General features: G+C 32.7%; 4 protein-coding genes across 12 annotated transcripts; 3 read left to right on the plus strand and 1 right to left on the minus strand.

The window, feature by feature from the left end:
* Positions 1-3,433: 3,433 nt before the first annotated feature.
* Positions 3,434-5,224, plus strand: LOC121216027 (aquaporin TIP1-1). Its single transcript, XM_041091161.1, has 2 exons — positions 3,434-4,452; positions 4,567-5,224. The coding sequence occupies exons 1-2, from the start codon at positions 4,069-4,071 to the stop codon at positions 4,936-4,938; spliced, it is 756 nt and encodes a 251-aa protein (XP_040947095.1). The 5' UTR covers positions 3,434-4,068; the 3' UTR covers positions 4,939-5,224.
* A 2,247-nt stretch (positions 5,225-7,471) lies between these two features.
* LOC107898233 (protein MAINTENANCE OF MERISTEMS-like) lies at positions 7,472-8,847 on the plus strand. Its single transcript, XM_016823763.1, has 4 exons — positions 7,472-7,525; positions 7,638-8,315; positions 8,435-8,516; positions 8,750-8,847. Exons 1-4 carry the CDS (start codon positions 7,472-7,474, stop codon positions 8,845-8,847), a joined length of 912 nt encoding a protein of 303 aa, XP_016679252.1.
* Positions 8,848-17,872: 9,025 nt separating this feature from the next.
* On the plus strand, positions 17,873-22,576 carry LOC107899489 (uncharacterized). Of its 9 annotated transcripts, none has more exons than XM_041091170.1 (8): positions 17,873-18,263; positions 18,610-18,759; positions 19,548-19,577; positions 19,715-19,765; positions 20,918-21,064; positions 21,654-21,792; positions 21,912-22,000; positions 22,167-22,576. In XM_041091170.1, exons 3-7 carry the CDS (start codon positions 19,575-19,577, stop codon positions 21,914-21,916), a joined length of 345 nt encoding a protein of 114 aa, XP_040947104.1. In that variant the 5' UTR covers positions 17,873-18,263; positions 18,610-18,759; positions 19,548-19,574; the 3' UTR covers positions 21,917-22,000; positions 22,167-22,576. The 9 variants fall into 9 exon arrangements, with proteins under 9 accessions (XP_040947104.1, XP_040947100.1, XP_040947099.1 ...); XM_041091165.1 differs by having other exon boundaries at positions 17,898-18,263; positions 18,610-19,577; positions 22,167-22,181; positions 22,259-22,576; XM_041091169.1 differs by having other exon boundaries at positions 17,902-18,263; positions 22,259-22,576.
* Positions 22,577-25,878: 3,302 nt separating this feature from the next.
* Positions 25,879-27,305, minus strand: LOC107899488 (cytosolic sulfotransferase 15). Its single transcript, XM_016825213.2, has one exon. The coding sequence runs from the start codon at positions 27,009-27,011 to the stop codon at positions 25,998-26,000; it is 1,014 nt and encodes a 337-aa protein (XP_016680702.2). The 5' UTR covers positions 27,012-27,305; the 3' UTR covers positions 25,879-25,997.
* Between the last annotated feature and the right edge of the window lie 23,843 nt (positions 27,306-51,148).

A 51,148-nucleotide genomic window follows, 5' to 3' on the forward strand; every position in this document is an offset into this window, starting at 1 on the left:
CTACCTTTTTTTTATTTTCAATCTCAGCCCTGAATTATGGTTTGGTAGGGTAAGGGCAAAATGATTTTTTAACATGCTTTGGAAGTGACTTAAAAGAAGGATGATTATTGCAATATTGTCAAGTTTCTTTATTGATAATAAGCGATGGACATAATTTCTGATACAGTATATAGACAGATCTTGGACTGGTGTTCATTAAAGCATATTTGACTGGACACTCTATACAAAGCATATTTGATGATTTGGTTAAGCCATTTTGGAGATTGCCTTAAGTAACAAAAAAGAAGTTATGCTATAAAGTTTGGGTTACCTCGACTTTATTCAATTAAGTTTTGAGGGGTATTTCGGTGGTAGAAGTAGAAGTAAGAGTAAGGGTTGTTTAAAAATAAAACCTGAAATTAAGTTGTAACTGATAATTTAGTAATCAAATCAAGGTCTCTTTCATTGTGGATGAAAGGAGACAGCATAAGCAAATTAAAAGATTGATGGAGGCATATGGTGATCTTTAGAATGAAAAGCTAGCCAATTAATTGTGCCTGAATACAATACAAACTTGACTCTGTTTATACGACCGAAAGGTCCCCTGATGAAGACGTCCATTTCAGGCCAATTGTCATGCCCCGTAATTAATTCACAGCCCTGGGTCCCCCATTCCAATTCTGAAACTATCAATACAATAAAGGTTGTTTGTATGGTGAGAAATCTTTTGTTTATATCCTCTTCTTTCCTTATGATTCAGATTTTTAAATTGCTATTCATCTATGCCACCCTTGTTTAGCATCTCCTTGAGTTGAACTACTTTGATTAAAACAGATATCGCCAAAAAAAAAAAACTATTCTTTGCTTTACATGATTATCGATGGATCTTGCCTAGTCAAGCTAAGCCTCATACTTCAAATGAACTCTTCATAGAAACTCCCATACACTCAAAAATCTCTTACTTATTGGAATACCAGAGACATTGTTCATTTTGAACAGACTAAACAAGTTTTCATCTTTTTTTCTAAATCATCTTCAACCATTCAAACCTCTTGTTTTTATTAGCATAACTTTTCTGGATTGTGTTTCATATATATATTTTTTGTCCACGTAATATCATATTTAATATTTTTTTTAAATATAAAAAAATTGTTGTTGACTAGTATTCCTTTTGTTCATTATCATGTGTTATTCCTTTGGTTTAAACGAGTCGTATATGTTAGAAATTAAATAAGTGAAGAGGGGCTTGAAACGGTGATGGGCGAATATCCCGGTGGAAAGGTGGGTGGGGGCCATGCCATGCCATGAGGGTGAGTGGGTACAGCTGGCGGTGGAGTCAAAGGGGGGGGGGCGGTTTTGTTACTTATTGTGGGCGTGATGCCCAACCAATCACCGTTGCCAGCCTGGTTTCTAACATGCTCTAATCTCCTCTTTCCTTTCTATTTTTCATATTTGTGAACAATATCATTTTTAAAAAGAATTACTAGAAAATAAACTAGTATAGTATGTCTCAGTTGGATCAATTTTTTCATATTGAGAACAGGTCCTTTTTTAAAAAAAAAAAAAACTAAATTTCAATATTTATCTACTTTTGGTTTTTCAATCTCAGCTTTTATAATAAATAACAGAAATTGAATGAGAAGTAATGATGCCCCAAATAAATGCCCATTCCATAAGAGAGTCGTAGAGGTTTCTAGCTTTCTACAATTGTAAAATATAATATTTCAAATTTACCGACAAAAAGCTGTAAAATCTTGTTTCTATTTAAATAAAAATGGGTGGTGGATAAGAAGAACACATGAGGAAAGAGAGTTCGTTGAACTTCCATAATTGACAATCATAATAAGTACCAAAAAGAAGCTTAATTTAATCCTAATAATATGATGAGGAGTTATTCAAACATTTCATGTGCTTTCTGTTTAGGGTAAGGAAGCTCACTACCCCTACCTTATCAACTATCCTTTTTTATTATTTATACATTCTGAATTTGGATTTTTACCATTTATCTTATCCATCCATCTTTTCTTGCACTAAATTAGAAAATCATATACTCCACCAAATAAATTTCATCTACCCAACAACTAAATTTGCTTTATTTTATATAAATAAAGTGTGGGTTTTTAATTTGGATATGTTTTTACTTAGGTTTTATTATATAAGTTTAGATATATTCTAGTTATTAATTTGATCGTGTTCTACGTCATGTATTGGGTATTGCAAAATTTCTACTCTAATCCCACTCATCATAAACAATTCCATTCTGCTCTTGTTGCCCATCTACGAAAGAGACAATTAGGGTATAGACTTCTTTTTTATGAAATTAATGAAAAATTCAATTCAAGAATCTCTCAAGAAAAGGAAAATTTAATCCGTGGGTTAGCTGTCTCATTGGTTGGCTTACTTGAGGGGACCTCTCCATTACTTAAATCACTAAAATTGCCATTCAAGTTTTTAAGTTTTACCAACCATATGATTTCACAATTAGCATTATATAAAATATTATCATTAGCTAATGTCATGTGGAATATGCTGAGCATAACCAAATTCAAGATCCTTTTTCTGAGAAAACTTGATTTGAATTAGGGTTTTTTTTATTATTTAAAAAAAGGATAAATTATGGTATTAGTCTCTACACTTTACGAAAGTTGTAGATTTAGTTTCTATACATTTATTTGATCAATTTTAGTCCATATACTTTTCAAATTTTGAAATTTTAGTCCTGACTCAAACAATAAAAATTAAATTTATTTGGTTGAATTCAATTACTAGCTATGTACACTATGCATACAGTTATAGATTTAGTCAACTTTCTCCAATTGGATCATTCTAAGTGAGTAATATATGGAAATAATACACTGACATGGCATTATACATATTATAATATAATTGGCGCACCAAAATTTAGAAATAGTAGAATTGTACTTAATGAAATTAACAAAAATTACTGCTTGGTGAGACTGAAATTTGGGAAGTAGAAAGACTAAAAATAAGCAAATAAAAGTCATAATATCTGCAAAAAGTATAAGGAGTAAAGGAAGAATGTAATAAAGTGATTTTGCATTAATTATGAATAAAGGGGGTGTCTTTTTGGATGGGACCATGTCTAGCTATCATTTGCAATTGAAAGGATTGAAGATAATTTATTTCAAATAAATAATGGACTATGTTAAAGGTTCACAACTGCTAGAATCATACTTACTGATGATGAGGCGAGAGTAAATGTACGTGTTATTAGAGGTTGACAATACTGAAGTTTGTTGTTGTTAATTTGGTTATCATAAAAGTAGTATGGGAGTAAATGATTGAAGTTAGTTTTGATGAATACCACTTGGTTTAAATCAGCTAAGTTTGCCTCTACTTAATTATTGCCATTAAATGTTGATTAAATTTCGAGGAAAACTTCTCTTGAGAGCAATATTCATTTGTAATTAGCTCTATAGTTTTGATGTAAAACCATAATTTGACTCAATCTTGTTAAATCTTCATCATAACTTTAAAATATACATCCAAAATGATTCCCATCCAGACTACAAAACGTGACTTCTTCCCATTCTTTTCCTCCTATATATTTTTATTCTTCAGCACACCCAACATCTCTCAGCCGTCGGATCGGACACTCAGTGGTCCCTTAGTCTACGTGTCCAAATCATATTGTTTCATGGCAGTCTCTCCGATGAGTTCATGAATTATCCTTCTATTTTTAAAAATGTTTCCATCTTTCGAGAGGGAGCCGAGAAAGCAAACAAAATATCGGCTAAACGCCGCACATTACATGGATCTTATCCTACATGAACACGTGGCAATCATTCATCCACCTCACATCACTCCCTCTTCGCTGTCTTAACGGGGATGACCGGTTCATCCCGTTTCCCAAAATTACATAAATAATGATATCACAGCCTGTCCACCAATATCCAGCCAAGATAGTACACCCGTCCCCAGATTCTTCCACCGGTAACGGATGAATCCCGGTCACCATGGACCAAAGCTTTCAAATATAAGTAAGAGGTAGAGCCGAGATGTGGAGACCAGACTAGACCAGTACTCACTCAACATTCCCATTTCCAATCTCCAGCTCCCAAGGTAAATATGCCGATCAGAAACATAGCGGTTGGCCGGCCCGAAGAGGCTACTCACCCCGATGCTCTCAAGGCTGCTTTGGCTGAGTTCATCTCAACCTTGATCTTCGTTTTCGCTGGATCGGGCTCAGGAATGGCCTTTAACAAGTTGACTGACAACGGAGCAACCACCCCGGCTGGTCTCGTAGCCGCCGCTCTAGCTCATGGCTTCGGTCTTTTCGTCGCTGTCTCCGTTGGCGCCAACATCTCAGGTGGCCACGTCAACCCTGCCGTCACCTTCGGTGCTTTTGTTGGCGGGAACATCACTCTCTTGCGCGGCATTCTTTACTGGATCGCCCAACTCCTAGGCTCAACCGTCGCTTGCCTGTTGCTTAAGTTCGCTACCGGCGACCTGGTAACATCACCATTTCCCTCCAAACTACTCCGTTACAAAATCAGTTATTTCCGTTATTGCACAGTGTCTTATTTTATTTATTAATTTGGCGGGTTTTGTTACGGTGCTTCGCAGGCTGTACCCGCTTTTGGGTTGTCATCAGGTGTGGGCGTGTCTAACGCATTGGTTTTCGAAATCGTGATGACCTTCGGATTGGTGTACACAGTGTACGCCACAGCCGTTGATCCCAAAAAGGGAAGCTTGGGAACAATCGCACCATTGGCAATTGGTTTCATCGTGGGGGCCAACATTTTGGCAGGAGGTGCCTTCGATGGAGCCTCAATGAACCCAGCTGTTTCATTTGGACCAGCCTTGGTTAGCTGGACATGGGATAACCACTGGATCTACTGGGTCGGACCCCTTATCGGTGGTGGGCTCGCTGGTCTCATCTACGAGTTCATCTTCATCAGCAACACCCACGAGCAGCTCCCAACCACCGATTATTAAGCCTAATCAGGGTTTAATTGATTTGTCTGTCACTTTGAAACCGGATTTTCTCCGATCTCATTTGAGTTTCCTATCTCTTTCCTTGTTTTTTGTGTTTAATTTGTGGCCCGTCGATCTTGTTTACTTTTTTTTCATTCCCCATCCTCTATCATGATCATCATGCATGGCAGATGTTGTTTACAATTGCATGCCCTGAAAAAATAGTATATGAGTGACTCACTGTAAGTCTTTTTTCTTATATTATTCAAAACCAGCATCAGGGCTGTAAATGTGACTTTTCTCTTTACCTCTTCCTTGTTTCTATCATGTGCATTTCCTATTCACTTTTAACTTTTCTTAAGTAAGATTGTACAGGTGGCATGTTTCATTTAGACAGAATATTTAAAATAATGAAAAAAAAGGGTTTTTTTTACAGAAATAATACAAAAAATAAAATAATATCAAAATAGTATCACATTTGTATCAAAATGGTACAAACAGTAAAAAAAACACAATAGTTAAAAAAAAGGGGACGACGGGACAGGACCCTGGTAGAGGGTCTGCCACAGGCGGCACCAAAGGTGCCTATGGCAGAGGCGGCACCAAATGGTCCCTAATTCACACTTCAGCTGAAGGAGAAGAAAGAAAAGGAAAGCAGAAAAAAGAAAAAGAAAGAAAAAGAAAAAAGAAAAAGAAGGAGAAGGTGGCGTAGGAAAAGAGAAAGAGAAGGAGAAGAAGAAGAGGGAGGGAAGGAAAAAGAAAGAAAAATAAAGAAAGAAAGATAATTTTTTTGGTATTATTTTAATTTTTTTGTATTATTTGTGTAAAAAATCCATGTTATGTACATTATATGTTTTATTATTTTATTTTATTTGTTTGTTAAGTATGTTTTATGTTGATTAGATATATTTTTTATGAAATTTATTTAGCATGTTGTAATGAGTTTTTTTTATAAAAATAGCATTAAAAATAAAAATACTGAAAAAATATGTTTATGAAAAAAATAAAATAAGAAAAAAATAAAAAACAAAAATAGTATATTTATTGAAAGTAATAAAATCCGGAAAAAAAATACGAACAAAGGGCCAAAATAAGGGTTTTTTACTAAATTTATATAAAAAAACACACTAAATTAATTCATTTCAAATATAATGTACTAAAATAATATAAAATAATAAAATACGAAAATAGTATATTTTTTGAAAGTAATAAAATCCGAAAAAAAGAAAGATACGAACAAATGGCCAAAATAAGAGTTTTTTACTAAATTTATATAAAAAAACACTAAATTAATACATTTCAAACATAATGTACTAAAATAATATAAAATAATAAAATACAAAAATAGTATATTTTTTGAAAGTAATAAAATCTGAAAAAAAAAAGATACGAACAAATGGCCAAAATAAGAGTTTTTTACTAAATTTATATAAAAAAACACACTAAATTAATACATTTCAAACATAATGTACTAAAATAATATAAAATAATAAAATACGAAAATAGTATATTTTTTGAAAGTAGTAAAATCCAAAAAAAATATGAACAAATGACCAAAATAAGGGTTTTTTACTAAATTTATATAAAAAAACACACTAAATTAATACATTTCAAACATTATGTACTAAAATAATATAAAATAATAAAATACGAAAATAGTATATTTTTTGAAAGTAATAAAATCCAAAAAAAAAGAAAAATAGGAACAAATGGCCAAAATAAGGGTTTTTACTAAATTTATATAAAAAACACACTAAATTAATAAATTTTAAACATTATGTACTAAAATAATATAAAATAATAAAATACGAAAATAGTATTTTTTGAAAGTAATAAAATCTGAAAAAAAAAAAGAAAAATACGGACAAAGGGCCAAAATAAGGGTTTTTTACTAAATTTATATAAAAAAACACACTAAATTACTACATTTGAAACATAATGTACTAAAATAATATAAAATAATAAAATACGAAAAATAGTATATTATTTGAAAGTAATAAAATTCGGGAAAAAGAAAAATACGAACAAAGGGACAAAATAAGGGTTTTTTACTAAATTTATATAAAAAATACACTAAATTAATATATTTGAAACGTAATGTACTAAAATAATATAAAATAATAAAATACGAAAATAATATATTTTTTGAAAGTAATAAAATTCGACAAAAAGAGAAAAATACGAACAAAGGGCCAAAATAAGGGTTTCTTACTAAATTTATATAAAAAAAACACACTAAATTAATACATTTCAAACATTATGTACCAAAATAATATAAAATAATAAAATACGAAAATAATATATTTTTTGTAAGTAATAAAATCTGAAAATAAGAAAAATCCGAACAAATGGCCAAAATAAGGGTTTTTTACTAAATTTATATAAAAAATACACTAAATTAATACATTTCAAACATTATGTACTAAAATAATATAAAATAATAAAATACGAAAATAGTATTTTTTTGAAAGTAATGAAATTCAGAAAAAAATACGAACAAAAGGCTAAAATAAAGGTTTTTTACTAAATTTGTTTTGAAGTTACAGGCATCGCAATGACTCGATTGATTAACGACGATCCTCACATATCTAATGCGGCTAATAATATGGTAATATATTATTATTTGTTAATCACGGGTTATATTAAAAAATGATATACGTAATATATAGAAATAAATCATGTTATCCTAATATTTATTTTTTGTAATTTAACACTATCAGGGCTCGTACCGCGTATTAAGGGGCCGGGTGAATGGTATAGGATATCCTCCGGATGAACAATTGATGCCCTACTTGGAGCAAGCTGGATTCGGGTCAGTAGCATTGATTCGGACGTTCGACTTGCGATACGATTTAATATCTGCACTAGTGGAGCGGTGGCGCCCTGAGACCCACACTTTTCATTTTCCTTGTGGGGAGTGCATAGTGACCTTAGAGGATGTTTCACTGCAGCTTGGGCTCCCAATTGACAGGAGTCTCGTAACGGGAGTAAGTGCATTTGTTGAGCCAGTTGCACTATGTTATAGCCTACTAAGAGACTCGCCGGACGATGATGAGTCAAATTTTTCAGGCTCGAAATTTACATGGCTAAAAAACAAATTTGGACACTTATCAGCTAATGCCACTGAAGGAGAGTTGATGTACGTTGCTCGAGCGTACATCATGCATATTATAGGGGGAGTACTGATGCCCGATTCAAACAACAACAAGGTTCATATCATGTACTTACCTCTATTTGCTGATTTGAGTAATGTTCGCTCGTATAGCTGGGGCTCCACAGTTCTGGCAGTGTTGTATCGGGAGCTTTGTCGAACGACAAAGCCTGTTGTCATAGACATAGGCGGATGCCTTACATTGTTGCAATCCTGGGCACTTTATCGGATGCCATTCTTGGCATCAGTTAGTCACCAACCATATGTATATCCACTAGTTAACAGGTGATAAAATATAACTTGTCATTAATTGTCACGATACTATATTGACTGATATCACCAACCATACTATATTTTTTTTTATAGATGGAGTATTTATCTGGGTATCAGGAGGTCGTACACTATCCTGATATACCGTCTGATGATCGAATAGCATGCCGGGGAAGGGGTAAGCTATTCTAATATTCATGACATGTTACTTTCTATATCTTACTCACACCGTGTTAAATTATAACCATGTTATTAATCATGTAGTTTATATGGATGTCACATCGTAGACCGAAAATTGCAACTATTATACCCTCGTCTGCCTACATTCATTCTCATATGTGGTGCACTAACGCACCAATTATAAATTTCAATGTAGTCAAGTGGTACCATGGGGATCGAGTGCTATGACAGTTTGGTTGCGTCCAATATATCCCGGATCCGCCATGCGAGGTGGGGGTGGTTCACGGCATCAACAAGAGAGGGAAACCGCAGTTGAATTGGGGGGTTAAGCACCGGAGATTTATTGCGCTATGGAATAATCGGATAGCTCGAATACCTCAAATGGTTATGGCTTCCGATTTGCAACCATCAGTAGAGTACATACAATGGTACTCTAGTTTGGGAAAGCCATATCTACTTGGAGGGCAGTCAACCATAGTCCCCCTACACATGCATCGACCTGGGGCATAAGAGCCAGTGACTGATATGGAGGCGGAGCCAATGGCAGATCCTAATCCGGAGCTTGATCTCGTACCGGAGGCCGAGCCGGAGCCCGAGCTAAATCTCGAGCAATCACATTCACATGGGGATTCACATTTTTATCATCCAGATTTGGCGGGCAATGACGATTTCCCAAGCTTGTCAGGGGGCGAATACCATTACGAGTTTGATATCTTTGGATCGTACCCACCACAGTATAGCATTCCCGGCCCGTATCCACAGCATCATGGCACTCCTTCCGGTTCAAGTTCATTGATACCATTCGAGCCACATGATTTTTCTTTCATGTTTAGCACACCCTCACCTGCGCCTAATGAGGATGTTGGTCGTCGCGATCACCCACAACATGAACATCGACCTCCGCAGAGGTATACCCCTAGGACCACACCATCAAACCATTAATTTTAGAGGTTTCATGCACTTTTTTGTATATTACAAAGTTTGTACTTTTTGCATAAATTTTTAATTATTCTAATTTTAGGTATGCTTAGTACGAAACTTTTCTTCCCTTTTTGCATTATATTAAAGCTGAATTTAAGGTTAAATGGCTCCATTTTGAATATAATTTTAATTATTTCAAATCAATTATACTTTTTATAACTTAATTTGGAAACCATATAAATAATTATAATTTTTTGCATTACAACATTACACATAACAACTATAAGTTAAGGGGTGTTACAACAACATTACAACATTACAATATTACACATAACAACTTTACAGCATAAGCTCAATTCCGACCCGATCGTGACGATTGTCCAACATGATAGTTTCGCTGCGGGCATTTATTCCGATTATGACCAACTAACCTGCATAATCCACAACGCTTACCGTCGAATTTCTCCCTAATGTCCATTTCATTATGGATTCTGGATAATTGTGGATGATTGCGGACGGTCTCTTGGATTCCTGCGTAGCCCTTTGTCTGGGACAAGCTCGAAAGTTGTCGAAGGCACCTCCCACGTAGACAAGTCAGGTAGGACAGAGAACTCATTTTCCCAAACACGCAATGTGCGCTTGAGCGTGTACACATCATTGACAAATTGTTCAACATTAAGGTTCACTTTAGCACACGCTGTCACGACATGCGCACATGGATAATGACTGTTTGGGACAAACTCGAAAGTCATCGGAGGTACCTCCCACGTAGACAGGTCAGCTAGGACAGGGAACTCATTTTCCCAGACACGCAATGTGCGCTCGAGCGTGTACACATCACTGAAAAATTGTTACGACATGCGCACATGGATAATGAAGTGTTTCGAATCTTCTACATTAGCACTGTCTATTTCGGAGATCAACTCCATAGGACCTAAGTGGTATACCGGGTCGACGACCGATGGTCTAAGTAACTTGAAACGTTTTTAGATGTCGTGAATATATTTCTACATTCATTGATTTCGCCATCCGACGGTTTGCAACCATTGCATCCCTGACATCTTCGACAAACACGTGTCCCGCCTCCATCTAGTCGACTTGTTGCTGACCTATTCTTGGCATCAAGGTAGCCAACCTGTAGAATGTAGCCGAGAAGATAGATGCAATAGGAAGATGTCATGTTTTCAAGAACACAGCGTTGACCCCCTCCACTAAGTTTGTGGTGATTTGACCATAACGAAAGCCCTCGTCAAAACTTTGAGCCCCTTGCCACGGCTCCATTGTACTCAACCATTGTCAGAAAGATGTGTTCGTTTGACCATCCATGTCACTCTCAAGTCGAATCATTCTTTGGCAGAAAATATGTGGCTCTAACTCGTACGCTGTATACGTATTAGGAAAAGATAAGTTTCAGTAACTCGATAACATAAAACATTACAACTTATATTGAAAAGATAAGGTTATCATTTACCCATTGCCACTACTTGTCTCTTCCAGTCTGCATTCTTATAATCTAGATGGAAGTTAGCTGCAATGTGATGGATGCAGTAAACGGATCTCCATGGCACACCGGAACGCCTAATTGCTACAATTAAACCTTTCACTCTATCGGAGATTATGCAAATATTATCGTTGCTAATAACATACCTCCACAGGTTGGTAAGCAAGAATTCCCAAGATTCCAAGTTCTCATTATCTACGATGGCAAATGCTATCGGGAGCACGTTTCTATTGCCGTCTTGAACAATCGTAAGAAGTAGGATCTGTGTATATTTTCTATATAGCCAAGTCCCATCCACCTGCACAAACAGCTTGCAGTAGGCCCATCCACCTGCACAAACAGCTTGCAGTAGGGAAATACTCGCACACATAGATCAAACGTCCAGAACATTTGATGGAAAATTCTTTTCCCCGGCTGTAATTGGTCGTCTGGGCCGTGATAAAGTCTTGTTTGTAACTCAATCATAGTCTCCGGTACGTACTCCCACATAGTAGCTATCCATCCTTGTAGCTCGTTATACGACGAATCATAATCCCCATACAATTGCTCCATTGCCATCTATTTAGCTATCCACGCCTTTCGATATGATGCTTGATACTGGAATTGTGCTTGCATTTCGGCAATCAGTACCGAAACTTTAATGGTTGGCATGTCCTTCACCATTGGCATGATACACGTACAGATAGTTTTGGAATCAAGTTTTCGATGATCTTCTGTCATACGTGTTGATGTGCATGTATAAGGCCCAACAAATTCTCGTATCTCCCACATCTGCGAATTTTGAATGAATGCAGCTCGTACCCGCTAATTGCAGCCTTCCGCTGCCTTCCAACACTCTCCAATATATACTGTCGGTTTAGACACTCCCCAATATATACTGTCGGTTTAGACACTGCGACTTTATAACCCACTGATATGTTCATGCTACCATTTAATATCAAATACGCACTCTTCTTTACTTTCGAATCTCTGGCCTACGAATAACTCCTCATGATCGAAATTTACGGCCAGCCGGTGAGCAGAAACTATTTCAGAGTACTCCGGAAACTCAGCTACACGCGCTGCGTCAGGGTCTATGAGTGACATGTGTGGCCTATGATTATTGTGTATCACAATACGTCGCATCTAGTTCCTGACCGAAGACGCGTTAATGTTTCCATTGTTATTCACATATTCATCGTCAATATCATCAGGTACATCGTCCACATTGGGATCACTGTCACTATCGACCTCTTGATCACAATGATCGCTACTGTAATGCCCAATTTTGACCCGGGCCCACTAAAAAATAAATAAAACCAACATAAAAGCAAAAAAATATTAAAAGTCCATTTACAAATAACATCAGTCCATAGTTACAAGCCCAAAATCATACAGACCAAATCAACACAGCCCAAACCTAAACCCAAATTACTAGCCCAAAATCAAACCCAAATACAACCCTAGCCCGAATACCCCTAGCCCAAAACCGAAACAAACAGAAACCCTAGGGTTTCTGAGATATCAGCCGCCGCTCCAGCAAGCCATCAAGCCGCAATCAGCCTCTGCCCTCGCATGCGCGCCACTGTCACACACCACACCACGCGCCTCCGTACGACTGTACCTGCAAATGAAACAAGGACAACGCAGCACACAAAGAAACAAAATAAGGAAGAAAAGAAAATAGCAAAGGACAGATTTTTTTTATTTAATATTTTTCTTTCGGTATATAAACCAATTGCAAATAGGTTCAAAAGGGGGAGACCCACTCATACTGTATCAAAAAACGAAATCAATACAAAAGAAAAGGTTTTCTTTTTTCCTTTTTTCGATTCAGTTCTATTTTCTTTTCCGATTACTTTTCTTTCTTTTTATGTTTTGCTATTAACCATATACATAGAAACATATATATAGAATAAAAAAAAAAGAAAGAGAGGGAGTCAGAACTCCTACCTGGTTAAGTCTGCCGTCGAATCCCTCGTTGGTTCCGATCGGAACCAGGCGGTTGGGGGCTCCGATGCTAAAGCGGCGCTGGGGGGTAGATATTATTAGTTTTTTTAGGTTTCTTTTTAAAAAAAATCAAATTGGCTGCTAATTTTAGGGTTTAGTTTTATTTATATATAACGAAAGAAACGGCGCCGTTTAAAGGCCTGTGACCTGCGCGGTGACCCGACCCGAGGGCAGGATCCGCGCACTTTCGTTCGTTGGTCTTTTTGCACAATCGGTCCCTTTGTGTTTGGCATAATTGAAATTTGATTTTCTTCAATTTTCTTAATTTGTGCTGTACATTTGATTTAGTTTTCATTTTAATCCTCTGATAAACAACACAATTTTCTACAGGTGGTTTTGAATGTTCAGATTTTGCGGTTAATTACAATTTTAGTCCCTCAATTTTCAAGTCGATTACCAATTTAGTTTATCTTTATTTTTCCTTTTTATTTCTATTTGTAATGTTTTATTTTTATTTTTTTGAATTCCAAAATCATTTTTTAATCCTATTATTATTATTATTATTATTATTATTATTATTATTCCTTCTTTATATTTTAAATCATGTCTTAACTTTAACTTGATTTTTAATAGTATAGTTTTAAATCGAATTTAGTACTTATTTTAATATCTTTATTCATAACATATTTTAATATTTAGTTTGACATGCTCTTTAAACTTATCATTAGTATAATTTTAAAATGTGATATATTATTATTTCAAATTATTATTAACATGTTTCGAATTTATCATACATTGTTTTAAAATTTTTACTTTTATTTTTAAATTCTATATTATTATATGTTTCATCATCTTTTAATATATATAGATATTTTATAAGAATTTGACATACTTTGTACATATTTTAATGATTTATTTTGTGTTATAACTTAAATTCTTTAATATAATATTTTTAAATGCCATTATATGTGTTATTAAATTGTTCTTCTTTAGAAAATATATATTATTGTTTTAATGTTTGATATTATTATGTTTATAAATTTCAAGTATTTTTATATCTATATTTTTGATGTTTGATATTATTATGTTTATAAATTTCAAGTATTTTTATATCTATATATGTATTTTAAGTCAATTTTATTTATATATAATTTACTTCTTTCAAAACCTATCTAGGTGATTATTTTTTATTATATATGTATTAAGACTTTTACATGGTTATTTTTTATGTGTTATTTAAGGTAAATTAATAAATGTATTACTTGTTTCAAATTTATTTTACATATTATTATTCCATATTGTTATTCTTTAGTTTCAAGTTTATTTTGAGTTCATGTGTAAATATTTCAACTTAAAAAGGTTGTTATTAATAAATGTTGCTGTATTTAATTCATTTAATATTTGACAATTAGGATTGATATTTGCATAATATGATAAAAATTGTGGTAGCCATTTTTGTTTGAATTCATCATTTGTTTATTATTCCTCAATATGTATTTTGATTACGAATTGTATCTTTTACATTATGTATTGCTACTCAATCATGTTTCATTTGTAAAAAAAATTGTATTTTATTAAAGCACTACAATCATTTTATTTCACAATTTTCAAAAGAAAGGTTTGGTGTTCATCGTTCTCGATTGGATTATGCCCTAACTTACTGGGTTTCAATTCTTTTCGATGAATTTAGATGGCCAAGTACTTATTTTGTTAAAACCATATAATTTCAAAATAAAACTTTTGAGATTTCAAGATGTTGGATCCTAACTTACTGGATATGACATTTTGTTATCTCGATTTTAAAATAAAAGCCATATTTGGTGTTTAGAAATCTCAAGAAATTGAACCCTAACTTATTGGATTCTAATTTCGTGATTGGCCTAAATAACCAAATATCCTTCTCAAAACATATGAATTTTTAAAATTAAAAAATCTAACTTCGAAAATTGAACGGTTGCACTCTAACTCACTGAGTGTGGAGGTTATTTTCTTTGAAATGGTTTGTTTTATCATCCGATTCAATTGTTTAGGTTTTATTTCGTGGGATCGTATTTAAAAAATCTTTTCAAATTTCGACACTAAGACATTAAACAATCAATTCGGTACCAATTTTGGGCATTACGAGGGTGCTAACCCTTCCTCGTACGTAATCGACTCCCGAACTTATTTTCTTAAAATTTCGCAGATCAAAATCATTTTCAAGGTGAGCCGATCACACCTCCAATAAAGATCGGTGGCGACTCCATTTTAAAAAAAAAGTCGATCCCTATTTTCAAATAAAAAAATGGTTTCGACAGCTACCATCGTATCCATCATCACCAACCACATCAATATTGGGTGTAATATTGAGATCGATACCGATCCCACCTATAGTCGATTCACTATCAACGTACGCTATTGGAGCCACTATGCACGGTTCTTGAGCTCCATGTTCTTCACTATATACATTGACATCTTCATTTTGCTCCATACCAGCTAACTCAGCAAATAAGTGAATCGGTGCATTTTTGTCACTCCCATTCCCACAGTAAAGAGCGATCATTGTCTTCATGTCTTCGTCGTCTACAAGTTCCATTTCGGTGAATTTGATCGGATCTGTCGAAACTGGAAACTTGTATAAAATTTTTTATATCCTTCTCTCACAATGTCTAATAATTTTTGCATTAATCCTTCCCTTCATATCTTCCAACAAGACATTTCTATTAAATCTCATTGCTATTTGTTGTCAATATTCAAATATACATCCAACAGTTGTTGTCAAGATGATTCCTTCGAAATAAATGCATACGAAAAACTTATCATCCATCTTTAATATTCAATCTGTTAAAAAATAAAAAAATTCAAAAAAAAAAATTGAACAGTAAATAAATTACTTAAATAAAAAAATTTAATGTTTCAATATGCAATTTTTTTTCATTCATAAGCTCATACTATTTCAGTTATCATTTTGTACATGAACAACATTTAACCACTAATCCTAATAACTAACACAATAATAACAACAACAATAATAATAATAATAATAATAATAGTTTTTTTACTAAAAATAATACTAACTAACAATAATAATTAGGGTTTTACTAAAAATAATAACTAACAATGATATAGTGTAAAAACTAACAATCATACTAACTAAAATAATAATTAGGGTTTTTACTAATCCTGATAACTAACCATAATAATAATATTACTTTTTTACTAACAATAATACTAAGTAACAATAATTATTAATAACTAAACCCTAAAAACTAACAATAATAATACTAACTAAAATAATAATTAGGGTTTTTATTAATCCTAATAACTAACAATAATAACTAAACTAACAACAAAAACAAAAAAAATACAAAAAAACATAATAACAAGATAATCCATTATTTTTTTTAAAATACCTTATTTTTTCTATTTTTTTCCTTCTCTTTCTTTCTCATTTCTCTATTCTCTTTCTCTCATTTTCTTTTCTTTTTCCAGCACCGCCCTCTCCTTCTCCTCCTCCTCCTCCTCCTCCTCCTCCTCCTCCTTCTTCTTCTTCTCACTACACCAAAACAGGCTTTTAGCGGTACTTTTAGCCACGTTTGGACAAAAAACGCCGGTAAAAATAGAGCATTAGCGGCTTTTTTTGAAAATCGCCGCTAAAAATGAGCATTACCGGTGTTTTTCCAAAAAACGCCGCAAAAAACCTAAGCCCAACGGCGTTGTTTTCTGACTTTTTGGGACTTTAGCGACGTTTTTAAAAAAGCGCCGCTAATGCTCGGGGCTTTAGCGGCGTTTTTGAAAAAGCGCCTCTAAAAACATATTATCTTAATTGGTTTATTTATATTAATTAAATAAAATTAAATTTATTTCTAATTGAATATTTAAAATCTTCAGAAAAAAATGACACGTAGAAATAATTTGAAATAAAACACATGAAAAAATTAAAATACTATTATTTAAAACAATTTTAAAGTTTTTTGGGTACATGATTACTGATTGTTTTTTAATTTATATATTAAAAAATTTCTTATATAATCGTAAAAGAGATAGTATTAATTTTAAAATATTGAATTAATTATCACTATAGTTTAGGGTTTTTGGTTTAGGGTATATGATTTATTTAAGATTTAAGGCTGGTTTAGGAGTTACTATTTTAAGGTTTAGGGAGTATGGATTTAGGAATTATGGATTAGGGATTATGGTTTAAGGGTTGGGATTTAAGGTTTAGGGGTTAGGAGTTTAGAGGTTAGACGTTAGGGATTAAGAGTTAGGGATTTAGGATTTAGGGATTCAGGGGTTGGGTTAGGGTTTTGGGTTTAGATTAATTATTTTTTTAATTTATATTTTAAATATGTTCTTATGTAAAAGAGATAATAATAAATTTATTTAGGGTTTTTAGTTTAGGGTATATGATTAATTTAAGATTTAAGGCCAGTTTAAGAGTTCATATTTTAAGGTTTAGAGAGTATGGAGTTAGGGATTATGGATTATAGATTATGGTTTAAGGGTTGGGATTTAAGGTTTAGAGGTTAGGGGTTAGGGGTTAGACGTTAGGGGTTAAGAGTTAGGGATTTAAGGTTTAGGGATTTAGGGGTCGAGTTAGGGTTTTGGGTTTAGATTAATTATTTTTTTAGTTTATATTTTAAATATGTTCTTATATATATTGAAATTATGAGTATAGTTTAAATTATTTAAGAGATATATAATAGATAGACTTTATATGTTTGAGATTTACTTGAGATTTGTTAAATGATAAAATTTTATACAATTAATTAATGCTTTTATATTTAAAAAAAATTTAATCTAAACCATTTGATATATTTAAATAGAATTAATAAATAAGTTTAATTAAAATATATTTAAATATTAGTTTAAATAGAATTAATAAATATATTTAAATATTAGTTTAAATAAAATAATTTTTGTTCAAAATGAAATGATTTTTTATGGCGTTTTTATGTAAAACGCCGCAAAAGACAAGCAATAACGGCGTTTTTATAAAAACGCCACGAAAATCATTTAACTTTAAAAAATGGCACCATTTTACCCCAAAAGTTCCCCCTTGAAATCCTTAATTTCCCATGGCCGACAATATTTTCTCAGTTGCCACTCTCCAACAAACACTCTGCACTCCCATGGCTGATGAAACCCCAAAGGCCACTGCACAGCCTCTCACTCCCTTCTCCGCCGTGAATTAACTAATATTTAATTTGGTACAAAAATTAAGTATCATTTAGTACCCTTATGATTATTTGTAATAATACACTCTGTTCTTGCACCTTTTTTACAACTGAGCTTCTTATGATTGAAATGCGGGAGACGAAAAGAAAAATATCTTCGTTGCCTTTTGGCCTTGATCTGATTTTTTGATTCCCTTGCAAATCAAATTTCTAGGCTTTTGATCTCTGCTTCAAACAGGTATACATGAAATTTTTTTTTTTTCTTCAGTTTTCTCATTGTTTTATTGTGTTTACTGGGTTTTAACTTTTTGCTTGCTTTTGAGTCTTAGATCTGCTATATTTTTTCAGTGTTTGATCATTTTGTTCATTGTTTTCACTTTAAAATCCCTTTATTCATGATTTATGCTAACCTATTTCTTTGATTCTCTGTTTCCAAAGTTAATGGAATCTCTTAACTTCAACTATTAGTTCAAAAGTTAATCTTTTTCTATGCAAAAAACAAGCATGGGAATTTCTTTAAATTCCTTGATTTTTTTTTCATTTGAATCATTTTTATCAATACCCATTAGTTTGGATTATTGCAGTTCTTAGCAAAAAATGGGTTATATAGGATCACATGGTGTACAAGCTTTGAAAAGATACAAATACAGTGGTGTGGATCACTCTTACCTTGCTAAATATGTATTGCAACCCTTTTGGAGTCGTTTTGTTAACTTCTTCCCTCTTTGGATGCCGTAAGTTCTTTGGATTTTTATTATTATTTTAGTGCTTTAAATAATCATAGTTTTCATTTTGTTAGTGTTGTTTATCTGTTTTGAAGCTCTGGTTCCTATATACACTTGTTTTGACAGTTGCTAGTTGATTATGATATTGATAGAGAGCTGAACCTTGAGGAATGGGGGTTGAAAGTAATATTATATTTAAATAGGGTTTAAATTGAATATTTTATAGTTGGAGGGGACTAAATTTGGTATTAGTCCATTTAATCAAGGGGAGCCAAGGCCCCCTTTGTGTGAAAGTAATTTTGTCATCTCTATTTATGCTTTGAATAACCATAGTTTTTATTTGCTGCTTCATTTTGTTAGTGTTGTTTACTTGTTTTGAAACACTGGTTCCTATCTATACATGTTTGAGTGTTGCTAGTGGATTGTGATATTTGACATAGAGCTGAACTTAGAAGAAGGGAATGGAATTATCAATGTGGAAGCAGAGGCGAAGCTAGAAATTTGGTTTTGGGGGGTCAAAATAAAATTTTAAAAGTTTGGGGGGTTGAAAGTAAACATTATATTTGATTAGGGTTTAAATTGAATATTTTATAATTGGATGGGACTAAAGTTGCTATTAGTCCATTTAATCAAGGGGGGCTAAGGCCCCTGCCTTTCCCCTTAGTTACGCCCTTGTGTGAAAGTATAAGTTTTAAACGCTATATCATGCTTCATTTGAGCTTTAAGTATCTGCCTGTTTTTCAATGATATTTGCCGGCACTAACATATTTATGTTTCTATATGTGTTTGCTACTCAGCTGGTTGTTCTTTTTTCCAGACCAAACATGGTATGTAATGCTTACTACTTCTAAATTGTGATTTTCTATTAACATACAAACTCAGACATGCTTATACATGTATATGCATGTTTACTACTACACCTGATTTATTTGATTACTAAATTGGTATGCTTTTGTTTCTTAAGATAACACTTACAGGATTTATGTTCTTGGTTACCTCAACAGTGCTTGGTTATGTGAGTAACGAGCTCTCTTTCTATCCTTCTCTCCGCAGTTTCTTCATTGTTGTATTTATTTTGACTTTTGGTCCCTAAGTCAAATCCTTTTTGGCTTAAGATGTCGTGTACAAAAATTAAGTATCATTTAGTACCCTTATGATTATTTGTAATAATACACTCTGTTCTTGCACCTTTTTTACAACTAAAGCTTCTTATGTTTGAAACGCGGGAGACGAAAAGAAAAATATCTTCATTGCCTTTTGGCCTTACTTGATTTGATTTTTTGATTCCTTTGCAAATCAAATTTCTAAGCTTTTGATCTCCGCTTCAAACAGGTATACATAAAAAAAAAACTTTTTTTCTTCAATTTTCTCATTGTTTTATTGTGTTTACTTGGTTTTAACTTTTTGCTTGCTTTTGAGTCTTAGATCTACTATATTTTTTCAGTATTTGATCATTTTGTTCCTTGTTTTCACTTTAAAATCTCTTTATTCATGATTTATGCTAACCTATTTCTTTGATTCTCTGTTTCCAAAGTTAATGGAATCTCTTAACTTTAACTATTAGTTCAAAAGTTAATCTTTTTCTATGCAAAGAACAAGTATGGGGTTTTCTTTAAATTGATTTCCTTGAATTTTTTTTACACTTAAATTATTTTCTTTGCTTGCAGATATTTTCTTTATTAAAATTTCCATCTAATTTTTTATTTCATATTCTCTGAATACCACAGCACAGTGGCTAGGATGGCTTGCTAAATTTTCTTAAACCTCTAAACTTCCTGTACATTGATGAATTTCTTGCCACATTTTTGTGTGGAACAATTCTTCTTTTTAAATTTGAAAATAAAATAAAATAAAATACAAACTAAGTGTTGAAAGAAGTAGTCCAGCAAATTAACAATTTAGAATCTAGTTGTATCTTTTTCAGTTAGTATACTTGTATTACTTGACATCTTTCGAAGGATTGTTGTGAGAGAATACTTTATTGGGTTGTGTTCTGGATCAGGATCTTCACTTCTGCTTTAACATTTAGTTCTATTGTATTCTTTTATTGGAAGAACTAGAAAGAAATGCAGCATTGTTTTATTGTTTCAGTCATTAAAATTGGCATATATACAATTGTCTTTTTGTGTTTGATTGTTGTAATTTGTTTCATGCTTTTGTGTTCTAGGAAAAAGACTTGAAAGTCATAAGAGAAGCTGAGATTCGAGAAGAGATGTTAGACCGGGAAGCTTCACTTAGACGAGCAAGAGCAGAAGCATCTCTTTCTGATGGTATCTCATGGGGCATGGGAGAGGATGCTATTGAAGAAGTAGAGGTTTGTATTACTTAGAAACTAATATAATACTATTGAAATTTTTTAAAATATTTTATGTGATCAAAAATTTTTTTAAGAAAAAGACCCGAATTCTTTCTCCCACAATTTGGATGAGTGCAATGGCTCCTTGTTGTTTTCTTTTGGATCCACTTTATTTCGTCAGCTAGCAATCAGATAAATGTAATTAAATTTTCAAAAGGTCCTAAGATTCGCCTTTGTGCTGGCACAGAGGGCCTTTATCACATATAGAGTAATGATTTTCTTTTGAAGGATGATGGACCAAATGTTGAAGGAAATACTAGCCATAAATTTGTCTCCAATGGGTGGAGGTATAACAGGATTTATAGCAATTAGCTTGTGAATTTTGAATTCTACTGTCTAATATATCATAAAATATGAAGGTATAATGTGTCTCTGCCCTTTTCAGACCTTATTTTGTTGCAAGAGGATTATTATGACCATAGCATATTACATATATACAATAATTCGTATTATTTTTAATGCACCTCTGATGCCTATGAACTTAGACAAGCTTGTGAAGTTGTGATGCAGCAGTGTATGTGAATAAATTTTCATCACTTGCTTTCAGGTGGTTGAAAATTATAAAGATTTTGCATTCTTAGACTATGCAATAGTTGGTAGGGCATTGGACTTAGGCGAGGTTGGAGACAAAGAAGAACCTTTTGCAGAGATGGAAGACGTTTCAATATCTTTAAAGGGATATCCAGGTGCTATATTAGAATTCAAATTTATTGAACATTGAAGATTAAGTAGCTTTTATTGGGATTTGTTTTAAATCAATTTGGAGTCAATATTTGAACTGTTGAATGTTGTGCTTCCATTTCAGGTTAGCTTGAGTGCCTTTGCGTTTTTGTTCTCTGAGCTTGTTCAATACAATCAAACTCGGGTTGACAACATTGCTGAATTAGAAAGAAGGTACTTTTTCTTAATGTTTTATAGTTGAATCTCATCATTGTTGACTGATCTTGAGATCTGATTATTTCACATTAAAGCTAATATTGGGATTTGGGATGATGTTTAGTTTAGTAAATGGCTTTTCTATTGTCAATGAATCTAATATTTTTCATGGAAAATGGATCAGGCTGTAGGACGCAGGGTATGCTGTTCGGGCTCGAGTTCTTGAACTTTTATGCTGTTGGGGTTTATCTGATCATTTGGTTTTGCATCCTTTAGATATTGAAGGTGTAGTGGAGGATTCAATCTCTTCAAGCTGGAAAAGCCAAGGCTTAGCACTTCTTCAAGTGGAGTGTTATTTAATGTTGCATTCCATGGTCGTTTATCTCAGTCAGAACTTGAATTTGGTGTTATTGAAACAGGGTTTTGTAGCTACCTTGTGTACTAGCTTCTTTAACCATGATTGTTAATTATTACGTGTTTTTTATCTTCTTTTATATTTGGCCGAGTTAATATAGACCAGATGAGCTGCGAGGTAGATTGCTCATTTATTTAAACATAGTATTTTAATTCTAAATTTAAATTCATTAATTTTTATATTTAGCTTTAAAGTTAAAATTTTAATAGAAAATTTAATTTAATTAATATTTTTATCCTTAAAAGTATATAGTTTAAAGTTTAAATTTCAAAAATAAAACATAATATAATATTTACCATAGAAATAAATATTAATTAATTATTTTTAAAAGTCATGTTTTTAGCGGCGTTTGTAAATAAGTGCCGCTAAAAGTAACTTTTATAGCGGCGTTTGTATTAGAAGCGCCGCTAAAGGTCACGATCTTTAGCGGCGTTTGTGGTAAAAGCGCCGCTAAATACCATAATGGTCAAGGTGGTGCCGCCTATGGCAGACCCTCCACCAGGGTCCTGTCACTTCGTCCCCTTTTTTTTAAAACTATTTTTTTAATTTTTTTATTGTTTGTACCATTTTGGTACATAATAAAAATGTGATACTATCTTGGTATTATTTTAATTTTTTGTATTATTTTTGTAAAAAACCCGAAAAAAAACATAATAATATATCTAATTCTAACCCTAACTCTTTATTGATTTTAAATAAATTTAGTAACTCTATACACATAATCATAAATTTGACCATTAATCTTTTAATAAAAATCAAATATTTATTCAAATGTTAATTTTTAACAATGTTGGTATGACAATTCCATGTGTACTTTATGTTAACATGATATTATTTGATTTATATGTCACGTTAACAAATATTTTAAATTTTATAAAAATATTCAAAAAGTTTAAATAAATTATTAAAAAGTTCATAAAAAAAAAGATTGTCACGTGGGTTACTATGTTTAAAAATTTACTGTTTTAATCAATATTTTTTTTAAAAAATCGTTTTAGTTCTTCTTAAAAGGTTGATGGCCAAATTCAACCCCTTTTTAAAGGTAGAAGGTCAAACTTTTAATGTGAAAAATGCAATCATATAAATACATATATAAAAAAACAAATCCAATCATTTTTATGTTGTATAAGTATAGTTGTTTATGCATATAATAAGCAAACTTAAAATGATTTTACATGAGTAACAATATTACTACTTTTTGAAATTTGAGTTGAAATTAAATTTTTATATGGATATAATTATATAAAATAAAAATAATGTATTAAATTAAAAAGTTGGTATAAACATTAATAATAATTATTCTAGCAAAAATAAAAGTTAAATTCTTAATTCTTGCACAAGGACAGAGTTAGGCGGCACGGACTCAACTCTCCTTAAAGTAGAAACTTTCTTTTTTAATATTTTTATAATTTATAAAATTTTAAATTAACAGTGATAAAATTATACTTTCATCCTTAAAAATAATAAAAAATGGTTAAATATTTTATAAATTATAAAAATAAAAATAAAAAGTACATTTTATTATTCTAAAAATATACAAATGATACCTGAAAAAATATTTTAGAATTCACCCTGCCCTACACGATGAGATTGATCAAGTCCCTTAAACCTATACCAAAATGATTGAGGTAAGAGAGTAAAAGAATGGTGGTGGAGTGGCTGAGTACAAGTGAAGTCCATAGAGATTCTTTGCCTCTCAATGATGAGGATAATAACGCCTGCAAGGGGCACGTGAAGATTCAGGACCAGCTGGCGTGCACCGACCGTGCCCAAATTATTTGTCACATATGACCTACCCTGTTTGTTGTCTTCTTATCGCCACTTTTTCAGGTCTGTGGGGTTTCAACTTTCATATGGGACAGAAGTGCCTCACATATCCATCTTCATTACTTTGGCCTTTTGGCCTCATGGAGCTCAAGTTTTGTGCTTGCATCATCCTACCATTACCAACACTTGAACCAATTTCAGTACCTAGTTTTAACCCAAGACTTTTACATGTCTTTTAGCACTGGTCTTTTGGCCTTAACCCCTAACATATCCCCTTGTTTTGCCACTGTATTTATATTTTAACAAGTATTCGGGTGACACAACTCTCAAAATTTCATATAAGCAAGCCTATTAATTATAATTTATTAAATGAATATGATCTTAATTAAAATATTATTTCAATAAAATGTTTAATTTTCACATGAAAAAATTAATTAATCATATTTTATTAAATGAAAATAATCTTCAATGAGTGAAATTAAATATATCAATTTAATAAACTATTAAGTTTCCTAATTAAATATTTTACTATAAATTTAGAGCATCATAAACAAATAAATTAGTTACTTAAATTTAATAACTCATGATAAATTAATTAATTAAAGATATGGATAGTGGTGTAGGTAGAAATGAAATGTTTAAAAAATATTACATAAAATAAGTTAAATTATATAATAATTTTAAAAACTTAAAAACTCAATTTTGAAGGAAAAATGATTTGACTAACACCACTCCCGATCTAGTTGTCGAATGTAATATTCCGTAAGTCAGGGGTGTCGGGAAATATACTTTCGGGACCCCGCCTGTGCGAATTGGGTTCAAAAATATTATTATTATATTTTTGGAGATCAGTTACTTTAAAAGTGAATTGAGTGTTAATTAAATAATTTTTTTTAATTAAAGGGACTAAATCAATAGGCGATAAAAATGGGAAAGAAAACTAAAATTATAAAGAGCATAAATATCAAAGGACTTAGCAATCAAATAAACCATTACTTAAATGGGTAATGATTGAACACGGATCCCTCCCTGTATTCTCTTTCCCGTCTTTCTCTCTTTTTATTATCTTTCTTCTTCACTCGGAAGTCCCATTGTCACCATCGCTGTTGACATCAACCCCCACTCTTGCCATTCTCAAACTTTCATCCATACTAGAAGCGCAGATAAATTGGAGAAAATTTGAAAAGGATTAACTTGTTAAGGCAAGTTAGAGAGAGGACAGAACTGTACAAGGAGAGGGCTTTTCCCTTCTTCCTTTCTTGGACTGCCGATGAATCAGATTCCATGTTGTTTAAGAAGAAGAAGAAGAAGAAGAAGAAGAGAATGATATTAGAGAAAACAAGAGAAAGAAAACGGGTATAATTTAAAGGCAAATTTTTATATTAAACCTTTATATTTGCAAAGATAACGGTGGAGAGTTTTTTCGTTTGAAAATCTCGTGCAAAGTTTAAACACTCTTATTTTATCATTCTTTGGGATAGTCATATTTGACAAAGAGTTTAAATTTTATAATCATCTTCTAAGATTTATGAGTGTTTCACTTAATAATATTGCCCCTAGAGTTTAATTATACATTCTCTTTACATGTATACCCAACACTTACATATCAAATATAATGAATCTTTCAAAATTCTTTTTATGAACCCAACAAAATATAAAGATAAATTTATGTTTAATGCAACTTCATTTATTTTCACATAAAATCCACAAAACATACCTCAAAGCAATTTATTCTGATCATGATTACAAGAGAACTCTAGTACAGATTATTTATAAAGAAAATGGGAATAAAAGAGATTTCATTCCCAAAAAAGCTAGAAGACATCCCCGCGATCATGGAGAAGCAATATTGTTTGCAGTTTCGGAGAGCAGTTTAAATGTTAAACCCGAGCCATTCAATTTCTCTTGAATAAGCTTCTCCAAACATTCAATCATGAAGGGTGTGAGATAATTGCTCCAATCTCCCACTTCTCCTTTCCTAAAAAAATGTGTGTGTGGAACTCCAGAAGTATGTACGTCCTTCATGTTCACTTCCAATTCTTTCAAGTTCTCAAAGCTACAAATTTTCGCTATTTTTTCAACAACTCCTTGTTTCTCTTCATCATCTGTGAAAGGAACTCCTAAGAACATGGCCAAAATTTTCAAATGGGAATCCATATCTTCCTTAAGATCTTCAAAGTTCAAAAACAATATTTTGTTGGGGTTTTCTTGGCTTGCCTTCCAATATCCCAATACATGATCAAAAAATGGTCCATGCGCAGAGATTCCATGGTAGAACTTGTCAAAAGCTTCATCTAGTGATAGTGACTCTTGGTTTTTGTCTCGGAGCTTGGCAGAGAAAAGCCAAAGAGAAATGAACATATCCATGGGGTTTCTACATATGTAAACAATCTTACAGCCAGAATCCTTAATGGAAGTTGGCAAAGTAGCATAAGGGGCGTGGGTGGAAAAAAGCCTTGGCTGATAAGCACAAACATTTCGAAGATCAGGAAAAGGGTTGTTCAAGTAAAGATCATACTCGAAGAAACGAACAAGTTGGTGAGGGCCAAAGGTGAGCAATGGATTTTCATCCCATGGGAACTGATTGCGGTACAAAGTGGAGAAAGTCAAGGCCTTGAGCCAAGTAGTACCACATTTTGGAAAAGTAGCAACGATGATATCAGAATTAAATGCTTGAAAATGTTTCTGGAAAGAAATAAAAGCTTTTAGAACAAGAGAGGGGCACCAAAAACCTTGATAGAAATAAAGATTGGATCCTGCCCAGCCTTTCTCTTTGGGGAAGCTTTGCACCAGTTTTTTGAATTCATCATCCCAAGAGGAGTACACATCATGTGATTTTGAAACCATTCTAGCTTTGGAGATTTCTTGTGAAACTAGCACCACCCAAAACTAGTTTTCTAGATAATTTATACTAGATTTATTCATTTAAAATTATAATGGTAATAATATTTTAAAAAATAAATTCATCTCGAATTTTTAAACAGAAATTTATTAATTTATTTCATGAATAAGATAATATAATTTAGGGAAAAAATAATAAATTTTTAAATTTATTAATTTAAAAAGTTAGCCACTTTTGCATTTTACGCGATTAAGTCCTTTTATTAAATCGAGCACACAAACAATAAAATTTTCACACGAAATTTTCACACATATAAATTAACATGCTGTAGACAACAAAAATAATATTAAAATATTATTCTGACTCGAATTTGTGGTCCTAAAACCACTGTTTCGACTAGGGTCTAAACCGGACTGTTACACTTATAAGCAATCTTATACAATACGTTACAAAGACTTATGGGACGGAAATTCATCATGCTGCGAGGACTCTTAACTTTTGGAATTAAGACTATGTGTATGATTAATAAGGTTTATAGGGAACTCAACATTTAAAAAACCAATGCAATAACCAGTCACTTCATCTTCCAAGATATGCCAAAAACGCTAATAGAAAACCGCTCTTAGACCATCCAAACCCGAAACTTTTAGAGGCAACATCAACAACAAAGCACTGAAAATCTCCTATTTGGTGAATGGTCTATCTAAATCGGCATTCATCGAGTTTATGATACACCTATCAACGCCCAAGAGAATATCTTCATCATCAATAACACCCTGTGTGGCAAACAAATTAACAAAATAATCATGTGTAATCCTTCCCACTCTCACATCCCCTTCCACAATCCGACCATCACTGTCTTCAATACAACTAATTCTATTCAGCCGCTTCCATTGAGATGCAAACTTGTGAAAAAAGGCCGTGTTCCTATCCCTATTTTTTAACTAGTTTTCTCGTGCTCGTTGTTCCCAATAGATCTCCTCTCTATCAACCTCCATATTCATCTGCAATTTAGCATTCACCATCTCCTCCAACACAACATCTGTCAGGGTTAGTGAACCTAAATGAGCAATACGAGAACGCAAAGAGGACACCTTAATACTTTTTTTTTTTATGAACTCGCTTAAACCACTTACCAAGACCACAACAAACATAGCTCAATCTTTCAAGTATAGTACCATCTGAATCATTCCAAAGGTGTGCCACCTCTGTTTTGTATATTTCCTCAAGAAGCCAAGCTGCCTCAAATTTAAAATGCCACAGCTGATTTCTATGGCCATCATCCTCCATATCTACAACAATTGGACAATGATTTGAAAAGGAATGTGTGAAGTGAGATACCTTGTAAAGCCGAAAAGTTGTACTCCACACAGCATTAGCAACAGCCCTGTCCAACCTCTCTCTGATGTTACTGCTAGCAAACCGCCCACGTTTCCAAGTGTACCATACACCCTTATACCCCAAATCCTCAAGCTCACAATACTCAAGGGCAGCACTAAAAGCTTACATCTGTCTATCACTGCGAAGCAAGCCACTTTTCTTTTCAAAAAAAAAATATTTCATTGAAATCCTCGAATACAAGCCATGGAATACTAGGACAATCATTTAATTGCTGTAACAGTTGCCATGAATCTTCCCTGTGAGTTTCTTGCGGCCCTCCACAAAAACCAGTGTATCACCGACCCTTTTCATTAGTATCTTCATTAATCAAAACATCAATATGACTATTAAAAAATGACCTCAAAGTAATAGAAATACCCGATTTCCATCCTAGGGAGAGCCCCCCACTACTCCCTATCGAAGACACATCAATACCATTCAAATAACCACATGATCTCCGAACACCCTTCATTTACCTACTCTGTAATTTCATTTCCACCAGAAAAATTACAGAGGGGTTAATGTCATTTAGCGTGTGTCAAAGACGAGAACCGTCTTAGGGTTACCTAAGCCCTAGACGTTCCAGCTAACAAGCCTCATTGCTCTCGGTTGGCCCGCTGAGCGAGGTCTGCCGATATTTCATTTTGGTATTCATCACCATTTCTATTATCATTTCTTTCACTATTAGCCAAATGAAGGAGAGGCTGCTTCAAGCCTTCTCCATTAACCATTGGATTATCCTCCCCCATAACATCACCGAAACCACCACTCGAAAGCCCATTTGATGGCTTATCTTGCGTTATAACCAAATCCATGTTATTTCTCCGAATTAACCCCTGACTCTGACCATATCCCACAAGCAAAACATTTGGATTCAAATTTTCCTCATTCACTCGCCCAAGATTCGCCCTTAATTGCCTATTACTAGATCGCACCAATCTCACCCCTATATTTCCCATGATAGGGGTGTTCCCCCTAAAATTCCTCCCTTCCATTCCCGGTGCACCAGCACCTTTCTCCCTCAACCACCTGTTGGACAGGGCCACCGCACGCCTAAACGGAGCCTTCAAAGAATTTTCTCGGCTAAAAGAAAGCTCCTGATCATCCTGTAAAACATGTAACAAATAAAAGCTCTCTTTGTGGCCTAACTTTCCACAAAGGAAACAAAATAGAGTTAACTTTTCGTAAGCAAATTTCACATATCTTATCGTTCCATTTGGCAGAACTATTTTTTTTCGTTTTAGCGATTTCTCCATATCCACCCTTACCCTTACCCTCAAAGCCCCGGTATAGTCGAGAGTGATAACTTTACAATCATATTCGATAAACTGCCCAATGAAATTCCCTATTTGTCTAGCCACCACTTCTGAAGTAAATCTATGAGGAGGTTATTGCACTAAAACCCAGAAATTAACGGTCTTTAATGGGATAGTCTTTGGATCATCTCCATCATGTAACCTTCACAGAATCAGAAGATGTGAATTGAAATTCCATGGTCCTCCCGCTTCTATATGATTAGCATCTACCTTATGAAACAGTCTATACAGAAATCTCCCATCAGATAGATCAGAAATCGTATAGGATGCCAAACATTCGCCAAAGTGGCTTTCATAGACAAAATTAACCACGCTTGATGTTAGAAATGATCCGACCAGGCAATTATCTAGCGATTCTCCAGTACCAGAGACAGGTTCTTTTAATCTGACAACTTCCTCTTCTTCAGCATCTTCCAGCGACAGCCCTTTAAAATCCCCTTCCACATCAGCCATATCAGAACCCGAAACCTTCACAACACCCAAACCACCAATAAAAAAACAAGAATAAAAAAAACCTAAAAAGCGTGCTATATAAGCAGAGGAAAATGAGCTATAGTAGCAGAGGAAAAACTCTCAAAGAAGAGAAAAAACCCTAAAAGCTAATCCAGATGTACAGGTTAATTATATTTAAATTAAAAGAAGCATTTAATTACGTCATATTATATATATAATATTTAGTGCATATATAAAGAAGATTAAAGTAACCCATTTTTTATATATAAAATATTTACATATAGCTGTTTGTTGACTTTAAGTGCAGATTTGAATCACCACCATATATTTGCAAAATCAAAGTACTACTACAAAAATCTTGGTATTAGTATTGTATTGTAATCACCACCATTCATATTTATAAATAGTGAAGAAGTGAGCTATGAGAGTATTGTTAAATCAATGTGAGATTAAAATGAATTTTTTAATAAAAATAATAAAGAAATTATCACTTATTTATAAAGTAAATGTGATATATGAGAGTGTTCTCTAGTCAACGTGTGATTAAAAATTAACTATTTAATAAAAATAATGAAGAAATTTACACTGATTTATAAGGTAAGTGTATGCATGAGAGTGTTCTCTCACCAAGGTGGGATGAAAATTAACTTTTTTTTAAGGATTAAAATTAATTTTTTAATAAAAATAGTGAAGAAGTAAGTTATAAGAGAATTTTCTATTCAATGTGGGATAAAAATTAACTTTTTAATGAAAATAGTGAAGAAATTATCACTTAATTATAAGATAAATGTCAGATATAAGAGTATTTCTTAGTCAATGTGGGATTAAAGTTAACTTTTTAATGAAAATAGTAAACAAGTTGTCACTTATTTATAAAGTAAATGTGAGACGAGACTTTTAAATTTCTTAAATTATATCTAAAAGTATGTAAAAATTCTAATGTTTACTAAAACTTTATAAATTGAAATAAAATAAAATAAAAATAAATGGTAATTTTAAGTTATTTCCGAAACAATAGAAATGTGATTATTTCTCTCTTTCATATATATATATGATTATAAATAATATATAAATATTTTTAAACTATAAGTTCATTCTCATAGATTTTTTTGAAGGAAGAAACTTCATAGAGCTTATAAAAATAGAGATGAAATTTACACTTGTTTATAGGGTAAGTGTAAATTATGAGAGTATTTTATAATCGATATGAAATTATAAATTGATTTATAAAAAATTGCCACATGTATACTACGTGTTAAAAAATAGGGGTCCGTATCAACTAGGGTCTTAGACCTTATAATATAATATAATATATATATATATGATAAATATTTTAAAAGTCATGTAATATGAAAAGAAAATGTTTTACAGGTCTAATTATTAATTTGTTTATAAATTATTAATAATTATTAATTTTTGAATTTTGAATTTTTTTACATATTAAATGGATTTTAAAATAATATTAATAATTTTGGAACACAGTTAGGCTTCCAACGTCCATAAGCTCCGCACTACTATCACCACCATTAACCATTTTTGACCTTTCCCTCACGACTGAAGAAACCCCAGCAATCTTTCATTGCTTTCGCACTACTCCCTTGGAAATGCATAAGACTGCTCCAATTGCTTTGCTTTTTATTTTTTATTTTATAAATTATTAATATATTTATGAATCTTTATAATATTTTTAATGATGTTTATTAATTTTTATATTTATTAATTTTTTTTATAGTTTTACACTCATCTAAAATAAACATGTACGAATGGTTTTTATAATATTTTTATAGTTTTTAATTTATTTTTATTAATTTTATTTTTAAAAAATTTAAAATTTTAATTTTTTGCTGACAGGTGAGATGCCATATCAACATGGCACGTTAACTCCACTTATCATATCAATATTGTTAATGATCAAATCAGTCAATTAAATCGTTAATGGAATGGTCTAATTAAACTTTTTTCATTGAGGGCTTAATAGAGTGATTTTTTAAGGGCTTAATTGGTTTTTTAAATTTTTTTATTAAGGGTTTTTTTTTTACCTTTAAGCCTATTATTATTAAATATTATGTTTTTTTAACATAAAATTGTAAAAATTTAAATATGACCTAAATCTTAAATATTGTTGTATGTGTCTCAAATACTGTTATAGGTGTATAATAATAACCTCTTTATAACATCCAAAATTTTTGTAAACAAATAGAATTATTACAGACAAAGTTGACTATAATTGTTTTTAATCGAATTGTATTATTTCCTTCATTAAATTGTCATTAATTAGTGCAAGTTATTCGGCCATCGAAATTTAAGGGATTTAATAATGCCAAACTAAATTAGATAACATATTAGAGGGATCAAAATGAAAAATAATTAAGGACGTAACTACATGTGTGCATAAATTAATAGAGGTTACAAACAATTACACCATAACAATTAGTACTAAAATTAAACTTTAAATAAATCAATTTATTAATCACTTGGACCCATACAAATTGTCGGGGAACTTAAAATTTTCATGTTGAAAGGATTCAATTATATTACAAAAAGAAAAAAATGAGAGTTTAAAATTGCAATAAACCCACTTGCCTCCTTTGGATTGGCCCATGTGTTACATGAACTCAACATAGTAATTTAGGGAAATTAGATCAACATATATTACGAAAAATTTGTAATTTAACTTTTTAATTAATTTAACTCGATTTATATAAACATTGTTACCAACGCAGAAGGACGTGGATTCGACTGCACTGAAGCGTATTATCCTCCTATTTATGGATTGGGGAAGGACTATGAATAATTCTAGACATTCTGTCCAAAAAAATAGATATAATCAAAATTTATAATGAAATTCATAAAAAAATTTTACCTGTTCAATCAAAATATCCCACGTAACGTACATATGAATAGTTTTTATTCTTTGCCACCTAATTTTGAATATTAAAACGCAACACAATTTAAACTTAATTAACATGACTAAATTTAAGGTGACAAAATTTACGGGGATTCCATAGTTCGGAGATCCTCCAGAGTCAGTTCGAGATTTAGTCGAGATGGACTATGTTAATGCTTTGAGAAATTAATATAATCTTTGATTTTGATTTTGATTTATCTACCCAAAAAAACACAACACAAATTAAACTTAATTAACATAAAGTAATAGTATACAGTGTTGACATGTTGAAACTAAAACCTTGCATTGGTCCCAAATTTAATGGGCTTGGTTAGAAGGATTCAAAAAGACCAGGCCCGTCATGTTGGCAGTTTCGAAATTCCGACAACTTTATTTTGTTTTCAATGTTTTTCATTCTTCAAATTTTCCTTTCGCTCAAACACTTTGACAGCAACATAGACAGTCTAAATTATGGTAACTATCTTCATTTTTTCTTCTTCCTCCTTTTTGGAAGTTGAATATGTTAGTACCAGTTGTAGGGTTTATATGTAGTTGTAATTCAATGTGCATTTGGCAAGTTACTGCAATTTACCATATTTAGTTGACATATTTTGATTAAAACTATTGAAGTTATTTATTGCATATCTTTGGAGATTCTTAGCAACCTGTTGTTGAAGTCAAAACGTGAAAAAATCAAGTCAAGTAACGATTTTTTGAAGACTTCTAATGTGATCGAGTTTTCTTTTCTTTTCATTTAAAGAGATTTATTTTTCAAAAAAAGACAACAATGTAAAGATTTTTAAAATTTCATTCTATATTGAAGACTTTGTCGAACTGGAGTCAAGGAGTTAGAGATTCACATTAATTGTATTTTTGCAAGCTATTATAGGTTGTCAAAGAGAAGGTTTGCTATGTTTTATATATGAGTTTCAGAGAGCACTTATCTTGATTAGTGAGGAACTTATTTTAGTGTAAAATTATTGTAAGCAAGTTGTTCAGTTTGCAACTAAACTGATACGAGCCAAGGAGGTGACACTCAAGGGGTTGTTTTTCCTAGTGGTCTAATCACTCGAAGCAAGGCACTGCAATTAAAATCAAAGATGAATGCTTTTGTCCAAGACTTTGTTGCTACAAATTTAATTCATCATGTTCGTGACGTTGACAAATACGGGAATGCAATTCACTGGACCAATCTTGGAATAGTGAAAGCCCATAAATTGGTGGATTAATCTTTTATGTATCTTATTATTATTATTTACTTAATTCTCATTGGTTGGGACACATCACTTATGAGTTTTAAGTAATTCTATTGGTTAGGCTATTATTTATTTATTTTCTTAAATAATTTTAAAGAGTTTTATTAGGGTTCAATTACTCTTGTATTTTGCCTATAAATAGGCTTGCTTTCTACACATTGGGGGGCATCGAATAAAAAGAGAGTATTTGTTTTCTTCCAAATTTGTGTGAGGCAAATTTTTGAGAGTAGAGTGATTCTTCTCTTGCTATTTAGTTTGGAGTTTGTTACTTTTGAGGGTATCTCGGAGTTACAAATATTCAAATTTCTTTCCCGTTCATCGGTGTTTCTAGAGGTTCTTCTTCTAGGGGTTTCGTAGGGAGTCGCTCAATTATTGGCGTTTTTGGTTGCAAGTTAACCAAGGGTTCCATAGGGCAAACCTATCTTTTTTTTTCTTTTCATTATTATTATTTAACTAATTTTATTTATTCTCGTTTTATTTCTAATTTGTGTTTCTCTTGTGTCTAGATCCGGGTTTTCGCATCATAAACTTTTAGAAAGAAAGCTTTATTGGGTTAATGATCTAAATTGAAGCATAGAAGTGTTGAGATGAACTTAAACCGCATTCTATATTTATTGATTTATAGTAGATTAGTTTGTAGGTAAGGTCCCATGAACGTAGAAAAATTTCGTAACTAAAATTTGTGTTCATCTCTTATTTTATAAATATTAATTGATTCGTCAAATTGCAAGTGAACGAAAATCTAAAAGATAAATTCAACGAATTAACACATTATATCGTTCAATACTTTTCATATGTTGGTTGATAAAATGAAGAAATTAAATGCTGAAAACTAAGTATTATATTTTTTGTACTAAATTTCATAAGTATTGAAATTATATTATATAATTATATTATACAATTATTTAATATATTATTAAAAAATTAAAAATAATTATGTTGTTTGATAATACTAAAATTTCATTTTAAATATTATTTATTTAATAATTTTAATTTTATATGTATAATACTTTAAATTATTTTAGATAGTTTTTTTTTGGTAACAAGAGAACAATACCAATTACAAACTATAAGTAGAATCCCGATTGGAAAACCAAGCACATCTATCAAACCGAATTTGGTCATCAATCGAAGGAGGAGCCACATGAAAGAGTCGCTCACCGAAGGGGTAATCCTTCATCAAATTATCTACGATATCAATAGCAAAATTTACCTCTCTATGTACTTGTTTTATGAGCACTCTCCACTCACGCCTACACAATTCTTGGATCCGCAAAATCAAATCCCTATTTGAATGTCTTTTATGATCTCCATGGGTACCTTTGATAGCCAAGACACAATCTGTTTCAATAATAATATTCAACCATTTAGCCTCCCAAGCTAATTGGAGACCGTCATAAATGGCTCAAAGTTCAGCTTAAAGAACACTACAACTTCCAATTATTTCTTCTTAATCTCCACATCCATCTGCCTTACTCATTCCTTGCTACTATTGCCGAGCAAGAAAACTCCAAATTCGGATTACAGACACCATCTGTATTCAGTCTAAAGGAGTCCATAGGCAGAGGAGTCCATATCTACTCTCTACTTTGATTAACATTATTCCCCCTATAGAATCTTGTATTTTAGATGGTTTTTGATAAAAGCTAAATATGATAATATGATAATTTTATTTTTAAATGATGTAATTTATTTATTTTAAATTCTATTTATGCTTAAATATTGTTGTAGTGGTAGAAGATAGTCTTCCACACGTAGAGATTCTATGGGAGAATACGTGAAAAAAAAGGTAAGGGTAGAGTAACGCTATGTTTATAAAGGAGATAGTGAAGGGTGTAAATATATACTCACAAATATCAAGTCAAATAATTAACTGAAAATAGCAACAAATAAAATAATTTTATTTATAAAATTTGAGTTACAATCTTTAGATACCTCTAATTTTTCTCTTTAATGGAGTTTCAATCCAAATGACATTTAGATTTGATTTTGGATCGATGGGGTTTGCTTCAAGGATCTTTGAGACTTGATTTTGAAAATAAGTTTGAAGAGCTGGTCCCTTGAAAATTTGATTTGGACTCAAGAGCCTTCAAGACCTGATCTTAAATTAGTGTAGTTAGCTTTAAGGGCCTTCAAGATTTGATCTTAAAAACTAATAATGAAGATTTGATTCAAGAGTATTCTACACTTGGCCTTAGATCAATGTGGTTCACTGTAAAGGTCGTTAATACTTGATTTTGAAAGACGAGTTTAATCTTTTTTATTTTAATGCAACCGAATTGGGAAGAACTTTGATTTAAGGATCTTTGAGACTTGATATTGTATGGCTGATTCCACTTCAAGTGGTTTCTAAGCTTGATCTTGCAAACAAGTTTAACCTTTTTTATGTCGGTTGAACAAATAGCAAAGAGCAACTTTCTTCAAAATTGATGTGGCCTTTTTAAAAAAAAAATTCGAGAGAGAGTTACTAATCTTCACTTCCAGCATCAATGTCTAAACTTCTAGACTACTGAGTTTGTATTGAATGACTTAGAGGTGACCCCATTTTATAATGTTAGTCACTTAATTAAAAGAAATTTATTATATTATATAACTTCTTCATTTGATTATCTACAAGGATTAAACTCTTTTTTTTATATATCACATATTAATTTAAATTGAATAGAGATAAAATAATCCTTAAAGAATATATTATATTCATAAAAAAGTTCTTATATGATTAATTTCATGCTTTATCTATTATTAATTTAATTCGAGATAAATAATAATGACACATAATGAATTCTGATTGGTCCAAAACTCTTTTTTTACAATACATAGATCCTTCATGTGAATCCCATATTAATGTAAGATTTTAGACCAATTATGTGGACTCAACTAAGGGTGGGTTTAGATGGGCAGTGCGTTTAGCTGCGGTTAGAGTAAAAACAGTGGTGGCAGCGAGATTAGATACTGTAGTGTGAGACAAAAAGTAAACTAACCATACCGCCCATCCAAACCCACTTTAAATCTTAAATAATGTGGCCCAATTTAAAAGGGATAAGAGTTTTATTTTGAATGGAAATAAAATTCTATCAATTCATCCAGTTACGTGATACAAATAAAAATTATAGTCTCCATCACTTAAGGTTTGTGCAATTAAGGAAAAAATTGAAGAGGGAAAAAAATCAATTTATCACGTGTTCTTCGTGTTATTCGTCAAGTTTAATGACTAACTCCAAATCTACATCAATTATTTTTTATGTTTACAAAACCATATTATTCTAAATATCCTAAAATCATTATGTACAAGCCCAAATTTGCCCGGGGCCTAAAACCTGCCTAAACCCAAGTAACCCAATACAACCCAAATCAGAAAGCAAAAACAACCCAATAAGCCCAAATCTACCCCTAACCCAAACGGACCCAAATACAACCTAACCCAATTTCCCACGGCCCAAATGGCCCAAAGTAAGAAAAAGGGTCTGGAAACCCTAACCCTAGGTACGCCGCACCTAGGTTCTTCTGACCCTTGACCTGCCACCACCGCTACGGTCACTTCACTGCCTCTACCACTTGCGCCCGTCAATCACCTGCAAGAACAGAACAAAAACGCAAGCAGCAAACAAAGAAAAAAATGTTGTATCAATTTCGGCTATAAAAAGCCATCACCAAGTCAATGTAATTTTTTTTACAGACATATTAAAAAAAAAGAAAACAAAACTTCAAAGGTGATTTTCGGTTGTTATTTCTATTTATTTGTTCTTGAGTTTTTTTGTTTTGTTTTGTTTATTTATTTTTATTTCTACCTACAAAGATAAAAGGGAAAAAGAAAGGCTCACCTGAGATGTCCCGCGGCCACGTCGTCGGAGGTCCTCTCTCCGTTGCCGAAATCAGCCTTAAAAGGGGTGAGGGTCTTTTCTTTCGGTTTTCTTCTTGGTTGAGAAGGCTTGACCTTCAAATCGTTGAAAACAGGGCTTAAAAACCCATTTGGTTCGTCGCCGGCTACCGGTCACGGCGCCAGTGCGATGGACGGACGGCGGCACCCATGGTCGGATTCAGGGGAGAGGGAGAGAGTTTGAGAAGTTTTTGAAAGTTTTTTTTTTAAAAAATGGGCTGAAATGATTTTTCTAATTTTTTTTAAACTTAAATAGCCTCAGCAAAACGCTGCCGTTTTGCACCCTTGCCCCCTGACGCTAAACGGCGTCGTTTAGACGCGATCCGCGCGTGACCCGACCCACTCCTGGGGGATCCGCGTGTTTTCAATTAATGAGTTATTTACAACCCTGGTCCTTCCGCCTTTTTTATTATTTACAATCAAGTCTTTCTTTTTTCTAATTTTGCTCTATCATTTATTTATATTTGCAAATTGGTCCTTGCTGGAATGATGTCGTTTTGGAGGAGAAGGGAAAATTCCCTTCCAGCCCCTCCATGTTATCCGCGCATTCAAAACAGTCCTTCCCTTTTATTTATTTTCAGATTTTGCCCCCGAATTTTATTTAAAGGTTCAATTTAGTCCTTTTTTTGTTATTTTAGCTTTTTTAAAATTAATTATTTTAATAGCCCTACTATTATGTTATTTTCTTTATTTACATATTTAGTAGGTTTATCAGTATATTATACATATTGTTTATTTACTTATGATTATTATTATATTAGTTATTTTTGTGTTATTTTTTATTTATTTGTTTATCTATTTAAATATATTTATTTTTAGTATGTCATTTTATTTATTAAATATTTCTTCATAAAGTCTTTAAATTTTAGATTTTATTTATTATTATTGTTATTGTTATTATTATAATTTTTTATGATTCTTAGATTGTTTTATACCATATTATCTTAATATTAGATCTTTAGTTTTAAATCGTTAATGTGTTTTATTTATTATCTGTATTGTTAATTTCAACTTGTTTATTTTACTTCATTCTTGCTCTTCATATCTTTGTTTATAGTAATGCCTTAGTATTTATTCTGTTATGCATACTAGAAATGTAATTTATTTTCTCATTTTTACTACAACATCGTGTTTCATTTTATTCGAGATGTCAAAATTTGTTTTATAAAATAAGCAAAATCACGTATTTTGAGATTCGAAAAGGTTGTGCCCTAACTTACGGGGTTTCGATTTCTTTTTCGATTAATCCAAATACATGAACTTTTTTTAAAACGTAAGATTTTAAGTGATCTCGAGAATTGATAAAAGATCGTGTTCTAACTTACGGAACATGATCTCTTTTCTAAGCCCGAGATAGTCAAACATCTTTTTGAGTAAGTAAAATTTTGGCATTTCTTTGCGTATCGAGAATTCAAGGCATTGTGTCCTAACTTACGAGACGTAATTCTTCATCTCGATTAATGTGAAATATGCCCTTTTTCCTCGAAAATTTTCATCGTTTTAATAAAGAATCGTATTTTAAATCCCTTTAAAGTTTTTTAATTTTCGACACTAAGACACTAATTAATCAACTAGGTACCAATTTTGGGCGTTACGAGGGTGCTAATCCTTCTTCGTACGTAACTGACTCCCGAACCTGTTTTTTTCTAAATTTCGTGGACCAAAATTGTGGTTTTAATAAAAATCAAATCATTTATTAAAAACAACCACTTTTTTGAGGTGACCCGATCACACCTCATCAAAAAAAGATTGGTGGCGATTCCCGTTTTCATTTTCGTTTTCAAAATCCAAGTCGACACCCCTTTTATCAAAAAAATGGTGTCAACAGCTTGATAAAACGGGGTCAACTCATTATTTATACAATATTAAGTATTTAATTTACATAATAATTAAAAATTAAGATTTTACACGTCGTATTATGAGCTTAGATTATAAAATATATGATTTTTCATTAAAATTTGTTATTTTAATTTTATCGATAACACATGAATTTTTCAAACTACATTGAAATATTACGTTAGATTCATGTTTTATGATGAATGATGAATGTAAATGTGGATAATGGTTTTTGGGTTATAAATACAATTGTGTGAATGGTGCTAAAGGGAAAATCAATGTCTAAGCCAACAAGTTAATTAAAAACTCTAGCTATTTTATAGTTTATAGTCTTTTTGTTTACATGTAAAAAGTTATTAACATTTTTGTTAATATTTATTCTATGAATTAGACCAAAGGTAAATTAATATTTACCCAAAATTTTACTACCCATTAGAATTTCTAAATTTGCCCAAAGGTAAATTATTTATTCTATGAATAGTGAAAATTATGGTGACAAATTAATATTTTGTTAGATATATATTTGAACGCCCAAAGACAATGTGTATATTTTATAAAAAAAATATTTATTTGTCCATTAAGGTTATTAACATTTGTTTTTGAAAGTATATTGTAGTATCTACTCAAAGGAGAATTAGGATATACTTGGATTGTTTGCATATTTGAGTTCAATATTTGAGTATTTAATTATTCTTTTGCTTTTATGTATTATTTTGCAGTTATATCTCTTCACTCGCAAGCTTTATCTGTTACTTTATTTAATGGGTTAAACTTTTTTGAATGAAGTGAATAAGTCTAGTTCCATTTAGGTGTTTTGGATCTTGATTTGACGTTATTATAAGATAAACATGTTGCTATTACTAATTCAAGCAGTGACGAAGAGATGTTATGCCATAAACAATGAGAACGATCAAATAGATTGAGCCTTATGTTTTTGTGATTGACTATTGACAACAACATTAAGATCATAATTCCACAAATTGAAAGTGCAAAAGAATATCTTATTTTTGTTAAAGAACGTTTCTATTCTGCGGATAAGTCACTCGTTGGTACTTTAATGAAACAACTCACGACTATGAAGTATGGTGGGTCGAGGGGAATGCAAGAACATATCATTGAGATGACTAATATTACAGCAAGGCTAAAAACCCTGAGGATGATGGTGGATGAATCCTTTTTAGTACAATTCCTATTGAACTTACTACCTCTAAATTATGGGCCATTCCAAATTAACTATAACATTATTAAAGATAAGTGGGATGTTAATAAATTGTCTAGTAAGTTCATTTAGGAGGAAACAAGATTAAAGAGTCAAGAAAGTAATTCCATCAACCTTGTGAGTCAAGGAGCTAGCAAAGGACTTAAGGCAAAACCTACAAGTTTAAGAAGAAGAAAAACTTGCCTATCAATTTCTCTAACAGCGAGAAAAAGTAATGAATGGTAGATAAGTTTCACTTTGTAAGAAAGTAGGACACTATCAGAAAGATTGCCTAAAAAGCAAAGCTTGGTTTGAAAACAAAGGCAAAGTTTATGTTTTTGTATGTTTTGAATCAAACTTAACTAAAGTTCCTAATAATACTTGGTGGTTTGATTCCAATACTACTACTCATGTAAACCTAACGTAGATATTCCTTTCAATCCACATCACAAGTCCAACTAAAGATTTCCTATATATGGGGAACCTATAAAGGCTTCGATTGAAGGCATAGGAACTTATTGTTTGGTCTTAGATACTGGTTATCACTTAGACCTATTTCAGACTCTTCATGTACTTTCAATTTCTTGGAACCTTATATCTATTTCAAAACTTGATGTTTCTGGGTTTAATGTTAAGTTTGGACATGGTTGTTTCAATTTATTTAATAATATTATTATTTTAGGTTTAGGAAACCTTATTGATAGTTTATATAAATTGAAACTTGATAATGTTTTTGAAGAATCCTTACTTGTTGATCTTATCAATGTTGGAATGAAACGTAGTATGCTAAATGAAAATTTTGCTTATTTGTGTCCTAAACGTTTGGGTCATGTATCCAAAGAAGGGTTAAAAATATTAGTAAAGAATGAAATTCTACCGAATCTAGATTTTTATTGATCTTGGTGTACGAGTGGATTGCATTAAGACAAAACAAACCAAAACATGCTAAGAAAGGTGCCACAAAAAGTACCCAACTTCTTAAAATAATACACACCAATATATGTTTGACCTTTCATGTTCTATCTTTTAATTGAGAAAGTATTTTATCACATTTATTGATTATTTTTCATGATATTTTTTTTATCTATTTTCTTGATGAAGTTTTAGTCAATAAATGCCATTGAGGTATACATTAATGTGGTTAAATAGCAAACAGATAAAAAGGTGAAAAATAGTATGATCAAATAGAGGTGATGAATATTATGAGAAATACACTAAATTGGGACAAAAATTTGGGTCTATATGCTAGATTCCTTGAGCATAGCAAAGTTAGTAGGAGTGCTTCAAAATAAGTTGTGGATATAAAATAAATTGGAGTAGGTTTTCCTACACTTATAAATGTTCATTTATCCACAACTACCACAAATGTTGTTCCAACAAATAATGAATGTCTTAATAATGTTGAACAACATTTAAATGATGGAACACTCCTAAAGAAGCTAACTGATGCAATTTCTCAAGACTTAGGATAGTTCAAAAAATTGCTTGTTTTGAAGGATCGTCTTGAATAGGTTCAAAGGTTGGTCGAAACCGCGACCCGTAGCATTTGAATATTTTACAGAACCGGAGTTATAATCAAAATCGACCCAGGTAAATTTGGCAAACGCTAGAACCTTGGTATAACGAAGACGCCACACTTTGAGGTAGTAAACGAAGTGATAAGTCAAAGGGTTGAACGCCACAAACTCTAAGAAAGTTTGATTTCAAATATGTTTGGTTTAGAACCTTGGAGAGAAATTCTCACAAATAAAAGTCTTTGTATTAACATGGCCTACCCATGAAATGTCCTTTTACACGGTTTATATAACACCTAAAATGGCCATTCAAATTTGGCATAAAATGAATTCACACTAACACAAACACATTCACACCTAACAGTTAAGTTGTTCACATTAAAACATCAATGTGTCCACACTCCATGAAGTAAATTCAGTTCATGCTTGATGTTTGGTGCATGCTTGGCCAAATAAATGTGATGTCTCTTCACTTGGGCATTCATGCATGCTTAGCTAGGAAGTATTTTTCCAATTCAATGTAGGTGCAGCCCTTTAATTTCCAAAAATCCCCCTGGGACGAAAGTACATTGCATGGCTCATGCACACTTTAATTTTAGGATTTAATGCATCTTGAATACTTGAATGGACAACTTGAATTTGATGAATTCATCTCCCATATTGCTATCGTCCATGCACTTGCATTATTGTCATGAATCTTTTACCTTTAAGGAATGCATGTTGACATGTAGCTTGCACACCATATGAACAGCCACATGAACTTTATTGAAAGCTTCATTCATGAATATTCTGGAAGGTTCCTTTGTGCATGCATTACGACAATGAATGGTCACTTACATTAGGTATAAATAGGCAACACTTAAACACAATTTCTTCACTCAAAATTCAGCCAAGAATTTAGAAACTATACTTTGACTCACACCCATATACACATATTCATACCATGACACTCACACAATCACGCACATAAGCAATATTTAAGAACAAATGACTCAAACATGGTAAAATAACACTTGCATGAAAACTAACTTAACAACTTAGAAATAATAAAACAAATGAACACATTCAAACCTGTGGAATAATTTAAACAACAAATAACTTGACACCTAACACGTTAAAACAACAAAACATGAAAATATTAAACTAAACACTCATTTGAAGGATTTCATTTTAGTTTTGGGCCCCTTACGCTTGGGCCAATCCCGAGTGTTTTTTGTTGAGTCACATGATGTGACAGGAATCACATCACTAACTCACAAAGGTCTGATGAAAAAGAACTACAAGTAATGCCATTATAAATATCTCAAAGAAAGAGACAATTGTTAATTGGTAATTGTTAACATTTATGTGGCTTATTTGCAAGAGTCAAATTTTGATATTGGAATCAATAAAGATTCAGTTTTGTTTTCACAAGCCATAAATAATGATGACTCTGATAAATAGCTAAATTCCATAGACGATAAGATCAAATCTATAGAACAAAAACAAGTTTGGGACATTGTTGAATTTTCAAAAGGATCAAAACAAGTTGTATGTAAATGGATTTTAAAACAAACAAGGCTCAAATGAAAATATCGAACAATATAAATGTAACACCCCAAAAATTTAAATTTATGATTTGTTAAATTCTATCATGAGTCAATATCTGCTTCAATGGTTAAGTGTTTTGATTGTATGTTAGGGGTCTTGGGTTCAAATCTCACTTTTTGGAAAATTCTGTTATTTTTGTTATTAAGCCTATCCTCTTTCATTTGACTTAATTATTATTTTTGGTCAACTTAGAACAAAATGAGTCTGTTGGTTCAGTGGTAAGGTGTTAGCATATATTTAGTTTTGTGTTCGAGTTTTTTCGTGAGCAAAATTGAATTTATTATTGTCAACCTTTGGGTGCCACCCAAATGGTGGTGTTTGATTTTAATTAAAATCCTTGAAAAGATGGTAACTTATCAGGTTGGAGGTTGGTTAGGATTTTGATTTTGTTTTAAAGTAAAATAGTGTTATATTATTAAAATAATATTATTTTATTTTAATTTTTTCTAATTTTTTCCCAAAAAAATCTGTTCCTATTATACACGTTCTTTTGTTTTTTTCCCCATTTTTTAAATTTCTTTTTGGTTTTTTCTTGCAATTCCTTTATGTTATTTTCCCCCAATCAAAGTAAAGTTAAATCTTAATTTTTTCTTTCTTCGATTCACTAATTCTATTTTGTTTGTAACTCTGCTATCTTTCAAATCCATTCTTGTTGTTTCGATTCAGTATGAACTCAGGGTAGGTGAAGTTTTTTTGTTTTTGATAGTTGATGAGTAAGTTGGGGTTTTCATTATTCATTGTAATGGATGAGATTATTGATTGTGTTTGATCTTTTTTATGCTCAACTAGGGGAGAATCGTGAGACATTTGGTATTTCTCCAATGATTTAAGTATCGAGTGGTTGATGTTCAGTTATCGATAAATGTTTGAACTTGCTTTTGGGGGTCGATTAAGGATGTTTATGTTCAATTCTTAATTTAAATTCGTGAATCATCGTTAAATTAGTCGATTTAATCTTGTTTTTAGGTTTTACGAGTGTCATGGGTACTTCTGTAACGTAATCGAATTAGGTGTGTAACGAAAACCAAAAATCTGTGCTATCGATGCTACACGGATGTGTGGTAGGCCATGTGTGACACATGGTTGTGTGATAGGCTCTATGTGAAACTGTTAAGCCACACGGTCTAGACCAATTGGGTCGTATGGGCCACACGGGCATGTGGGGCAAAAAATCTAAAAATTTCCCTAGGGCTTTATAAGTCGTTCGGGTCAAACGTAGGCTTTCCATAGAGTCGGTATGTTATGAATTAAGCTATAAAACATGAATTTTGATTATCTGATAGCATAAAATTAAATATATGTATGCATGTTAGGAATTATATGAGATAAGTAAATTTTGTAATATACTATGAATGATTTGAAAAATATTGTGTATGATTTGTATCTATTATGAGAGTATGTGTATTTTGATATCTGATAAATTCTATATGTGTATTGGGCTGAATGGTTATTTAATACCCTATATAGTGTGTTGGGATGATCGGAGATGGTGTGTAGTGGATTGGGCTATTTATGATATCTGTTTGATTAATTCTAATGATAATATGATATGTTACAAACTGAGTTTCGAATACTCACTCTCTCTTGGTCTATTACTTTCAAGTAACCCCTAGAATTAGAACGGATTAGTGCGACGAGAGCTCGGTTAACTTTTTGTTAAAATATACAAAATGGTTGGTTTGTAATACTTTAATTTTGATGGACTATTTGAGACGTTTTTGGGACTGTTTAAATTTCTGGATTTTTTTATTTTAATTGTTTTACCGTTTTGGTAGGCTTAAAATTGGATATGTGAAATGTTTGATTTCACTATAACAAGCTGTGTTTTCGAAGATGGACTCAAATAAGATTTTTTTTTCTATAAACTTAAATGCTTATGAAATATTTAAATATGTATATAAACAACGTTTTTTCTAAAACGGTTAAGGAAGATATGTTTGAAAACAAACCAGATTTTTACGTAATAAAAGCTAATAATGGTTTTTCATAACAAAAGAATTCTGGGTTTTCGAATGAACATGCAGTAACATCTCCAGATTTGGCCATAATGCCTAGGTTAGGTTTGGGGTGTTAAATTTGGTAGTATTAGAGTCAGGTTACAAAACTCGGACTGTGAAATTTGGGTTCAAAATTTTGTGAAAACTATTTTAAAAATAATTCATTTCTATTTAAACCTAAAAAGTAAGTCTCCAAAATACTGAGTCTCTGGTGCCGATCCTGTAAGTACTTTTGACATAGTTAAACTTTTAGTATAGAAAAACTCTAAAATGATTAGAAATACTCTCCAGAACAGAGATTGTAACAACTTCGTAAATTATTCTGATAACTTCCTGAGCATAAAATATCAGTTAATAAACATCGAAACTGATACATAAAATTCTGTAATGTAGTTAAACATAAAATGAGTGCATGTGGAACTCATGGACGTGGTACCTGTGGGTGCAACAAGCACAGAAGAGGACTCGAGCTGAACCATCCTCAATGGGTAGTATGCCCAATTTGGATACAAGTGAAACACTGAGTACGCCTACTATGAAGACTAGGTTTTAAACTCAGAAGGCTTGGGACAATGCATTGTCCCAAGCTATGTTAAGAGTTTTAGAGATGGTCGTTGGGACCTATACTGGATCTGGGAGTCGTTGATCAGTAACTGAATGACTCCGGTCCAATGGTGTTGAGTTGTTTAGTGGCGTCACTAGAGTTGCCCCGAAAATAGCCGATCATTGGTTGGAGGCCACTGAGAGGATCATGAATGGTATAGACTACACCCTTGAGCAAAAATTGAAGGGTGCAGTGTCTTTGTTTCGCTAGTGGTGGCTAACCATTGAGGAGGGTACTTAGCCAAATTAGATTTCTTGAGAGTATTTTAAGAACACCTTCTAGTGCAAGTATGTGGAGTCTCGTAGACGTGAGTTTATGGGCCTTACTCAGGGGGATATGACTGTGGCTAAGTATGAGGCTGAGTTTATGAGATTGAGCAGATATTCTAGTAGGCTTATATCGATTGACTACGATAAGAGCATTCAGTTTGAGGAAGGGCTGAGGTATGACCTCAAGGTTTGATAGCCCCATAGAGGGAGTGGGTTTTTTTCGTCTGGTAGATAAGGTGGACATCGATGAAGAGGTTAAGCGCACTAAGCGCAAAAAGAGAGATCGAGAGAGAGGTAAAACTAAGAGGGATTTAGAGCCATCTAGTTCTGTTCAACAGCCTAAGAAACAGGCCAAGTTTGATGGGCCTCCGAGGGTTGAAGGGCAAGTTGCAATTACTAACACACGAGTATGTGAAGATTGTGGTAGGTGTCATACGGGCGAATGTTGGAGGAGGTTGAGAGGTTGTTTGCGATGTGGGTTAATGAAACACTGCATCAAGGATTGTCCACTTCATTCTGATCAGGTACAAGTTCATCCCCAAAGGAAAGTACAACAGCCACCTAGGGGCAGTAGTCAGGCCAGAGGTGGTAATGGACTGGGTAAGGGTCAAAGAACACTAGGCAGAGGTGCTAATTTGACTGAGGCTAGGTAATCTGCTTTGGTATATGCGGTTAGGCACCGTAACGACAGAGACACCGAAAACTTTATCGCTGGTACATTTTTTATTAATTTTGTATTGTGCTTTGCACTGATAGATATATGTTCAACACACTCTTATATAGCTAGTTCTGTTTCTGTGAGCTTGGGTATTCCTGTTGAGAGCACTTCTAGTGAGGTTTCTGTGATTAGTCCCCTAGGTTAGTCAATTTGGATTGAGAGGGTTTATAAGAGAATACCGCTTGAGATACAAGGTGTTGTGTTTTCGACTAATTTGACGGAGTTACAGTTTGGAGAATTTGATCTGATACTAAGAATGAATTAGCTCGTGGAGCATTGAGTTAGCTTGGACTGTGCGACTAAGAGGTAACTCTGAGATCTATGGATGATTTAGAGGTTGTTAGGATCGACAAGCATCAATATTACCTTTCTAATGTGATCTCCGCTTTAGTGGCCGAAAAGTTAGTGCGAAAAGGATGTGATGCATTTCTAGCCTTTGTACATAATTCGAGTTTTATAGATTTGTCTGTTGGGGATATTTGGACAGTTAGAGATTTTCTGGATGTCTTTCCCAAAGAATTATCGGGGTTACCTCCGGATAGAGAGATCGAGTTTCGTATCGAGGTACTACTGGGTACAGCTTTAGTGTCTATTGCTCCTTATCGCATAGCACTGAAAGAGCTTATGGAACTAAAAGTTCAACTTTAGGAATTCTCGATTGAGGGTTCATCTGGCTTAGTGTGTTTTCGTGGGGAGCACCAGTTCTATTTGTAGAGAAAAAAGATGGTACAATAAGGATGTGTGTGGATTATCGTCAACTGAATAAATTGACAGTAAAGAATAAGTACCCACTTCTGAGGATCGATGATTTTTTCGATTAGTTTCATAGGGCCTCTTTATTCTCTAAGATAGATCTCTGTTCTGGGTACCATTAGCTTAAGGTTAAGGAAGCTGACATTCATAAGACTGCTTTTAGGACTTATTATGAGCACTACGAGTTTTTAGTCATGCCCTTTGGTTTGACAAATATTTTGGTTGCATTCATGGACCTTACAATCGAGTTTTCTAGTCATATTAGGACTAGTTCATCGTGGTTTTCATCGACAACATTCTGGTATACTCTAAGACTGAGGATGATCATAATAAGCATCTTAGAGTAGTTCTTCAGATACACCGTGTGAAAAAGTTTTATGCTAAGTTTAGCAAACGGGAGTTCTAGTTAAAAGAGGAACTTTTCTAGGTCATGTGGTTTCTGCTGAGGGGATCTGAGTTTATCATAAGAAAATTGAGGTTGTGCTAGAGTGGAAACAGCCTAGGAATATATCTTAGATTCGCAACTTCCTTGGTTTAGCGAGCCATTACCGAAGATTTGTTTAGGGATTTTCACTTATAACAGCTCCTCTAACTAAGTTATTGCGTAAGAACGCACCATTTGTCTAGACTGATAAGCAACAATCGAACTTCAAAAAGTTTAAATCTGTTTTTACTCAAACTGTCATTCTGATACGCCTGAATCTCGTAAAGAGTTCATGGTTTACAATGCTACACCATATGTTGGATTGGACTGTATTTTGATGCAAGAAGGTAAGGTAGTGGCTTATGCGTCCCGACAGCTTAAGTCACATGAAAACAACAATCCTATGCATGATCTTGAATTGGTTGCGGTTGTCTTCAACTTAAAAATAAGGAGGAATTATCTGTATGGTGAGATATATATCATTTACACTGATCATAAAAGCCTCAAGTATCTCCTTACTCAGAAGGAGTTGAACCTTAGGCAACGTAGATGGATTGAGTTACTTAAGGACTACGACTGCACTATTGAGTATCATCCTGATAAGGCCAATATTGTAGCTGATGCTCTTAGTCGTAGAGCAATGTTTGATTTGAGGGCGATGTTTACTCGCCTAAGTTTGTTTGATGATGGGACTCAATTAGACGAGTTACAAGTTAAGCTGACTTGGATTGATCAAATTTGGGTTAAACCGATTGGGGATGACTCTTTGATTCTGTGGTTCCATCAGGTTGAGAAATGTGGTACTTCTAATTTTGGGTTGAACTGTGATGGAGTTTTGTGTTTCCGAGGCCGAGTTTATGTGTCTAATGACTCTGATTTGAGATAATCTATTTTGCAGGAAGCGCTTAGTAGCCCTTATGTTATACATCCCGACAAAAATAAGATGTATTGAGACTTTCGAGAGTTATACTGGTGGTCGAGTTTGAAACGAGAGGTAATTGACTTCGTCTTTCATTTTCTAACGTGCCAACAAGTTAAAGCTAAACACCAACTGCCTTCAAGTTTGCTCCAACCCGTTAATATTCCCTTTTGGAAATGAGAACGAGTAACTATGGACTTTGTTAGTGGGTTGCCCTTAACACCCACTAAGAAGGATTTTGTTTGGGTCATTGTAGATCATTTGACCAAGTTTGCTCAATTCCTTTCGGTCAAGACTGATTATTCTTTGCAAAAACTGGCTAAGTTGTATATTTTCGAGATCGTTAGACTTCATAGGGGTTCTGATCTCGATTATTTCTGATAGGGATTCTTGATTCACTTCTCAATTCTGAAAAAAACTTCATATGGCTTTGGGTACTAGATTAAACTTCAGTACTGTGTTCTATCCTTAAATAGATGAACAATCTAATAGGGTGATTCAGATATTGGAGGATATGCTACGGAGTTGTGTGATTGATTTTTGAGGTATTTGAGAGAAGTTTCTGCCACTGGCCGAGTTTGCGTATAATAACAACTTTTAGTCCACTATTCAGATGGCACCTTATGAGGCTCTATATGGTTATAAGTGTCGTACCCCGTTGTGTTAGACTAAGTTGGGTGAGCGACAGGTTTTAGGTCCTGAGTTGGTTTCTGAGACTGAGGATAAGGTTAGACTGATTCGAGCTTGTCTAAAGGTAGTTTCTGATAGACAGAAGTCTTATTTGGATCTGAGATATCGAGTATTCTGTGGGTGACCGAGTCTTTTTTTAAGGTATTTCCATGAAAGAGGTCATTCGGTTTAAATGTAATGGCAAGTTGAGCCTAGGTTCATTGGGTCGTATTGAATCTTGAAACGTGTGGGACCGATCACTTAGTAATTCTAACTACCTTTAGAATTAGACGTATTAATGATGTATTCTACATCTCCATGTTGAGGCGGTATTGATCCGACCCATATCATATTGTATATGTTAACGAGATTGAGCTTAGATCAAATTTGACCTTCAAGGAGAAGTTGATTCAGATTTTGGATCGAGACATTAAGATCTTAAGGAGGAAAAGCATACCCTTAGTTAAGGTTTTGCGGCAGAA

The sequence above is a fragment of the Gossypium hirsutum genome, chromosome D04 (assembly GCF_007990345.1).
Source record: "Gossypium hirsutum isolate 1008001.06 chromosome D04, Gossypium_hirsutum_v2.1, whole genome shotgun sequence".
Taxonomy (NCBI): domain Eukaryota; kingdom Viridiplantae; phylum Streptophyta; class Magnoliopsida; order Malvales; family Malvaceae; genus Gossypium; species Gossypium hirsutum.

Coding starts and splice junctions, on each gene's coding strand:
- LOC121216027 (XM_041091161.1), top strand. CDS start 4,069: ATGCCGATCAGAAACATAGCGGTTGGCCGGCCCGAAGAGGCTACTCAC. Junction 4,453..4,566: donor AGTTCGCTACCGGCGACCTG/GTAACATCACCA, acceptor GGTGCTTCGCAG/GCTGTACCCGCTTTTGGGTT.
- LOC107898233 (XM_016823763.1), top strand. CDS start 7,472: ATGACTCGATTGATTAACGACGATCCTCACATATCTAATGCGGCTAAT. Junction 7,526..7,637: donor CTAATGCGGCTAATAATATG/GTAATATATTAT, acceptor TAACACTATCAG/GGCTCGTACCGCGTATTAAG. Junction 8,517..8,749: donor AATAGCATGCCGGGGAAGGG/GTAAGCTATTCT, acceptor GTGCTATGACAG/TTTGGTTGCGTCCAATATAT.
- LOC107899489 (XM_041091165.1), top strand. CDS start 19,494: ATGATATTTGCCGGCACTAACATATTTATGTTTCTATATGTGTTTGCT. Junction 19,766..20,917: donor CCTCAACAGTGCTTGGTTAT/GTGAGTAACGAG, acceptor TTTGTGTTCTAG/GAAAAAGACTTGAAAGTCAT. Junction 21,065..21,653: donor ATGCTATTGAAGAAGTAGAG/GTTTGTATTACT, acceptor ACTTGCTTTCAG/GTGGTTGAAAATTATAAAGA.
- LOC107899488 (XM_016825213.2), bottom strand. CDS start 27,011: ATGGTTTCAAAATCACATGATGTGTACTCCTCTTGGGATGATGAATTC.